Source organism: Telmatherina bonti, assembly GCF_933228915.1.
Source record: "Telmatherina bonti genome assembly, chromosome: 13".
In the NCBI taxonomy this organism is placed as follows: Eukaryota; Metazoa; Chordata; class Actinopteri; order Atheriniformes; family Telmatherinidae; genus Telmatherina; species Telmatherina bonti.
The window spans coordinates 4,254,559-4,326,647 of NC_136611.1; the positions used below are offsets into that span (position 1 = coordinate 4,254,559).

General features: G+C 43.7%; 1 protein-coding gene across 2 annotated transcripts in view; it reads right to left on the reverse strand.

The window, feature by feature from the left end:
- Positions 1–70,025: 70,025 nt before the first annotated feature.
- Positions 70,026–72,089, reverse strand: part of isl1a (ISL LIM homeobox 1a) — a gene marked incomplete at both ends in the record, with an annotated part of 4,773 nt that continues 2,709 nt past the window's right edge. The window contains 3 exons of one of the 2 annotated variants that reach the window (XM_079250670.1): positions 70,026–70,142; positions 70,563–70,730; positions 70,821–71,104. In XM_079250670.1, the coding sequence (XP_079106796.1) occupies positions 70,026–70,142; positions 70,563–70,730; positions 70,821–71,104 (569 nt within the window). Of the gene's footprint in view, positions 70,143–70,562; positions 70,731–70,820; positions 71,108–72,089 lie in introns of both variants that reach the window. The other variant, XM_079250669.1, reaches the window with a different exon arrangement.

Sequence of the window (72,089 nt, forward strand, 5' to 3'; positions counted from 1 at the left end):
CCATCCACCATCCATCATCCATCCATCATCCATCCATCCATCATCCATCCATCATCCATCCATCCATCATCCATCCATCTATCATCCATCATCCATCACCCATCCATCCATCCATCATCCATCCATCCATCATCCATCCATCTATCATCCATCCATCCATCTATCATCCATCCATCCATCTATCATCCATCCATCCATCATCCATCCATCTATCATCCATCCATCAATCTATTATCCATCCATCCATCCATCTATCCATCCATCCATCCATCTATCCATCCATCCATCATCCATCCATCCATTCATCTATTATCCATCCATCCATCCATCATCCATTCATCTATTATCCATCATCCATCATCCATCCATCCATCCATCCATCATCCATCCATCCATCATCCATCATCCATCCATCCTTCCATCCATCCATCATCCATCATTCATCTATCATCCATCTATCCATCTATCATCCATCTATCATCCATCCATCCATCCATCATCCATCCATCATCCATCCATCTATCTATCATCCATCCATCTATCATCCATCCATCCATCCATCTATCTATCATCCGTCCATCCATCCATCCATTATGCATCCATCTATTGTCCACCCATCCATCCATCCTTATATTATTCATCATCTATTATCCATCCATCATCCATCCATCCTTCCATCCATCTATCATCCATCCATCTATCATCCATCCATCCATCCATCTATCTATCATCTATCCATCTATCATCCATCCATCCATCCATCATCCATCCATCTATCACCCATCCATCTATCTATCTATCTATCATCCATCCATCCATCCATCTATCATCCATCCATCTTTCATCCATCCATCATCCATCCATCTATCGTCCATCCATCCATCCATCATCCATCTATCTATCATCCATCCATCCATCCATCTATCACCCATCCATCTATCACCCATCCCTCTATCATCCATCCATCCATCATCCATCCATCTATCATCCATCCATCTATCCATCTATCATCCATCCATCCATCTTTCTATCATCCATCCATCCATCCATCCATCCATCTATCACCCATCCATCTATCATCCATCCATCCATCATCCATCCATCTATCATCCATCCATCCATCTTTCTATCATCCATCCATCCATCCATCATCCATCCGTCTATCATCCATCCATCATCCATCCATCTATCATCCATCCATCCATCATCCATCCATCTATCAACCATCTATCTATCATCCATCCATCCATTCATCCATATATTATCCATCCATCCATCTATCATCCATCCATCCATCCATCCATCCATCCATCCATCCATCCATCTATCATCCATCCATCATCCATCTATCATCCATCCATCATCCATCCATCTATCGTCCATCCATACATCCATCATCCATCCATCATCCATCCATCTATCGTCCATCCATCCATCTATCACCCATCCATCTATCATCCATCCATCCATCATCCATCCATCTATCATCCATCCATCCATCCATCTATCATCCATCCATCCATCTATCTATCATCCATCCATCCATCTATTATCCATCCATCCATCATCCATCCATCTTTCCGTCCATCCATCGATCATCCTTCCATCTATCATCAATCCATCCATCCATCCATCCATCTATCATGCATCCATCTATCATCCATCCATCCATCATCCATCCATCTATCACCCATCCATCCATCCATCTATCTATCATCCATCCATCCATCCATCTATCATCCATCATCCATCCATCATGCATCCATCCATCCATCCATCATCCATCCATCGTCCATCCATCCATCCATCATCCATCTATCTATCATCCATCCATCCATCCATCTATCACCCATCCATCTATCACCCATCCATCCATCATCCATCCCTCTATCATCCATCCATCTATCCATCTATCATCCATCCATCCATCTTTCTATCATCATCTATCCATCTATAATCCATTCATCCATCCATCCATCTATCATCCATCCATCTATCATCCATTTATCATCCATCCATCCATTCATCCATCCATCCATTCATCCATCTATCTTCCATCCATCTATCTATTATGTATCCATTATCAATCCATCCATCCATCTATCATCCATCCATCATCCATCCATCTATCATCCATCCATCCATCTATCATCCATCTATCCATTTATCATCCATCTATCATCATCCATCTATCATCCATCCATCCATTCATCCATCTATCATCAATCTATCCATCCATCCATTCATCCATCTATCATCAATCTATCCATCCATCCATTCATCCATCCATTCATCTATCTATCATCCATCCATCCATCTATCATCCATCCATCCATCTATCATCCATCCATCTTTCATCCATCCATCATCCATCCATCTATCGTCCATCCATCCATCCATCATCCATCCATCTATCATCCATCCATCCATCATCCATCCATCTATCATCCATCCATCATCCATCCATCTATCATCCATCCATCCATCTATTATCCATCCATCTATCATCCATCCATCCGTTCATCTATCATCCATCCATCCATCATCCATCCATCTATCATCCATCCATCATCCATCCATCTATCAACCATCTATCTATCATCCATCCATCCATCATCCATCCATCTATCAGCAATCCATCCATCCATCCATCATCCATCCATCTATCATACAGCCATCCATCATCCATCCATCTATCTCTCATCCATCCATATATCATCCATCCATCCATCCATCATCCATCCATCTATCAACCATCTATCTATCATCCATCCATCCATCATCCATCCATATATCTATCATCAGTCCATCCATCCATCCATCCATCCATCTATCATGCATCCATCTATCTATCATCCATCTATCATCCATCCATCCATTATCCATCCATCTATCATCCATCCATCCATCATTCATCCATCTATCATCCATCCATCCATCCATCTATCATCCATCCATCCATCTATCCATCATCCATCCATCATCCATCCATCATCCATCCATCATCCATCCATCCATCCATCATCCATCCATCTATAATCCATCCATCCATCCATCCATCATCCATCCATCCATCATCCATCCATCCATCCATCTATCATCCATCCATCCATCCATCATCCATCCGTCTATCATCCATCCATCATCCATCCATCTATCATCCATCCATCCATCATCCATCCATCTATCAACCATCTATCTATCATCCATCCATCCATTCATCCATATATTATCCATCCATCCATCTATCATCCATCCATCCATCCATCCATCCATCCATCCATCCATCTATCATCCATCCATCATCCATCTATCATCCATCCATCATCCATCCATCTATCGTCCATCCATACATCCATCATCCATCCATCATCCATCCATCTATCGTCCATCCATCCATCTATCACCCATCCATCTATCATCCATCCATCCATCATCCATCCATCTATCATCCATCCATCCATCCATCTATCATCCATCCATCCATCTATCTATCATCCATCCATCCATCTATTATCCATCCATCCATCATCCATCCATCTTTCCGTCCATCCATCGATCATCCTTCCATCTATCATCAATCCATCCATCCATCCATCCATCTATCATGCATCCATCTATCATCCATCCATCCATCATCCATCCATCTATCACCCATCCATCCATCCATCTATCTATCATCCATCCATCCATCCATCTATCATCCATCATCCATCCATCATGCATCCATCCATCCATCCATCATCCATCCATCGTCCATCCATCCATCCATCATCCATCTATCTATCATCCATCCATCCATCCATCTATCACCCATCCATCTATCACCCATCCATCCATCATCCATCCCTCTATCATCCATCCATCTATCCATCTATCATCCATCCATCCATCTTTCTATCATCATCTATCCATCTATAATCCATTCATCCATCCATCCATCTATCATCCATCCATCTATCATCCATTTATCATCCATCCATCCATTCATCCATCCATCCATTCATCCATCTATCTTCCATCCATCTATCTATTATGTATCCATTATCAATCCATCCATCCATCTATCATCCATCCATCATCCATCCATCTATCATCCATCCATCCATCTATCATCCATCTATCCATTTATCATCCATCTATCATCATCCATCTATCATCCATCCATCCATTCATCCATCTATCATCAATCTATCCATCCATCCATTCATCCATCTATCATCAATCTATCCATCCATCCATTCATCCATCCATTCATCTATCTATCATCCATCCATCCATCTATCATCCATCCATCTTTCATCCATCCATCATCCATCCATCTATCGTCCATCCATCCATCCATCATCCATCCATCTATCATCCATCCATCCATCATCCATCCATCTATCATCCATCCATCATCCATCCATCTATCATCCATCCATCCATCTATTATCCATCCATCTATCATCCATCCATCCGTTCATCTATCATCCATCCATCCATCATCCATCCATCTATCATCCATCCATCATCCATCCATCTATCAACCATCTATCTATCATCCATCCATCCATCATCCATCCATCTATCAGCAATCCATCCATCCATCCATCATCCATCCATCTATCATACAGCCATCCATCATCCATCCATCTATCTCTCATCCATCCATATATCATCCATCCATCCATCCATCATCCATCCATCTATCAACCATCTATCTATCATCCATCCATCCATCATCCATCCATCTATCTATCATCAGTCCATCCATCCATCCATCCATCCATCTATCATGCATCCATCTATCTATCATCCATCTATCATCCAGCCATCCATTATCCATCCATCTATCATCCATCCATCCATCATTCATCCATCTATCATCCATCCATCCATCCATCTATCATCCATCCATCCATCTATCCATCATCCATCCATCATCCATCCATCATCCATCCATCATCCATCCATCCATCCATCATCCATCCATCTATAATCCATCCATCCATCCATCCATCATCCATCCATCCATCATCCATCCATCCATCCATCTATCATCCATCCATCCATCATCCATCCATCCATCATCCATCCATCCATCCATCCATCATCCATCCATCATCCATCCATCCATCCATCCATCCATCATCCATCCATCCATCATCCATCCATCATCCATCCATCCATCATCCATCCATCTATCATCCATCCATCCATCCATCATCCATCATCCATCCATCCATCCATCCATCATCCATCCATCCATCCATCCATCATCCATCCATCATCCATCCATCCATCTATCATCCATCCATCCATCCATCATCCATCCATCCATCATCCATCCATCTATCATCCATCCATCAATCTATCATCCATCCATCCATCCATCATCCATCCATCATCCATCCATCTATCATCCATCATCCATCATCCATCCATCCATCATCCATCCATCTATCATCCATCCATCCATCCATCATCCATCCATCCATCCATCATCCATCCATCATCCATCCATCCATCTATCATCCATCCATCCATCATCCATCCATCTATCATCCATCCCTCAATCTATCATCCATCCATCCATCTATCATCCATCCATCCATCCATCTATCTATCATCCGTCCATCCATCCATCCATTATGCATCCATCTATTATCCATCCATCCATCCACCCATCCATCCATCCTTATATTATTCATCATCTATTATCCATCCATCATCCATCCATCCTTCCATCCATCTATCATCCATCCATCTATCATCCATCCATCCATCCATCTATCTATCATCTATCCATCTATCATCCATCCATCCATCCATCATCCATCCATCTATCACCCATCCATCTATCTATCTATCTATCATCCATCCATCCATCCATCTATCATCCATCCATCTTTCATCCATCCATCATCCATCCATCTATCGTCCATCCATCCATCCATCCATCATCCATCTATCTGTCATCCATCCATCCATCCATCTATCACCCATCCATCTATCACCCATCCCTCTATCATCCATCCATCCATCATCCATCCATCTATCATCCATCCATCTATCCATCTATCATCCATCCATCCATCTTTCTATCATCCATCCATCCATCCATCCATCCATCTATCACCCATCCATCTATCATCCATCCATCCATCATCCATCCATCTATCATCCATCCATCCATCATCCATCCATCTATCATCCATCCATCCATCTTTCTATCATCCATCCGTCCATCCATCATCCATCCGTCTATCATCCATCCATCATCCATCCATCTATCATCCATCCATCCATCATCCATCCATCTATCAACCATCTATCTATCATCCATCCATCCATTCATCCATATATTATCCATCCATCCATCTATCATCCATCCATCCATCCATCCATCCATCCATCCATCCATCCATCCATCTATCATCCATCCATCATCCATCTATCATCCATCCATCATCCATCCATCTATCGTCCATCCATCTATCGTCCATCCATACATCCATCATCCATCCATCATCCATCCATCTATCGTCCATCCATCCATCTATCACCCATCCATCTATCATCCATCCATCCATCATCCATCCATCTATCATCCATCCATCCATCCATCTATCATCCATCCATCCATCTATCTATCATCCATCCATCCATCTATTATCCATCCATCCATCATCCATCCATCTTTCCGTCCATCCATCGATCATCCTTCCATCTATCATCAATCCATCCATCCATCCATCCATCTATCATGCATCCATCTATCATCCATCCATCCATCCTCCATCCATCTATCACCCATCCATCCATCCATCTATCTATCATCCATCCATCCATCCATCTATCATCCATCATCCATCCATCATGCATCCATCCATCCATCCATCATCCATCCATCGTCCATCCATCCATCCATCATCCATCTATCTATCATCCATCCATCCATCCATCTATCACCCATCCATCTATCACCCATCCATCCATCATCCATCCCTCTATCATCCATCCATCTATCCATCTATCATCCATCCATCCATCTTTCTATCATCATCTATCCATCTATAATCCATTCATCCATCCATCCATCTATCATCCATCCATCTATCATCCATTTATCATCCATCCATCCATTCATCCATCCATCCATTCATCCATCTATCTTCCATCCATCTATCTATTATGTATCCATTATCAATCCATCCATCCATCTATCATCCATCCATCATCCATCCATCTATCATCCATCCATCCATCTATCATCCATCTATCCATTTATCATCCATCTATCATCATCCATCTATCATCCATCCATCCATTCATCCATCTATCATCAATCTATCCATCCATCCATTCATCCATCTATCATCAATCTATCCATCCATCCATTCATCCATCCATTCATCTATCTATCATCCATCCATCCATCTATCATCCATCCATCCATCTATCATCCATCCATCTTTCATCCATCCATCATCCATCCATCTATCGTCCATCCATCCATCCATCATCCATCCATCTATCATCCATCCATCCATCATCCATCCATCTATCATCCATCCATCATCCATCCATCTATCATCCATCCATCCATCTATTATCCATCCATCTATCATCCATCCATCCGTTCATCTATCATCCATCCATCCATCCATCCATCATCCATCCATCTATCATCCATCCATCATCCATCCATCTATCAACCATCTATCTATCATCCATCCATCCATCATCCATCCATCTATCAGCAATTCATCCATCCATCCATCCATCTATCATGCATCCATCTATCTATCATCCATCCATCCATCATCCATCCATCCATCATCCATCCATCTATCATCCATCCATCCATCCATCCATCCATCATCCATCCATCTATCATCCATCCATCCATCCATCCATCCATCTATCTATCATCCATCCATCATCCATCCATCTATCATACAGCCATCCATCATCCATCCATCTATCTCTCATCCATCCATATATCATCCATCCATCCATCCATCATCCATCCATCTATCAACCATCTATCTATCATCCATCCATCCATCATCCATCCATCTATCTATCATCAGTCCATCCATCCATCCATCCATCCATCTATCATGCATCCATCTATCTATCATCCATCTATCATCCATCCATCCATTATCCATCCATCTATCATCCATCCATCCATCATTCATCCATCTATCATCCATCCATCCATCCATCTATCATCCATCCATCCATCTATCCATCATCCATCCATCATCCATCCATCATCCATCCATCATCCATCCATCCATCCATCATCCATCCATCTATAATCCATCCATCCATCCATCCATCCATCATCCATCCATCCATCATCCATCCATCCATCCATCTATCATCCATCCATCCATCATCCATCCATCCATCATCCATCCATCCATCCATCCATCATCCATCCATCCATCCATCATCCATCCATCCATCATCCATCCATCATCCATCCATCCATCATCCATCCATCTATCATCCATCCATCCATCCATCATCCATCATCCATCCATCCATCATCCATCCATCATCCATCCATCCATCTATCATCCATCCATCCATCCATCATCCATCCATCCATCATCCATCCATCAATCTATCATCCATCCATCCATCCATCATCCATCCATCATCCATCCATCTATCATCCATCATCCATCATCCATCCATCCATCATCCATCCATCTATCATCCATCCATCCATCCATCATCCATCCATCCATCCATCATCCATCCATCATCCATCCATCCATCTATCATCCATCCATCCATCATCCATCCATCTATCATCCATCCATCAATCTATCATCCATCCATCCATCCATCATCCATCTATCCATCCATCCATCATCCATCCATCATCCATCCATCCATCCATCTATCATTCATCCATCATCCATCCATCCATCATCCATTCATCTATTATCCATCCATCCATCCATCATCCATTCATCCATCATCCATCCATCATCCATCCTTCCATCCATCATCCATCCATCCTTCCATCCATCCATTCATCTATCATCCATCTATCCATCTATCATCCATCCATCTATCATCCATCCATCCATCCATCATCCATCCATCTATCTATCTGTCATCCATCCATCCATCCATCCATTATGCATCCATCTATTATCCATCCATCCATCCATCCATCCTTATATTAGTCATCATCTATTATCCATCCATCATCCATCCATCCTTCCATCCATCTATCATCCATCCATCCATCTATCATCCATCCATCCATCCATCATCCATCCATCCATCATCCATCCATCTATCATCCATCCATCAATCTATCATCCATCCATCCATCCATCATCCATCCATCATCCATCCATCTATCATCCATCATCCATCATCCATCCATCCATCATCCATCCATCTATCATCCATCCATCCATCCATCATCCATCCATCCATCCATCATCCATCCATCATCCATCCATCCATCTATCATCCATCCATCCATCATCCATCCATCTATCATCCATCCCTCAATCTATCATCCATCCATCCATCTATCATCCATCCATCCATCCATCTATCTATCATCCGTCCATCCATCCATCCATTATGCATCCATCTATTATCCATCCATCCATCCACCCATCCATCCATCCTTATATTATTCATCATCTATTATCCATCCATCATCCATCCATCCTTCCATCCATCTATCATCCATCCATCTATCATCCATCCATCCATCCATCTATCTATCATCTATCCATCTATCATCCATCCATCCATCCATCATCCATCCATCTATCACCCATCCATCTATCTATCTATCTATCATCCATCCATCCATCCATCTATCATCCATCCATCTTTCATCCATCCATCATCCATCCATCTATCGTCCATCCATCCATCCATCCATCATCCATCTATCTGTCATCCATCCATCCATCCATCTATCACCCATCCATCTATCACCCATCCCTCTATCATCCATCCATCCATCATCCATCCATCTATCATCCATCCATCTATCCATCTATCATCCATCCATCCATCTTTCTATCATCCATCCATCCATCCATCCATCCATCTATCACCCATCCATCTATCATCCATCCATCCATCATCCATCCATCTATCATCCATCCATCCATCATCCATCCATCTATCATCCATCCATCCATCTTTCTATCATCCATCCGTCCATCCATCATCCATCCGTCTATCATCCATCCATCATCCATCCATCTATCATCCATCCATCCATCATCCATCCATCTATCAACCATCTATCTATCATCCATCCATCCATTCATCCATATATTATCCATCCATCCATCTATCATCCATCCATCCATCCATCCATCCATCCATCCATCCATCTATCATCCATCCATCATCCATCTATCATCCATCCATCATCCATCCATCTATCGTCCATCCATCTATCGTCCATCCATACATCCATCATCCATCCATCATCCATCCATCTATCGTCCATCCATCCATCTATCACCCATCCATCTATCATCCATCCATCCATCATCCATCCATCTATCATCCATCCATCCATCCATCTATCATCCATCCATCCATCTATCTATCATCCATCCATCCATCTATTATCCATCCATCCATCATCCATCCATCTTTCCGTCCATCCATCGATCATCCTTCCATCTATCATCAATCCATCCATCCATCCATCCATCTATCATGCATCCATCTATCATCCATCCATCCATCCTCCATCCATCTATCACCCATCCATCCATCCATCTATCTATCATCCATCCATCCATCCATCTATCATCCATCATCCATCCATCATGCATCCATCCATCCATCCATCATCCATCCATCGTCCATCCATCCATCCATCATCCATCTATCTATCATCCATCCATCCATCCATCTATCACCCATCCATCTATCACCCATCCATCCATCATCCATCCCTCTATCATCCATCCATCTATCCATCTATCATCCATCCATCCATCTTTCTATCATCATCTATCCATCTATAATCCATTCATCCATCCATCCATCTATCATCCATCCATCTATCATCCATTTATCATCCATCCATCCATTCATCCATCCATCCATTCATCCATCTATCTTCCATCCATCTATCTATTATGTATCCATTATCAATCCATCCATCCATCTATCATCCATCCATCATCCATCCATCTATCATCCATCCATCCATCTATCATCCATCTATCCATTTATCATCCATCTATCATCATCCATCTATCATCCATCCATCCATTAATCCATCTATCATCAATCTATCCATCCATCCATTCATCCATCTATCATCAATCTATCCATCCATCCATTCATCCATCCATTCATCTATCTATCATCCATCCATCCATCTATCATCCATCCATCCATCTATCATCCATCCATCTTTCATCCATCCATCATCCATCCATCTATCGTCCATCCATCCATCCATCATCCATCCATCTATCATCCATCCATCCATCATCCATCCATCTATCATCCATCCATCATCCATCCATCTATCATCCATCCATCCATCTATTATCCATCCATCTATCATCCATCCATCCGTTCATCTATCATCCATCCATCCATCCATCCATCATCCATCCATCTATCATCCATCCATCATCCATCCATCTATCAACCATCTATCTATCATCCATCCATCCATCATCCATCCATCTATCAGCAATTCATCCGTCCATCCATCCATCTATCATGCATCCATCTATCTATCATCCATCCATCCATCATCCATCCATCCATCATCCATCCATCCATCTATCATCCATCCATCCATCCATCCATCCATCATCCATCCATCTATCATCCATCCATCCATCCATCCATCCATCTATCTATCATCCATCCATCATCCATCCATCTATCATACAGCCATCCATCATCCATCCATCTATCTCTCATCCATCCATATATCATCCATCCATCCATCCATCATCCATCCATCTATCAACCATCTATCTATCATCCATCCATCCATCATCCATCCATCTATCTATCATCAGTCCATCCATCCATCCATCCATCCATCTATCATGCATCCATCTATCTATCATCCATCTATCATCCATCCATCCATTATCCATCCATCTATCATCCATCCATCCATCATTCATCCATCTATCATCCATCCATCCATCCATCTATCATCCATCCATCCATCTATCCATCATCCATCCATCATCCATCCATCATCCATCCATCATCCATCCATCCATCCATCATCCATCCATCTATAATCCATCCATCCATCCATCCATCCATCATCCATCCATCCATCATCCATCCATCCATCCATCTATCATCCATCCATCCATCATCCATCCATCCATCATCCATCCATCCATCCATCCATCATCCATCCATCCATCCATCATCCATCCATCCATCATCCATCCATCATCCATCCATCCATCATCCATCCATCTATCATCCATCCATCCATCCATCATCCATCATCCATCCATCCATCATCCATCCATCATCCATCCATCCATCTATCATCCATCCATCCATCCATCATCCATCCATCCATCATCCATCCATCTATCATCCATCCATCAATCTATCATCCATCCATCCATCCATCATCCATCCATCATCCATCCATCTATCATCCATCATCCATCATCCATCCATCCATCATCCATCCATCTATCATCCATCCATCCATCCATCATCCATCCATCCATCCATCATCCATCCATCATCCATCCATCCATCTATCATCCATCCATCCATCATCCATCCATCTATCATCCATCCATCAATCTATCATCCATCCATCCATCCATCATCCATCTATCCATCCATCCATCATCCATCCATCATCCATCCATCCATCCATCTATCATTCATCCATCATCCATCCATCCATCATCCATTCATCTATTATCCATCCATCCATCCATCATCCATTCATCCATCATCCATCCATCATCCATCCTTCCATCCATCATCCATCCATCCTTCCATCCATCCATTCATCTATCATCCATCTATCCATCTATCATCCATCCATCTATCATCCATCCATCCATCCATCATCCATCCATCTATCTATCTGTCATCCATCCATCCATCCATCCATTATGCATCCATCTATTATCCATCCATCCATCCATCCATCCTTATATTAGTCATCATCTATTATCCATCCATCATCCATCCATCCTTCCATCCATCTATCATCCATCCATCCATCCATCTATCTATCATCCATCAATCATCCATCCATCTATCATCCATCCATCATCTATCCATCCATCCATCATCCATCCATCTATCATCCATCCATCCATCCATCTATCATCCATCCATCCATCTATCATCCATCCATCTATCACCCATCCATCTATCACCCATCCATCTATCATCCATCCATCCATCATCCATCCATTCATCTATCACCCATCCATCTATCACCCATCCATCTATCATCCATCCATCCATCTATCATCCATCCATCTTTCATCCATCCATCATCCATCCATCTATCGTCCATCCATCCATCCATCATCAATCTATCTATCATCCATCCATCCATCCGTCTATCACCCATCCATCTATCACCCATCCATCTATCATCCATCCATCCATCATCCATCCATCTATCATCCATCCATCCATCCATCCATCTATCTATCATCCATCCATCTATTATCCATCCATCCATCTATCATCCATCCATCCATCATCCATCCATCTATCTCTCATCCATCCATCTATCCATCCATCCATCCATCCATCCATCCATCATCCATCCGTCTATCATCCATCCATCATCCATCCATCTATCATCCATCCATCCATCTATTATCCATCCATCTATCATCCATCCATCTATCATCCATCCATTCATGCATCCATCTATCATACATCCATCCATCTATCATCCATCCATCAGCAATCCATCCATCCATCTATCATTCCTCCATCTATCATCCATCCATCCATCCATCCATCATCATCCATCCATTCATTCATCTAATATCCATCCATCATCCATCCATTCATCTATCATCCATCTATCCATCTATCATCCATTCATCCATCCATCCATCTATCATCCATCTATCATCCATCTATCATGCATCCATCTATCTATCATCCATCTATCATCCATCCATCCATCATCCATCCATCTATCATCCATCCATCCATCCATCCATCTATCTATCATCCATCCATCCATCTATCATCCATCCATCCATCATCCATCCATCTATCTCTCATCCATCCATCTATCATCCATCCATCCATCCATCATCCATCCACCTATCACCCATCAATCTATCATCCATCCTTCCATCATCCATCCATCTATCATCAGTCCATCCATCCATCCATCCATCCATCTATCATGCATCCATCTATCTATCATCCATCTATCACCCATCCATCTATCATCCATCCATCCATCATCCATCCATCCATCCATCTATCATCCATCCATCCATCTATCTATCATCCATCCATCCATCCATCCATCTATTATCCATCCATCTATTATCCATCCATCCATCATCCATCCATCTATCCGTCCATCCATCTATCATCCATCCATCCATCCATCCATCCATCCATCCATCCATCCATCTATCACCCATCCATTTATCATCCATCCATCCATCATCCATCCATCTATCATCCATCCATCCATCCATCTATCAACCATCCATCCATCTATCTATCATCCATCCATCCATCCATCCATCCATCCTTCCATCTATCATCCATCCGTCTATCATCCATCCATCATCCATCCATCCATCCTTCAACCATCTATCTATCATCCATCCATCCATCATCCATCCATCTATCAGCAATCCCTCCATCCATCCATCCATCTATCATCCATCCATCCATCTATCATCCATCCATCCATCATCCATCCATCTATCATACAGCCATCCATCATCCATCCATCTATCTCTCATCCATCCATATATCATCCATCCATCTATCATCCATCCATCCATCCATCATCCATCCATGTATCAACCATCTATCTATCATCCATCCATCCATCATCCATCCATCTATCATCAGTCCATTCATCCATCCATCTATCATGCATCCATCTATCTATCATCCATCTATCATCCATCCATCCGTTATCCATCCATCTATCATCCATCCATCCATCATTCATCCATCTATCATCCATCCATCCATCTATCTATCATCCATCCATCCATCCATCCATCCATCCATCCATCTATTATCCATCCATCCATCATCCATCCATCTATCCGTCAATCCATCCATCCATCTATCATCCATCTATCCATCATCCATCCATCTATAATCAATCCATCCATCCATCCATCCATCCATCTATCATGCATCCATCTATCATGCATCCATCTATCTATCATCCATCTATCATCCATCCATCCATCATCCATCCATCTATCATCCATCCATCCATCCATCCATCTATCTATCATCCATCCATCCATCTATCATCCATCCATGCATCATCCATCCATCTATCATACATCCATCCATCTATCTCTCATCCATCCATTTATCATCCATCCATCCATCATCCATCCTTCTATCTATCATCCATCCATCTATCATCCATCCATCCATCTATCTATCATCGATCCATCAATCCATCTATCATCCATCCATCCATCCATCTATTTATCATCCTTCCATCCATCATCCATCCATCTATCATCCATCCATCCATCTATTATCCATCCATCCATCCATCTATCATCCATCCATTTATCATCCATCCATCCACCCATCTATCATCCATCAATCTTTCATCCATCCATCCATCCATCCATCTATTATCCATCCATCTATTATCCATCCATCTATCATCCATCCATCCATCCATCCATGTATCATCCATCCATCTATCGTCCATCCATCTATCATCCATCCATCCACCCATCTATCATCCATCCATCTATCATCCATCCATCTATCATCCATCCATCCATCCATCATCCATCCATCCATCCATCCATCATCCATCCATCATCCATCCATCATCCATCCATCCATCATCCATCCATCATCCATCCATCCATCTATCATCCATCCATCATCCATCCATCCATCATCCATCCATCCGTCCATCCGTCCATCCATCCATCATCCATCCATCCATCCATCCATCCATCCATCTATCCATCATCCATCCATCATCCATCCATCCATCCATCTATTATCCATCCATCTATCATCCATCCATCTATCATCCATCCATCCTTCATCTATCATCCATCCATCCATCATCCATCCATCTATCATCCATCCATCCATCATCCATCCATCTATCAACCATCTATCTATCATCCATCCATCCATCATCCATCCATCTATCAGGAATCCATCCATCCATCCATCATCCATCCATCTATCATCCATCCATCCATCTATTATCCATCCATCTATCATCCATCCATCTATCATCCATCCATCCATTCATCTATCATCCATCCATCCATCCATCATCCATCCATCTATCATCCATCCATCCATCTATTATCCATCCATCTATCATGCATCCATCTATCTATCATCCATCTATTATCCATCCATCCATCATCCATCCATCTATCATCCATCCATCCATCCATCCATCTATCTATCATCCATCCATCTATTATCCATCCATCCATCTATCATCCATCCATCCATCATCCATCCATCTATCTCTCATCCATCCATCTATCCATCCATCCATCCATCCATCATCCATCCACCTATCACCCATCTATCTATCATCCATCCATCCATCATCCATCCATCTATCATCAGTCCATCCATCCATCCATCCATCCATCCATCCATCTATCATGCATCCATCTATCTATCATCCATCCATCCATCATCCATCCATCTATCAGCAATCCATCCATCCATCCATCCATCCATCATCCATCCATCTATCATCCATCCATCCATCTATTATCCATCCTCTATCATCCATCCATCTATCATCCATCCATCCATTCATCTATCATCCATCCATCCCTCCATCCATCATCCATCCATCTATCATCCATCCATCCATCTATCATCCATCTATCATGCATCCATCTATCTATCATCCATCTATCATCCATCCATCCATCATCCATCCATCTATCATCCATCCATCCATCCATCCATCCATCCATCTATCTATCATCCATCCATCTATCTCTCATCCATTCATCTATCATCCATCCATCCATCCATCATCCATCCACCTATCACCCATCTATCTATCATCCATCCATCCATCATCCATCCATCTATCATCAGTCCATCCATCCATCCATCCATCCATCTATCATGCATCCATCTATCTATCATCCATCTATCACCCATCCATCTATCACCCATCCATCTATCATACATCCATCCATCATCCATCCATCCATCCATCTATCATCCATCCATCCATCTATCTATCATCCATCCATCCATCCATCCATCTATTATCCATCCATCCATCATCCATCCATCTATCCGTCCATCCATCCATCATCCATCCATCTATCATCCATCCATCTATCACCCATCCATCTATCACCCAATAATTTATCATCCATCCATCCATCATCCATCCATCCATCCATCTATCAACCATCCATCCATCCATCTATCATCCATCCATCCACCCATCTATCATCCATCCATCTATCATCCATCCGTCTATCATCCATCCATCCATCATCCATCCATCTATCATCCATCCATCATCCATCCATCCATCATCCATCCATCATCCATCCATCATCCATCCATCCATCCATCCATCCATCATCCATCCATCTATCTATCATCCATCCATCATCCATCCATCCATCATCCATCCATCCGTCCATCCATCCTTCATCCATCCATCCATCCATCCATCTATCCATCATCCATCATCCATCCATCTATCATCCATCCATCCATCCATCATCCATCCATCCATCCATCATCCATCCATCATCCATCCATCCATCCATCTATTATCCATTCATCTATCATCCATCCATCTATCATCCATCCATCCATTCATCTATCATCCATCCATCCATCATCCATCCATCTATCATCCATCCATCCATCTATCATCCATCCATCCATCATCCATCCATCTATCAGGAATCCATCCATCCATCCATCTATCATCCATCCATCCATCTATTATCCATCCATCTATCATCCATCCATCTATCATCCATCCATCCATTCATCTATCATCCATCCATCCATCCATCCATCATCCATCCATCTATCATCCATCCATCATCCATCTATTATCCATCCATCTATCATGCATCCATCTATCTATCATCCATCTATCATCCATCCATCCATCATCCATCCATCTATCATCCATCCATCCATCCATCCATCTATCTATCATCCATCCATCTATTATCCATCCATCCATCTATCATCAATCCATCCATCATCCGTCCATCTATCTCTCATCCATCCATCCATCCATCATCCATCCACCTATCACCCATCTATCTATCATCCATCCATCCATCATCCATCCATCTATCATCAGTCCATCCATCCATCCATCCATCCATCTATCATGCATCCATCTATCTATCATCCATCCATCCATCATCCATCCATCTATCAGCAATCCATCCATCCATCCATCCATCCATCATCCATCCATCCATCTATTATCCATCCATCTATCATCCATCCATGTATCATCCATCCATCCATTCATCTATCATCCATCCATCCATCCATCCATCTATGCATCCATCATCCATCCATCCATCCATCCATCATCCATCCATCTATCATCCATCCATCCATCTATCATCCATCTATCATGCATCCATCTATCTATCATCCATCTATCATCCATCCATCTATCATCCATCCATCCATCCATCTATCTATCATCCATCCATCTATCATCCATCCATCCATCTATCATCCATCCATCCATCATCCATCCATCTATCTCTCATCCATCCATCTATCATCCATCCATCCATCCATCATCCATCCACCTATCACCCATCTATCATCCATCCATCCATCATCCATCCATCTATCATCAGTCCATCCATCCATCCATCCATCCATCTATCATGCATCCATCTATCTATCATCCATCTATCATCCATCCATATATCACCCATCCATCTATCATCCATCCATCCATCATCCATCCATCTATCATCCATCCATCCATCTATCTATCATCCATCCATCCATCCATCCATCTATTATCCATCCATCCATCATCCATCCATCTATCCGTCCATCCATCCATCATCCATCCATCTATCATCCATCCATCCATCCATCCATCCATCTATCACCCATCCATCTATCACCCATCCATTTATCATCCATCCATCCATCATCCATCCATCTATCATCCATCCATCCATCCATCTATCAACCATCCATCCATCTATCATCCATCCATCCATCCATCCATCCATCCTTCCATCTATCATCCATCCGTCTATCATCCATCCATCATCCATCCATCTATCATCCATCCATCCATCTATTATCCATCCATCTCTCATCCATCCATCTATCATCCATCCATCCATTCATCTATCATCCATCCATCCATCCATCCATCATCCATCCATCTATCATCCATCCATCCATCATCCATCCATCTATCAACCATCTATCTATCTATCATCCATCCATCCATCATCCATCCATCTATCATCAATCCATCCATCCATCCATCCATCGATCATGCATCCATCTATCTATCATCCATCCATCCATCCATCCATCCATCCATCTATCACCCATCCATCTATCACCCATCCATTTATCATCCATCCATCCACCATCCATCCATCTATCATCCATCCATCCATCCATCTATCATCCATCCATCCATCATCCATTCATCTATCAACCATCTATCTATCTATCATCCATCCATCCATCATCCATCCATCTATCAACCATCTATCTATCTATCATCCATCCATCCATCATCCATCCATCTATCATCAATCCATCCATCCATCCATCCATCGATCATGCATCCATCTATCTATCATCCATCCATCCATCATCCATCCATCTATCATCCATCCATCCATCCATCCATCTATCATTCATCCATCCATCTATCATCCATCCATCCATCATCCATCCATCTATCATACATCCATCCATCATCCATCCATCTATCTCTCATCCATCCATATATCATCCATCCATCCATCCATCATCCATCCATCTATCTATCATCCATCCATCTATCATCCATCCATCCATCTATCTATCATCGATCCATCCATCCATTTATCATCCATCCATCCATCCATCTATTTATCATCCTTCCATCCATCATCCATCCATCTATCATCCATCCATCCATCCATCTATTATCCATCCATCCATCCATCTATCATCCATCCATTTATCATCCATCCATCCACCCATCTATCATCCATCCATCTATCATCCATCCATCCATCCATCCATCCATCCATCCATCCATCTATTATCTATCCATCTATTATCCATCCATCTATCATCCATCCATCCAACCATCATCCATCCATCCATCCATGTATCATCCATCCATCTATCGTCCATCCATCTATCATCCATCCATCCACCCATCTATCATCCATCCATCCATCCATCCATCCATCCATCCATCTATCATCCATCCATCTATCATCCATCCATCCATCTATCATCCATCCATCCATCATCCATCCATCCATCCATTCCTCCATCCATCTATCATCCATCCATCCATCATCCATCCATCTATTATCCACCCATCCATTCCATACATCTATCCATCCATCCATCCAGCATCCATCCATCCATCATCCATCTATCATCTATCATCCATCCATCCATCCATCCATCCATCCATCATCCATCCATCTATCATCCATCCATCTATCATCCATCCATCCATCCATCCATCATCCATCCATCATCCATCTATCATCCATCCATCCATCCATCCATCCATCCATCCATCCATCCATCTATCATCCATCCATCTATCATCCATCCATCCATCCTTCCATCTATCATCCATCCATCCATCCATCATCCATCCATCTATCATCAATCCATCCATCCATCCATCCATCGATCATGCATCCATCTATCTATCATCCATCCATCCATCATCCATCCATCTATCATCCATCCATCCATCCATCCATCTATCATTCATCCATCCATCTATCATCCATCCATCCATCATCCATCCATCTATCATACATCCATCCATCATCCATCCATCTATCTCTCATCCATCCATATATCATCCATCCATCCATCCATCATCCATCCATCTATCTATCATCCATCCATCTATCATCCATCCATCCATCTATCTATCATCGATCCATCAATCCATTTATCATCCATCCATCCATCCATCTATTTATCATCCTTCCATCCATCATCCATCCATCTATCATCCATCCATCCATCCATCTATTATCCATCCATCCATCCATCTATCATCCATCCATTTATCATCCATCCATCCACCCATCTATCATCCATCCATCTATCATCCATCCATCCATCCATCCATCCATCCATCCATCTATTATCTATCCATCTATTATCCATCCATCTATCATCCATCCATCCAACCATCATCCATCCATCCATCCATGTATCATCCATCCATCTATCGTCCATCCATCTATCATCCATCCATCCACCCATCTATCATCCATCCATCCATCCATCCATCCATCCATCTATCATCCATCCATCTATCATCCATCCATCCATCTATCATCCATCCATCCATCATCCATCCATCCATCCATTCCTCCATCCATCTATCATCCATCCATCCATCATCCATCCATCTATTATCCACCCATCCATTCCATACATCTATCCATCCATCCATCCAGCATCCATCCATCCATCATCCATCTATCATCTATCATCCATCCATCCATCCATCCATCCATCCATCATCCATCCATCTATCATCCATCCATCTATCATCCATCCATCTATCCATCCATCATCCATCCATCATCCATCTATCATCCATCCATCCATCCATCCATCCATCCATCCATCTATCATCCATCCATCTATCATCCATCCATCCATCCTTCCATCTATCATCCATCCATCCATCCATCATCCATCCGTCTATCATCCATCCATCTATCATCCATCCATCCATCTATTATCCATCCATCTATCATCCATCCATCTATCATCCATCCATCCATTCATCTAGCATCAATCCATCCATCCATCTATCAACCATCATCATCAATCCATCCATCCATCAACCATCCATCATCAATCCATCGATCCATCCATCTATCATCCATCCATCCATCCATCCATCATCCATCCGTCTATCATCCATCCATCATCCATCCATCTATCATCCATCCATCCATCTATTATCCATCCATCTATCATCCATCCATCAATCATCCATCCATTCATGCATCCATCTATCATACATCCATCATCATCCATCCATTCATTCATCTAATATCCATCCATCATCCATCCATTCATCTATCATCCATCTATCCATCTATCATCCATTCATCCATCCATCCATCTATCATCCATCCATCTATCATCCATCTATCATCCATCCATCCATCCATCTATCATTCATCCATCCATCTATCATCCATCCATCCATCATCCATCCATCTATCATACATCCATCCATCATCCATCCATCTATCTCTCATCCATCCATATATCATCCATCCATCCATCCATCCATCATCCATCCATCTATCTATCATCCATCCATCTATCATCCATCCATCCATCCATCTATCTATCATCGATCCATCAATCCATTTATCATCCATCCATCCATCCATCTATTTATCATCCTTCCATCCATCATCCATCCATCTATCATCCATCCATCCATCCATCTATTATCCATCCATCCATCCATCTATCATCCATCCATTTATCATCCATCCATCCACCCATCTATCATCCATCCATCCATCCATCCATCTATTATCTGTCCATCTATTATCCATCCATCTATCATCCATCCATCCAACCATCATCCATCCATCCATCCATGTATCATCCATCCATCTATCGTCCATCCATCTATCATCCATCCATCCACCCATCTATCATCCATCCATCCATCCATCCATCCATCTATCATCCATCCATCTATCATCCATCCATCCATCTATCATCCATCCATCCATCCATCATCCATCCATCCGTCCATCCATTCCTCCATCCATCCATCATCCATCCATCTATCATCCATCCATCCATCATCCGTCCATCTATTATCCACCCATCCATCATCCATCCATCTATCCATCCATCCATCCATCCATCATTCATCCATCCATCATCCATCCATCCATCCATCCATCCATCCATCCATCATCCATCCATCTATCATCCATCCATCTATCATCCATCCATCATCCATCTATCATCCATCCATCCATCCATCCATCCATCATCCATCCATCCACCTATTATCCATCCATCTATCATCCATCCATCTATCATCCATCCATCCATTCATCTAGCATCAATCCATCCATCCATCTATCATCCATCCGTCTATCATCCATCCGTCTATCATCCATCCATCTATCATCCATCCATCCATCTATCATCCATCCATCTATCATCCATCCATCCATTCATCTAGCATCAATCCATCCATCCATCTATCAACCATCATCATCAATCCATCCATCCATCAACCATCCATCATCAATCCATCGATCCATCTATCATCCATCCATCCATCCATCCATCATCCATCCGTCTATCATCCATCCATCATCCATCCATCTATCATCCATCCATCCATCTATTATCCATCCATCTATCATCCATCCATCTATCATCCATCCATTCATGCATCCATCTATCATACATCCATCCATCTATCATCCATCCATCAGCAATCCATCCATCCATCTATCATTCCTCCATCTATCATCCATCCATCCATCCATCCATCATCATCCATCCATTCATTCATCTAATATCCATCCATCATCCATCCATTCATCTATCATCCATCTATCCATCTATCATCCATTCATCCATCCATCCATCTATCATCCATCTATCATCCATCCATCCATTCATCCATCCATCCATTCATCCATCTATCCTCCATCCATCTATCTATTATGTATCCATTATCAATCCATCCATCCATCTATCATCCATCCATCATCAATCCATCATCAATCCATCCATCTATCCATCCATACATCCATCATCCAACCATCTATGCATCCATCTATCATCCATCCATCCATCCATCCATCTATGCATCCATCATCAATCCATCCATCCATCCATCTATCCATCCATCATCAATCCATCCATCCATCTATCCATCCATCATCAATCCATCCATCCATCTATCATCCATCCATCATCAATCCATCCATCCATCTATCATCCATCCATCATCAATCCATCCATCCATCCATCATCCATCCATCTATCATCCATCAATCTATCCATCCATCACCAATCCATCCATCTATCATTCATCCATCCATCCATTCATCTATCATCCATCTATCCATCTAACATACATCCATCATCATCCATCCATTCATTCATCTAATATCCATCCATCATCCATCCATTCATCTATCATCCATCTATCCATCTATCATCCATTCATCCATCCATCCATCTATCATCCATCCATCTATCATCCATCCATCTATCATCCATCTATCATCCATCCATCCATCCATCTATCATTCATCCATCCATCTATCATCCATCCATCCATCATCCATCCATCTATCATACATCCATCCAACATCCATCCATCTATCTCTCATCCATCCATATATCATCCATCCATCCATCCATCCATCATCCATCCATCTATCTATCATCCATCCATCTATCATCCATCCATCCATGTATCTATCATCGATCCATCAATCCATTTATCATCCATCCATCCATCCATCTATTTATCATCCTTCCATCCATCATCCATCCATCTATCATCCATCCATCCATCCATCTATTATCCATCCATCCATCCATCTATCATCCATCCATTTATCATCCATCCATCCACCCATCTATCATCCATCCATCTATCATCCATCCATCCATCCATCCATCCATCCATCCATCCATCCATCTATTATCTGTCCATCTATTATCCATCCATCTATCATCCATCCATCCAACCATCATCCATCCATCCATCCATGTATCATCCATCCATCTATCGTCCATCCATCTATCATCCATCCATCCACCCATCTATCATCCATCCATCCATCCATCCATCCATCTATCATCCATCCATCTATCATCCATCCATCCATCTATCATCCATCCATCCATCCATCATCCATCCATCCGTCCATCCATTCCTCCATCCATCCATCATCCATCCATCTATCATCCATCCATCCATCATCCATCCATCTATTATCCACCCATCCATCATCCATCCATCTATCCATCCATCCATCCATCATTCATCCATCCATCATCCATCCATCCATCCATCCATCCATCCATCCATCCATCCATCCATAATCCATCCATCTATCATCCATCCATCTATCATCCATCCATCATCCATCCATCATCCATCTATCATCCATCCATCCATCCATCCATCCATCATCCATCCATCCATCCTTCCATCTATCATCCATCCATCCATCCATCATCCATCCGTCTATCATCCATCCATCTATCATCCATCCATCCATCTATTATCCATCCATCTATCATCCATCCATCCATTCATCTAGCATCAATCCATCCATCCATCTATCAACCATCATCATCAATCCATCCATCCATCAACCATCCATCATCAATCCATCGATCCATCTATCATCCATCCATCATCCATCCGTCTATCATCCATCCATCATCCATCCATCTATCATCCATCCATCCATCTATTATCCATCCATCTATCATCCATCCATCTATCATCCATCCATTCATGCATCCATCTATCATACATCCATCCATCTATCATCCATCCATCAGCAATCCATCCATCCATCTATCATTCCTCCATCTATCATCCATCCATCCATCCATCCATCATCATCCATCCATTCATTCATGTAATATCCATCCATCATCCATCCATTCATCTATCATCCATCTATCCATCTATCATCCATTCATCCATCCATCCATCTATCATCCATCTATCATCCATCCATCCATTCATCCATCCATCCATTCATCCATCTATCCTCCATCCATCTATCTATTATGTATCCATTATCAATCCATCCATCCATCTATCATCCATCCATCATCAATCCATCATCAATCCATCCATCTATCCATCCATCCATCCATCATCCAACCATCTATGCATCCATCTATCTATCATCCATCCATCCATCCATCCATCTATGCATCCATCATCAATCCATCCATCCATCCATCTATCCATCCATCATCAATCCATCCATCCATCTATCATCCATCCATCATCAATCCATCCATCCATCTATCATCCATCCATCATCAATCCATCCATCCATCCATCATCCATGCATCTATCATCCATCCATCTATCCATCCATCACCAATCCATCCATCTATCATTCATCCATCCATCCATTCATCTATCATCCATCTATCCATCTAACATCCATCTATCATCATCCATCTATCATCCATCCATCCATTCATCCATCTATCATCAATCTATCCATCCATCCATTCATCCATCCATTCATCTATCTATCATCCATCCATCCATCAATCAATTTATCATCCATCCATCCATCCATCATCCATCAATCCATTCATCATCCATCCGTCCATCAATCCATCCTTCATCCATCCATCATCCATCCATCCATCCATCATCCATCCATCATCCATCCATCCATCCATCCATCATCCATCCATCCATCTATCATCATCCATCATCCATCCATCCGTCCATCTATCCATCATCCATCCATCCATCCATCCATCCATCTATCCATCATCCATCCATCATCCATCCATCCATCCATCCATCCATCTATTATCCATCCATCTATCATCCATCCATCCATCATCCATCCATCTATCATCCATCCATCCATCATCCATCCATCTATCAACCATCTATCTATCATCCATCCATCCATCATCCATCCATCTATCAGCAATCCATCCATCCATCCATCCATCATCCATCCATCCATCTATTATCCATCCATCTATCATCCATCCATCCATTCATCTATCATCCATCCATCCATCCATCCATCATCCATCCATCTATTATCCATCAATCCATCTATCATCCATCCATCCATCATCCATCCATCTATCTCTCATCCATCCATCTATCATCCATCCATCCATCCATCATCCATCCACCTATCACCCATCTATCTATCATCCATCCATCCATCATCCATCCATCTATCATCAGTCCATCCATCCATCCATCCATCATCCATCCATCTATCATCAGTCCATCCATCTATTATCCATCCATCTATCATCCATCCATCTATCATCCATCCATCCATTCATCTATCATCCATCCATCCATCCATCCATCATCCATCCATCTATCATCCATCCATCCATCTATCATCCATCTATCATGCATCCATCTATCTATCATCCATCTATCATCCATCCATCCATCATCCATCCATCTATCATCCATCCATCCATCCATCCATCTATCTATCATCCATCCATCCATCTATCATCCATCCATCCATCATCCATCCATCTATCTCTCATCCATCCATCTATCATCCATCCATCCATCCATCATCCATCCACCTATCACCCATCTATCTATCATCCATCCTTCCATCATCCATCCATCTATCATCAGTCCATCCATCCATCCATCCATCCATCTATCATGCATCCATCTATCTATCATCCATCTATCACCCATCCATCTATCATCCATCCATCCATCATCCATCCATCCATCCATCTATCATCCATCCATCCATCTATCTATCATCCATCCATCCATCCATCCATCTATTATCCATCCATCTATTATCCATCCATCCATCATCCATCCATCTATCCGTCCATCCATCTATCATCCATCCATCCATCCATCCATCCATCCATCCATCCATCCATCTATCACCCATCCATTTATCATCCATCCATCCATCATCCATCCATCTATCATCCATCCATCCATCCATCTATCAACCATCCATCCATCTATCTATCATCCATCCATCCATCCATCCATCCATCCATCTATCATCCATCCATCCATCATCCATCCATCCATCTATCATCCATCCATCCATCCATTCCTCCATCCATCCATCATCCATCCATCTATCATCCATCCATCCATCATCCATCCATCTATTATCCACCCATCCATCATCCATCCATCTATCCATCCATCCATCCATCATCCATCCATCCATCATCCATCTATCATCTATCATCCATCCATCCATCCATCCATCCATCATCCATCCATCTATCATCCATCCATCTATCATCCATCCATCCATCCATCCATCATCCATCTATCATCCATCCATCCATCCATCCATCCATCCATCCATCTATCATCCATCCATCCATCCTTCCATCTATCATCCATCCATCCATCCATCATCCATCCGTCTATCATCCATCCATCTATCATCCATCCATCCATCTATTATCCATCCATCTATCATCCATCCATCTATCATCCATCCATCCATTCATCTAGCATCAATCCATCCATCCATCTATCAACCATCATCATCAATCCATCCATCCATCAACCATCCATCATCAATCCATCGATCCATCTATCATCCATCCATCCATCCATCCATCCATCATCCATCCGTCTATCATCCATCCATCATCCATCCATCTATCATCCATCCATCCATCTATTATCCATCCATCTATCATCCATCCATCTATCATCCATCCATTCATGCATCCATCTATCATACATCCATCCATCTATCATCCATCCATCAGCAATCCATCCATCCATCTATCATTCCTCCATCTATCATCCATCCATCCATCCATCCATCATCATCCATCCATTCATTCATCTAATATCCATCCATCATCCATCCATTCATCTATCATCCATCTATCCATCTATCATCCATTCATCCATCCATCCATCTATCATCCATCTATCATCCATCTATCATGCATCCATCTATCATCCATCTATCATCCATCCATCCATCATCCATCCATCTATCATCCATCCATCCATCCTTCCATCCATCTATCATCCATCCATCCATCTATCATCCATCCATCCATCATCCATCCATCTATCTCTCATCCATCCATCTATCATCCATCCATCCATCCATCATCCATCCACCTATCACCCATCAATCTATCATCCATCCTTCCATCATCCATCCATCTATCATCAGTCCATCCATCCATCCATCCATCCATCTATCATGCATCCATCTATCTATCATCCATCTATCACCCATCCATCTATCACCCATCCATCTATCATCCATCCATCCATCATCCATCCATCCATCCATCTATCATCCATCCATCCATCTATCTATCATCCATCCATCCATCCATCCATCTATTATCCATCCATCTATTATCCATCCATCCATCATCCATCCATCTATCCGTCCATCCATCTATCATCCATCCATCCATCCATCCATCCATCCATCTATCACCCATCCATTTATCATCCATCCATCCATCATCCATCCATCTATCATCCATCCATCCATCCATCTATCAACCATCCATCCATCTATCTATCATCCATCCATCCATCCATCCATCCATCCTTCCATCTATCATCCATCCGTCTATCATCCATCCATCATCCATCCATCTATCATCCATCCATCCATCTATTATCCATCCATCTCTCATCCATCCATCTATCATCCATCCATCCATTCATCTATCATCCATCCATCCATCCATCATCCATCCATCTATCAACCATCTATCTATCTATCATCCATCCATCCATCATCCATCCATCTATCATCAATCCATCCATCCATCCATCCATCGATCATGCATCCATCTATCTATCATCCATCTATCATCCATCCATCCATCATCCATCCATCTATCATCCATCCATCCATCTATCTATCATTCATCCATCCATCTATCATCCATCCATCCATCATCCATCCATCTATCATACATCCATCCATCATCCATCCATCTATCTCTCATCCATCCATATATCATCCATCCATCCATCCATCATCCATCCATCTATCTATCATCCATCCATCCATCTATCTATCATCCATCCATCAATCCATTTATCATCCATCCATCCATCCATCTATTTATCATCCTTCCATCCATCATCCATCCATCTATCATCCATCCATCCATCCATCTATTATCCATCCATCCATCCATCTATCATCCATCCATTTATCATCCATCCATCCACCCATCTATCATCCATCCATCTATCATCCATCCATCCATCCATCCATCTATTATCTATCCATCTATTATCCATCCATCTATCATCCATCCATCCAACCATCATCCATCCATCCATCCATGTATCATCCATCCATCTATCGTCCATCCATCTATCATCCATCCATCCACCCATCTATCATCCATCCATCCATCTATCATCCATCCATCCATCCATCATCCATCCATCCATCATCCATCCATCCATCTATCATCCATCCATCCATCCATTCCTCCATCCATCCATCATCCATCCATCTATCATCCATCCATCCATCATCCATCCATCTATTATCCACCCATCCATCATCCATCCATCTATCCATCCATCCATCCATCATCCATCCATCCATCATCCATCTATCATCTATCATCTATCATCCATCCATCCATCCATCATCCATCCATCTATCATCCATCCATCTATCATCCATCCATCCATCCATCCATCCATCATCCATCCATCATCCATCTATCATCCATCCATCCATCCATCCATCCATCCATCTATCATCCATCCATCCATCCTTCCATCTATCATCCATCCATCCATCCATCATCCATCCGTCTATCATCCATCCATCTATCATCCATCCATCCATCATCCATCCATCCATCTATTATCCATCCATCTATCATCCATCCATCTATCATCCATCCATCCATTCATCTAGCATCAATCCATCCATCCATCTATCAACCATCATCATCAATCCATCCATCCATCAACCATCCATCATCAATCCATCGATCCATCTATCATCCATCCATCCATCCATCCATCATCCATCCGTCTATCATCCATCCATCATCCATCCATCTATCATCCATCCATCCATCTATTATCCATCCATCTATCATCCATCCATCTATCATCCATCCATTCATGCATCCATCTATCATACATCCATCCATCTATCATCCATCCATCAGCAATCCATCCATCCATCTATCATTCCTCCATCTATCATCCATCCATCCATCCATCCATCATCATCCATCCATTCATTCATCTAATATCCATCCATCATCCACCCTTTCATCTATCATCCATCTATCCATCTATCATCCATTCATCCATCCATCCATCTATCATCCATCCATCTATCATCCATCTATCATCCATCCATCCATTCATCCATCCATCCATTCATCCATCTATCCTCCATCCATCTATCTATTATGTATCCATTATCAATCCATCCATCCATCCATCTATCCATCCATCATCCACCCTTTCATCTATCATCCATCTATCATCCATCCATCATCCATCCATCTATAATCCATCCATCGATCTATCATCAATCCATCATCAATCCATCCATCTATGCATCCATCTATCTATCATCCATCCATCCATCCATCCATCTATGCATCCATCATCAATCCATCCATCCATCCATCTATCCATCCATCATCAATCCATCCATCCATCCATCATCCATCCATCTATCATCCATCCATCTATCCATCCATCACCAATCCATCCATCTATCATTCATCCATCCATTCATTCATCTATCATCCATCCATTCATCTATCATCCATCTATCCATCTATCATCCATCTATCATCATCCATCTATCATCCATCCATCCATTCATCCATCTATCATCAATCTATCCATCCATCCATTCATCCATCCATTCATCTATCTATCATCCATCCATCCATCAATCAATTTATCATCCATCCATCCATCCATCATCCATCAATCCATTCATCATCCATCCGTCCATCAATCCATCCTTCATCCATCCATCCATCCCTCATTCATCCATTTACCATCCATCATCCATCCATCCATAATCCAGGATGGATGGTGTTCCTTGGATGATACAGGGTTTCCTTTTAAAATCCTGATTTAGTAGAGATGTATCAACTAAAGGGAAAATGTCCTTGAAGAGGCTCGTTGGGAGATTTTCTAAGATACAGTTGGATGGTTTGGATGAAGGACAGAACCATCCATTGGATGAATGGATGAAGCTATTATTTTAGCTAATTTAGAGAGCTGGACAAGACAGAAATTGGTGTTTCTGGGTGTTCCTGGTTCTGGGCGTGCAGGTGGATCCGGGTGTTCCTAATTCGGGGTGTGCAGATGGATCTGGGTTTTCCTGGTTCTGGGCGTGCAGGTGGCTCCTGGGTGTTCCTGGTCCTGGGCGTACAGGTGGTTCCGGGTGTTCCTGGTCCTGGGCGTGCAGGTGGATCCAGGTGTTCCTGGTCCTGGGCGTGCAGGTGGATCCAGGTGTTCCTGGTCCTGGGCGTGCAGGTGGATCCAGGTGTTCCTAGTTCTGGGCGGGCAGGTGGCTCCGGGTGTTCCTGGTCCTGGGCGTGCAGGTGGATCCAGGTGTTCCTGGTCCTGGGCGTGCAGGTGGATCCAGGTGTTCCTAGTTCTGGGCGGGCAGGTGGCTCCGGGTGTTTCTGGTTCTGGGTGGGCAGGTGGCTCTGGGTGTTTCTGGTTCTGGGCGTGCAGGTGGATCCAGGTGATCCTGGTCCTGGGCGTGCAGGTGGATCCAGGTGTTCCTAGTTCTGGGCGTGCAGGTGGATCCGGGTGTTCCTGGTCCTGGGCGTGCAGGTGGATCCAGGTGTTCCTGGTCCTGGGCGTGCAGGTGGATCCAGGTGTTCCTAGTTCTGGGCGGGCAGGTGGCTCCGTGTGTTTCTGGTTCTGGGCGGGCAGGTGGCTCCGTGTGTTTCTGGTTCTGGACGGGCAGGTGGCTCTGGGTGTTTCTGGTCCTGGGCGTGCAGGTGGATCCAGGTGATCCTGGTCCTGGGCGTGCAGGTGGATCCAGGTGTTCCTAGTTCTGGGCGGGCAGGTGGCTCCGGGTGTTTCTGGTTCTGGGCGGGCAGGTGGCTCCGGGTGTTTCTGGTTCTGGGCAGGCAGGTGGCTCCAGGTGTTCCTGGTTCTGGGCGTGCAGGTGGATCCGGGTGTTCCTGGTCCTGGGCGTGCAGGTGGCTCCGGGTGTTCCTGGTCCTGGGCGTGCAGGTGGATCCGGGTGTTCCTGGTCCTGGGCGTGCAGGTGGATTCGGGTGTTCCTGGTCCTGGGCGTGCAGGTGGATCCGGGTGTTCCTGGTCCTGGGCGTGCAGGTGGATCTGGGTGTTCCTGGTCCTGGGCGTGCAGGTGGATCCGGGTGTTCCTGGTCCTGGGTGTGCAGGTGGATCCGGGTTTTCCTGGTCCTGGGCGTGCAGGTGGATCCGGGTGTTCCTGGTCCTGGGCGTGCATGTGGATTCGGGTGTTCCTGGTCCTGGGCGTGCATGTGGATTCGGGTGTTCCTGGTCCTGGGCGTGCAGGTGGATCCAGGTGATCCTGGTCCTGGGCGTGCAGGTGGATCCAGGTGTTCCTAGTTCTGGGCGTGCAGGTGGATCCGGGTGTTCCTGGTCCTGGACGTACAGGTGGCTCCAGGTGTTCCTCATCCTGGACGTACAGGTGGCTCCAGGTGTTCCTCATCCTGGGCGTACAGGTGGTTCCGGGTGTTCCTGGTCCTGGGCGTGCAGGTGGATCCGGGTGTTCCTGGTCCTGGACGTACAGGTGGCTCCAGGTGTTCCTCATCCTGGGCGTACAGGTGGTTCCGGGTGTTCCTGGTCCTGGGCGTGCAGGTGGATCCGGGTGTTCCTGGTCGTGCAGGTGTAACGGGAGGCTCCTGGCGGACATGCCGGCCTCTCGCCAACGTGACACAGACACTCTTCATGGTCAGGTGACTCGGCTGGAAACAGGATCTGAGCCACATAAACCACAAGAGGATGAGGAGCAGTGAGCGGCAGGACCGGAGTGAGACTGCATCCTGTATTCTGATACACTGTAAAAAGAGAAGAATAAAACGGGACCCCTCCCCTTCGCTGGCGATCCTCTTCTTCCTTTTTAGAGGCAGCGAAGCGTTGCTCCTCTGTCACGACGGCGTGCTGAGTCTGGATAATGTCTGCTGCAGCTGATCCTCTGTCACTCGGCTCTATCAGTCTGATAGGTTCCTGCTGCTGAGCAGAGACAGACGCACGTTTTTATTCCACTGCTCATGTGAATCATCTTCATTTAGACATAAAATCCCAGACGAAGGAGCAAGACGAAACTTTTATCAGTTTTATCAGTGTTTCTTTTATTAAAGTTATGAGATATTTTATCAGTTGTAAAAGAAATTTTTCTTTTATTCAAGTTAAAACTCACAGCAGTTTTCTGTATATTTAACCCTTAAAACTCTTATGCAGCTTCCATGTTTCCACACATCTTCCTGCTACTATCTACCTGCTATCCTCACTGCAGCATCTCCACCTCAGCTGCATCCCAAACGTCTTCTTGGCTTTATTCCAGCCATAGAGGATCATTATTTTCCTGCTTTTCTCATCACTTGTTGATCTTTGGCTGCTCCTGATTGGACGTTACCGTCAGTTTAAGCTCTCTGATTGGTGGAAAGTCTGACAGGAAGTGTCTTCATCGTCTTGTCCAGGTGAAAATAGAGGTCTCTTAGCAACATGGTAGTGATTGTGATGAAGATGTGATAAATAATGGTGGATTTACCATCTAGAGTCTCTGAATAAACACTACATCTGGATTGTAAACCTCCTGGACGGATAGAAACACTGGAAAATCTCCGTAGACCAGCTAAAAGATAAGATATCCATCATTATTTACGCCACACAGCTGTTCCTGCCGTAAATAATGATGGATATCATTATTTAAGCTGTGTTTCCGTAATATTCTTTTGACAAAATAAAGATGATATTTCTAAGTTTCGACAAACAACAGCGATTTGCAGGTGTTTCCATTGAACAGTGCTGAACGCATAAGTTTTTGTACGAAACGAGATTTGTGCCATCATATGCTAGGTAGCTAGATAGCATTATTTTGGGGTTTTTTACTTGCTGCGGAGAATTTGCTGCAACTTTTTAAAGCTTTTCGCCCTCATTTTCGTTTCTAAAACTCTGAAATTAGTTGTTTGTTCCACACCGCGTCATCTTTACTGGAAATATTTGTTTATTTTACTACTTTTTATCAAAACATTTCATTTATCTTGTTTTTTCTTTGTAATTATGTACATTTACTGAACTGAAGGGTTGATTGATGCTGTTCATTACCAGTTCACTGAAATGTAAATAAAGCGGGGAAAAAAAGTGTTTCCGTTACATTTTTGCAATTAATTTCTATATCAAAATATCTGGAAAACCACCTGATTACAGAGTAAATAGTTTTTATTGATATTTGTGACTTTATTGGATGCAGACGTTCCCATTAGCATTGTTTTTATTGTGATATTCAGTTTTTGTGCAGTTCTAGGTGTAATGGAAGACAGAAGACATCTGGAGGGGTTTTCAGGGTAGAGAAATGACCATGGTCCCATCATGGAACCCCGTTCAATTCAATTCAACTTTATTTGTATAGCTCCACTTCAAAACAATGTCATCTCAGGACACTTTACATCCACATCATTTCAAGCCAGTTCATACATATCCTATAATAGAGACCAACTGATTGCATTGAGTCATGACTTGGATCCAATCCTCCATCCTGAGCTGCATGCGGCGCGAGTGGGAAGGAAAAAACTCCACTTTAACAGGAAGAAAACCTCCAGCAGAACCGGATCAGGGAGGGCAGCCATCTGCCTCGACTGGTTGGGGCGGAGAGGACAGGAAAGACAGATCAACATGTACAACTGCACTTATTCAGGAAGACCTGCAGAAAAAAGGACAAATAAGTTAGAGACGGCCATATTGTCATATATTTATACATTAATATATTAGAGAAATAGAGCGAGGTGCTTCTCAGTGCATCAGGTAACATCCCCATTGCTACATAAGTAATGGGGATGAACCGTGGGACTGAACCGTCATGAAACCATGTAGGAGTCACATCCCTTCGTATAAACTATCTTCTACTGAAATATAATTTAACCACTTGTCATAAACATGATGAAAAACATATTCTTAGTTTTTTCAGTAAAAAGTTATGGAGAAACTTGGGAAAGAAAAAAAGAAAGTAAAGTTTCCTTCTGTCTTTCTCTGAACTCTGCTTGAACAAACATGAAGGCTTTAGCAGTTGTTAGCTTTAGCTTTAGCATGATTGTGAAATATACAATGTTCGGCAGACGCAGCAGAGACTACTTCACCTCCTCCCTCCTCTCGACTCTCTCCATGTCCTCCACCAGCTCTCTAGAATCTGAATTAGTGACAAAAACGCCGGGTTTGACCTCAACTTTTCATTTATTGTCAGAAACCACAAGAGAACAGCAGCTGAGAAGGCGAAGAAGATGTGGAGCTAAGAAGAAAAAGACATGATTGTGGCAATGTTTGTGTTGATTCTGCGCGTAATGATACACCTCTCCCTCTCTCTGAAAGCCGTGTGCTCTGCTGAGAAGAAAAGAAGCAGGTCGTCATTTTCCAGGTAAAATCTGACATTTTGTGTGAAGAAGAAACTAAATGGAGCATTTCAGATGCAACTGAGGTCAGGTCTAAATGGAAAGGTGAAGCATTTTCCTCTGTGTGTCATAATGATGGGCTGAGGGGGGGCTGGATCTTCCCTCTCACATCTGCTCGGACCTCCTTCAGCTCTGATTCCTGCATCATTCCCCATGTCATCATCTGCCGAAGCCTCTGCAGCGTCAGCAGGTTTATTTCCATCCAGAGCTGCATTAATGTTTCTCCAACATCTGGAATTGATGATGGGAGAGTCCAACCAGCTCACAAAGCCTCTTCCAGCTCATCCCAATGGTCCTCCAGGGGGTTCAGGTCTGAACCGATCCATGTGTAAAACGATGTCTCCTGTTCCCTGAACCACTCTTTCACAATCCAACCCATAGACTGTATAAAAAGATGGGCAGAGCCTCCGTGACGTCACCCGTAGGTTTCTGAAGAGCTGAATTGAAGCTCGGTGGGCGGTTCCTACCATCACCATCTTGGCAGGGTCGTGCGCGTCGTCTCACCCAGAAAATACAAATATGGGCAAAGAGGTGGAGCTGAGAGGGGGGCTGTGAGTGTTATGGTGGATGATTGACATCGAGCGAACTCCGAGCTTTCTGTAGCTAAGAGCTAACCGAGCTAACCCAGAGATAACAGGAGCTAACCAGCTAATGGAGGTAAGCGGGCTAAAGCTAAGTCACGTTGTTAACCGGCTAAAAACCGCGGTTGTTCTACGTTCTTCTGACTTGAAGCAGGAGATCGGGTACCTGTCAATCAAAAGGACACGCCCCTAAATATGCAGAACTTTGAGATTAAATTACTTTTAAACGGGTGAGTTAGAAAAAAATTCACTCCCCCCACATTTGTCATGAAGGTAAACCTGACCTATTAAACCTAAAATGGATTTATGTACCAGGCTGTAAACATGTTTATTTCCACTGTAAACATGTTTATTTCTGCTGTAAACATGTTTATTTCTGCTGTAAACATGTTTATTTCAGCTGTAAACATGTTTATTCCTGCTGTAAACATGTTTATTCCTGCTGTGAACATGTTTATTTCTGCTGTAAACATGTTTATTTCAGCTGTAAACATGTTTATTCCTGCTGTAAACATGTTTATTCCTGCTGTAAACATGTTTTTTCTACTGTAAACATGTTTATTTCTGCTGTAAACATGTTTATTCCTGCTGTAAACATGTTTATTTCTGCTGTAAACATGTTTATTTCTGCTGTGAAGGTCTTTTTAACATGGGAGTCTATGGGGATTTGCTGTGTTTTGCAGCCCCTAGTGGATGAAGGGGGAACTGCAGTTTTATGCACTTCAGCATAGGCTTCACTTTTAACCGCCGGAGGCTCCGTCCATCTTTTATATACAGTCTGTGATCCGACCCCATGAATCCTGGTGTTGCTTGTAGAAACAAGACGCTTGTTGCGACAGTTGGGGTTAAACTTGCAGTCCGGTTCGGTGGTTTCAGGATGCGGTTCTGCTTTTTTCAGAACCTCCAGCTTTCACTTGAGCGATTCACAGTCGAGTGTGAAGCGGTTGGGATGAGAATCAGTAACATGTCTGATATCATGGTCCTCAGCCAGAAACAGCTGGAAAAGGGTGGAGTGACTTTTCCAGGGCAGGAGTGAGATCCTGCCCCAGGTGAAGGAGTCCCTGTATGTTGGGGTCTGGTTAGGAAGTGAAGGGAGGATCATGAACTACAGTTCAAAGAACCAAAATCGGATTCTCTCACCGAAATTATGCCTCTTTCAGATTTTACCATGATTCATGATGGTATTTATGTAATAACGAATGGCACAATGACAATATTTGCCCCAAGAAGCAACTTTTCTTCTCTTTTTTTTATTATTTAGATGGATTTTGGTGGATGGCTGAATCAAATAAGACACAAATATTAATACTGTAAACTCAGGCTCCATTAATGCCTTAATTAAGATACATTTAATTTGATTTATTTTCCAAAGCAGTGGAGAGATAGAAAATATTCCTGATCAAAACAGAACAGAACTAAAAGGAAAATGTAATTACTCCAATATGTCTCCAATAAAACCAGAAAAAGTCTCCAGTAAAACCAGAAAAAGTAAACAAGCTTGTTGCTTTTTCTTCAGACTCTCTAGAAGAGGCTGAAAAATGGCTGAATTTAACAGCAAATTGCTCAATATTTAGCAGACGTCAACTGCAGGCATCGGTGTAATTGGTGTACCAGAAAATTGTGCAGACAAATATTCATGATTAATATTTTTATTCTGTCAAATTTTCTTTAATGCATTAATTAAGTTAATTAAAGTCCCACCCAAAGTAGTAAGAAATACCAAAAATGTAAGTATTTCACAGATTAATCTAGTTGCAATCAGTAACGCATGAATTACAATCATATAAAAAGAAATAAATACAGAAAAAATATCTGGAATTTAGAATTAAAAACAAAATGAATGAATGACATTTATTAAATAAAATGAATAATTAATTGATTTAAAAATATGAAACATAAAAGTGAATAAAGCAAAATGATAAATAAATAAATCAGTTTGTTAAATAGAAAGGTAAATATCAACATTGACGATACCAGCTGGTATCACATTAATGCCTCCAGTATCGCTACAGTATCTTTCCCCTCTAACAGTTGCACCATTCTACACCAGTAACACTGGTCTTTACTGGTTTTAATAAACATGCCATCGCTATAGCAAAAAAATTAAGCTTGTGTTTGTGGAAATAAGTTGATTTTATTATGGGATGCATATTTCCAGAAACACTTGGAAGATTTAAAAGGATTAAAATATTAAAATCTTAGTATGTCCTGCTGTTAGATTTGCTTTGAGACGTCCCACCAGTAAGGATCAGACCGCAGCGATCTCCGTTATTCCGGCTTGTCTTTGAACGCACCGGCGGTGGTTAAGCGGGACCGGACTGGTTAACCGTTGCTGCAAAGCCAACAGCTGCACCAACTGTGTTCAAATTACAGCTATTGAGCTGCGGCGTGTGGATTAGCTCATCTACATAAATATAGTGTAAAATACTTGAATTCCCCTCAGATTTATTTCAAGTAGCTGAAAATAAATTGCATGTTGTATTCGCTGGACTTCCTCTGTTAACCTGAGGCATGAGCATCTCCATGGTGATGGAGGGACGTGTAAAACGTGGACAGTCTGACTCTTATTAACCCTGAAACGTGAAAAATTGAACGTGTTCTCCTGACAATCAAACCCATTTGAACACACTAGAAAATGTGGTTTTGATTATGCATGTAGTCCAACAGGAACGGCAGCAGGATTCCAGCTAAGTGGACAGAAGTTACCTGATACCTGGAGCTCCTGTCGGATGGCCTTGAGCAGCGATTGGCTGACAGGCTGTGAATGCAGCAGGTTCCACAACTATTACATCTTATTGTACCGTAACAACGGCGTTTTGTGAGCTGAGTATTGAATATCATAAGTTTTTATTGCTCTTCTTTCATGCAGGTTGAATGGGCTGATGTGGCTTTCAGGGCTTTACACAGAGTTTCCTGCTTCAGGCTTTTGTGTTCCTCGCAGAGCAGAGAAAAGAAACTGGGGAGGATGTCGTGTTAAAGAGTGTGTAGAACAAGATCCCGTTCATGGAGAACACCAGCTTTCATCGCCGTCCGATTCCTCAACACTTCCAGGACTTTAAACCAAGAACAAAATATTAAAATTCTCACAAATAAAGAAGCTCCAGATTTTCCCATCAGAGCAGAACAGGAAGCAGAACCTCCAGTTATCAGACCCTTCTCTGTGGAAGTGGCTCCCAGTTTGGATCCAAGAACCAGAACCTCCAGTTGTTGTACCGTTGTGGTCAGACCTTCTGGTGACCCCGATCCATCCCTTTAGTCCTGCTGCCTGAGACTGAGGCTGCTGGGAGACGTCCCATCATGCACTGGTTCTACATTAACCTGAACCAGCAGAGTCCATTCACATCCTGATCCAGGTTTCACATGCAGAACCATCTGGTCTCCAGAGTCATCCATCCATCATCCATCTACACATACATCCATCCATCAGTCCATTCATCCAGTCATCCATTCATCCATCAGTCCATTCATCCAGTCATCCATTCATCCATCAGTCCATTCATCCAGTCATCCATTCATCCATCATCCATCCATCCATCCATCCATCCATTCATCCATCATCCATCCATCCATCCATCCATCCATTCATCCATCCATCCATCATCCATCTACACATACATCCATCCATCAGTCCATTCATCCAGTCATCCATTCATCCATCATCCATCCATCCATCCATCCATTCATCCATCCATCCATCATCCATCTACACATACATCCATCCATCAGTCCATTCATCCAGTCATCCATTCATCCATCATCCATCTATCCATCCATCCATCCATTCATCCATCCATCCATCATCCATCTACACATACATCCATCCATCAGTCCATTCATCCAGTCATCCATTCATCCATCATCCATCTATACATCCATCCATCCATCCACCCATCCAGTCATCCATCCATCCATCCATTCATCCATTCATCCATTCATCCATCATCCATCTATACATCCATCCATCCACCCATCCAGTCATCCATCCATCCATCATCCATCCATCCATCCATTCATTCATTCATTCATTCATTCATATATCCATCCATCCATCCATTCATTAATTCATTCATCCATCCAGTCATCCATCCATCCATCCATCCAGTCATCCATCCATCCATCCATCCATCCATTCATTCATTCATTCATCCATCCAGTCATCCATCCATCCATTCATTCATCCATCCAGTTATCCATGCATCTCGTCATCCATCTATCCATCCATCCAGTCATCCATCCATCCATTATCCATCCATCCATCCATCTATCCATCCATCCATCCATCCACTCATCCATCCATCCATCCAGTCATCCATCCATCCATCCATCCATCCATCCATCCATCCATCCATCATCCATCCATTATCCATCCATCCATCCATCCATCCATCCATCCATCCAGTCATCCATCCATCCATCCATCCATCCAGTCATCCATCCATCCATTCATCCATCCATCCATCCATCCAGTCATCCATCCATCCATCCATCCATCCAGTCATCCATCCATCCATCCATCCATTCATCCATCCATCCATCCATCCATCCAGTCATCCATCCATCCATCCACCCATCTATCCATTCATCCATCCATTCATTCATCCATCCATCCATCCATCCATCCATCCATCCATCCATCCATCCATCCATAGAAGAGTGTGACCCTCCCGTCCCAGTTGCCAGTCCAGAGGATCTGTCCCTGATGTCCATGTGATGCCACAGAGATGTCATCAGGACAGCCCCACATCATCCAGAGCCGACGGATCATCATGGATTTTACATGGATCTGTAAAATATTTATCCCAAGAAAAATGCAGCATTCCACATGTACATACATGCCCATTTCCACATGCGCGTAGTAGCCTGGCCACCTGTAAGGACTCGCTTCATGTATGGACACATATGATCAGAACTGCGTTGGGGATGCTGTAAAATGTCCCATCACTGTGGAATATTAACTAGTTTCCAATAATAACTAGTAGTCCAGTCTGACTCATCACACTGGTTGATGAAGGTCTGACGGATGCCTGGTCCTGATTGGGGGGGTATGAGCAGCTGATGTGTGGGCATGTGCAGGAGGAAACTGTGAGAGTCTGGAGGATCCGTGTAACAGACACGATGATGGGAAGATTGTCCCTGGCACAGATTGAGCAGGAGGAGACAAAAGAGGGTATCGGCTTCCACGGCGGTACGAAACAAGCGTCCCTTCAGGAGCAGCAGGGTGGGGCTGATGTCTGGATGGCATGCAAGGGGAGAGCAGAGCTCTCTGGAGGAGCTGAGGATGAATACAGCGAGTAGGTTAGCAGGACTCCAGCTCCCAGGTGACCTCCCTGCAGGATGAAGAATGGTGTCCAGGTGATGGGAAGGCCCTGTGTAAACAGGTGGTGAAGGCTGGTAGGCGGCATATGTCTGGAACCAGACTGGTGATAGAGGTCTGGTTCCAGCCTGGTCAGCTGGTCTGGTTTCAGCCTGTTCAGCCAGTCTGGAAAAACTGGGAGTGTTTACATACAATTCATCCATTATCCTAACCGCTTAGTCCAGTTGAGGGTTGCGGGAAGCTGGAGCCTATCCCAGCAGTCTTTGAGCGAAATACATACAATTTCTTCCTAGTAAATAATAAGAGAATCGGTACGTCCTGCGTGCGGAGGATTGACTGGACCGGTTTAGAGGACGGACTACGTCCCACCTGGATTCTGTACAGCTTCCTCTTCTCCTTCGCTCTTCTACTGATTCCATCTTTTTCTTTACTGGATGTCGTTTTGTTGATCTGAAAGGGGACTCAGATGAAAATTTCTTCACTTGCTGACTTCAAATTAAAACTAGGATTAATGTGCATTTTGCTTTTAAATAAACTGTATTAACTTAATTTTTCAAGATAAACTTCCATTTGCTGCGGTCACTTGTCCAGGTTTACGTTGTACATGGATCTACGTTCTCAGCCGACAGTTCATAGGGTTGGACACAAACTGGTCCGTGGCCCATAAAAACATTAACACTGAACTGGTTTAACTCATTCATGTTTGTTTGTTTTAAGTAACTAAACCAAATCCAGTCGCAGTTTGACAAGTTTAAGGCTTGTCAGATATAACATGATAATAAGACTTGTATGTGAAACTGCACATGCAATAAGACGCCCAATAGACTGATCATTTATGTAACAAAATCAAGCTACAAGAACTTATTTAAATGCTCAAGTTGGGTCTAAAAACATAAACACAAAATCTACTAAATATAAAATAAAAAAAATAACAATGGAGGGATTGAAATTAAATTAATAAAAATGCTGCTTATAAATATTTCAAAGTAATAAAAACATTTGAATGAAAAAATTAGGGGGAAAAAGCTGTTTATTGAATGTTTAAATACAAAATATTATATTGAATATTTGCCAGACATGGCAGATGTTTTCTGCATCTGTATGTTTGGTTTCTAAAAGCTGCATTAGTGTTGATCCATCAGAGCTTTGGAAATGGATACCATTAGATAGCGTTAACTAGCATTCGCAAGCTAGTTAATATTCCATACATATCTCTCGGCCCTGCCATAAGACAAAAGCACACTTAATGAATTTACCTCGTTTCATGCAATATTCTTTAATGTGTTTGAGTGTTTGGGACCATTTTTGTGTCTATTCTTTTGTTTTAAATACTTTTTTACAACTTAAGGTTCAGGCTAACGGCTGGCGGCTAGTAGCTCTTCTTCTGTTCATTGGAGTATGTTGAACAACTACAAGTCCTGAAAACTGAATGTTTTTAGCCGCCCTATGGGTGGCATTTGAGGCTCAAACAGGCCCCATGGTTAAAAATCTCTGCTCTAGATAAAACCAGGTGTTTTTTGGGTTTATTATCTCAACATTTCATGTCTGATGAAACTCCTGGAGACGAAGACCACCACCTCTCCTCAGGACCAACTCCGGTGACCAGATGGTGTAGAAAGACTTGGGAATGGCTTCCTATTGTCAGGTGATGTTTGCATCCCATAGTAAGGTGAGTATGTTGAGGCAGAAACTGAGACATTGGTATCATTTTAGATGTCATCACTGTTTACTGTTAAAACGCATAAAAAGGTCTGCAGTCTGTTAGCTTTTATTCTAGACAATTAATGCAACATTCCTGATCTGCAAACAGAGGAGAGCTGTCATCTCCTGCATAGATGTCTGAGCACTGTTGAGCTTCTGAATGGGAGATAGGTCCTCAGTGATTGCTGTGAAAGCTGAGCTTAGCCTCCCTCTTGAAAAGACAAATGCAGAGTAAAAGAGAGGATTTACCCCCACGGAACAAAGGAAACCACAAAATCACTTCTGTTTTTCAGAGGCTTCTTTTGATGAGAACGCCCAAGCCAGATCCTCAAAATAGAAAGTTAACAGCTCATGTCATTCAGCTGCTGACAAGCAGATGATAACAGGCTCTGTGTTGTATCTGAATCCCTAAACAGGCTCCTGAACAGGGACAGCATTTATGGAAGAAGGGGGTCCTAGAAGCTACTAAGTGGCTGCTATCTGCTTTGGAGAGCAGGCTCTCAGTGCACTCTGACACATGCTGATACATGCACTTCAGTGACAAAGCCCAGACATGTGGCTTCGCTCGCTGGACTCAATGTGGTGTAGCCTGCGAGCATAATTACCTGCTCAGTGTGTCGCTACCAGTTTAACTTTGTGCTAAGCTGAACTGTGTTTAATTTCCCCTCAAAAGCATGAAAACCTGAAACAAAATGTTGATTGGTAACTGGGACATTTCTAAATCAACACATCTTTTCCTCTGAGAAAACTAGCACAGGTCTGAATCACGGATGAAGGGATGTGCACAAGAACAGCACACATGCTCCATGAATTTTCTTTAAGACTCGACTAAAGAGAAGGAAGTTATGAGATGCAGAACGAATATTTATCAGCACAGAATGAAGCCAAATGACCAGAGAAAAGGTTAGTAACGAATATAAAACAAAGGAGCTCGGCAGTAGTTCACCCAGGCTCTGAAGCTAGCTTACCACACATGCATGTTATAAAACTATCTAACCACACATACATGTTTTTGTTTTTTGTTTTTTTTTACAGAAGGTAGAGATATTATGATACAGATCATTGTCAAACATTAAAAACGACGTGCTTTTATGCTAAAATAGTTTTTATAATGCTATTTAACAAAGACATAAGGTTGCTACAATATAAATAAATGTATAAATGAATTGGATACTAACATGTTTGATTGTTTACTGATGCATTGGGATTTATCTATTTTTATTTGGTCAAATAAATAATTATTCAACCACATGATCTGTTTTCAATATTTCGTCAGTTATTGAAACCGTTTGCTGAACAAAATACGGGAATAGTTGCTGGATTTCCCTTGACTATGGTTGACTCTTTCTTTTATTTACATTTATCAATTTATCAATATAGAGATACAGTTGTACAAAGTCTGAAAATAAAGTATCAAAATTATACAATTCAAAAGTTAACTAGAAAACCACTCGGAGAGCGCAAACCTCCACCAAGGCATTTAAAAAGTTCCCCTTGATCCAAACGGTGATCCGGATCACCACCAAAATGAAATCAGTTCTTCCTTTTTACATTTCCAAGTCCTGAAAATTTAATGAAAATCCGTCCATAACTTTTTATCTTGAACACAAACAGATAAAGCGGTAAAAACATAACCTCCTTGGTGGAGGTAATTATGTTACCATGTAAAACTCTCTTTGTGAAACATCAATATCATATTTTCCCATAAACACCTCATAGGAGTAAAATTTATCATTTGCATTCAGTAGATTATTCACTGTGTTAACATTATTTATAAACCAGTTATGTAGAAAAGTGTTTTGTTTGAGTGTAATGTACGCATGCACGTTATGAAGCTAGCTTACCGTGCATGCACGTTATAATGTAGGCTATGAGAAGGTGGACGACACAGTACTAAAATATGGTCCTGATGAAAAGGACACAGGTGTAAATGTGTCCTGGAATAAGTGACATGTCTACACAGACGTTTACATTGTTTTTAAGGTGGTATTATTATGGTGGTATTTTTATGATGGTATTATGGTGGTATTATTAAGGTGGTGTTTTACGGTGGTATTATGATGCTGGTATTTTTAAGGTGGTATTACAATGGTATTATTATGGTGGTATTATTATGGTGGTATTATTAAGGTGGTATTATTATGGTGGTGTTTTACGGTGGTATTATGATGCTGGTATTTTTAAGGTGGTATTACAATGGTATTATTATGGTGGTATTATTATGGTGGTATTATTATGGTGGTATGTTAATGAGGTATAATAACAGTGGAATTATTACAGTGGTATTATTCCCTCACACCTCAGCTGGTGTGGTGAGAGACAGTGTGAATATTTTAGCGTGATAAATGTGAGCAGGGTAAAAACCAACATCAGCTTAGTAGCGACTGTCTGCGCTTTTGGTATCAGAAAACGACAGCAGTGTGTCGGTCTCAGCCAATCATCTGATGGGAACTAACTACTCCATTACATAACCAAATCCAGCAGATAACAGGCAGAAATCATTGACCCTGTTGTTTACAGGGCAGTGATGTGGTTCACATCTGCTGTTATGATCAACAACACTCGAGTATATGAGCAGGCTGATGTGACTGAGCTGAATGGTGCTACTGATGCTCTGAAAATAATCATACTTGAACTCCGATAAGGACAAAAACTCAAGGGGGGTCTTTTGTATAAACTACTTGAAACTGGTGATTTAAATAAACCAAGCAGCAATCTTCATTTAAAAGCTGTCAGGTTGCCATTAGCAGAACATCTGACATCTTTGCTTCAACAGGAATTCTGAGACCTGTCGTTATGCATGGTGGGCTTCGGTCAGCCATAGATGTTCACTTCCACTTCCTGATATCTTCTGACAACAATATCTGAAGTGTTAATCAGTGTATCTTGAAAACAAGCTATTTTTTTCATGAAGGAAAACTACTTTATCAGTCAAAACCCTTTTGTGCTTCTTGTTCTTCCCCCTAATTTCATCAATCTAATAAAGTGTTAGCGAAATAGACTATAAATAGAAAGATGGGCGGAGCCTCCATTACGTCACACGTAGGTTTCTGAAGAGCTGAATTGAAGCTCGGTGGGCGGTTCCTACCACCACCATCTTGGCAGGGTCATGCGCGTCGTCTCACCCAGAAAATACAAATATGGGCAAAGAGGTGGAGCTGAGAGGGGGGCTGTGAGCGTCATGGTGGATGATTGACATCAAGCGAACTTCGAGCTTTCTGTAGCTAAGAGCTAACCGAGCTAACCCGGAGATAACAGGAGCTAACCAGCTAACGGAGGTAAGCGGGTTAAAGCTAAGTCACGTTGTTAACCGGCTAAAAACCGCGGTTGTTCTACGTTCTTCTGACTTGAAGTGGGAGATCGGGTACCTGTCAATCAAACGGACACGCCCCTAAATATGCCAAACTTCCAGATTAAATTACTTTAAAACAGGTGAATTAGAAAAAAATTAACTCCCCCCACAGTTGTCATGAAGGTAAACCTGACCTGTTAAACCTAAAAGGGATTTTTGTACCAGGCTGTAAACATGTTTATTTCAGCTGTAAACATGTTTATTTCTGCCATAAACATGTTTATTTCTGCTATGAAGTTGGGTTTTTTTTAACATGGGAGTCTATGAGGATTTGCTCTGTTTTGCAGCCCCTAGTGGATGAAGGGGGAACTACAGTTTTATGCACTTCTGCATCAGCTTCACTTTTAACCACCGAAGGCTCCGTCCATCTTTCATATACGGTTTATGGTTTATACTGATTGAGTGTTAGCTAACATTATCCTTATTATGTTAGTTAACGCTATACTGATGGAGGGTTGGCTAATGTTAACTTGATAGAAGTTTAACTAAAGTTGTTAGTTAATGTTCACGTGATGGAGTGTCAGCTAACATTATCCTGACTGAGTGTTTCTCACAAAGAAAATGAGCTATAGATTCAGAAAATATGTCTGTCAACTCTTAAAAATACCCCATAAAAGTTCATAAAATAAATTACTACATTATTTAAAGATATTATATTTACAGCTTATTTAATTTCAACCTTTTATTTTAACAACACATAATTTTATCGATAAAAAACCTTTTTTTTTCTTTTATTGCAGTAAAATCTAAGAGTAAGTAGTTCTATATTAATTCTGACTTAAATATGATTTTATGCCATGAGTCGAAAGCATGTTGCTCATCTTGTGTGCAGGTTCCCATGCATGATCAGTTGCTGCATTGTGTCATGTATCTAATAAGGTTTCCTGGTTGATTACAACAGAAAGTGTTCAGTCAGAAACTTCTTCAGGCCATTTCCCCTTCCTTTCAAACAAGTCATTTTGAAATATTTCTCATTTAAAACCAACATTTTCAGGGATAAATAAAGTTTATTTCAAGTCATTTCATACAGTTTAAGAGATGTGTTTCTTCTTGCCAGCCAATAATTACCTCAGACAGTGGATTGATCAACATTTCTAATGAAGATCTTATTGAAGATCTGCTGAAGACGCCACCGGATCTGTAAGATTATCATAAAATGGGATTTTATGTATGTCATCACACGACTAGTTTATGTATATATTTGGAAATAAAAATGATCGTTCACAGGAAAGATTTTGTTTTCAGCAGGATGGAAGTTTATTGCAGCATCTTCACATTGTCGGGCGGACGTTTCCCTCCAGTCCGGCTTCAGCACTGTGACCTGAACCTGCAGGTAAGTTTACCTCCTGCCCACCTGGATCACATCCCCTCTCATCACGTCTGTCTGCTGCTTATGTCCACATGGAACGGATGATCCGTTACAGATGTCTAATGTTGATTTGTGTGATCTATAACCATCATGTCTGCCTTCTGATGGAGGTTAAAAAGCTTAAGCATTATCTGGAGTTTTCATGGTTTTAAAGGATTGCACATAAAAAGATTTTCTTTCTGGTCTCTTCATATATTGATCATGTGATCATTTGGACAGTGAATCTTTAGCGGTCATGTGTGACATCAGTAAATGTCTGGTGTAATAATTCTGTGTGATTGTTCAGCTGCAGGATGTCATTTTTACATCCGTCGCCAAGCAACCAACTGTTATTTTAGACTGCAGCTGCAGCCAGACAGCTCCCCGTAGGTGCACCTCAACATGCACAGACTTCTTAACATGCACAACCACCTCAACATGCACGGACTTCTTAACATGCACAACCACCTCAACATGCACGGACTTCTTAACATGCACAACCACCTCAACATGCACAGACTTCTTAACATGCACAACCACCTCAACATGCACGGACTTCTTAACATGCACAACCACCTCAACATGCACAGACTTCTTAACATGCACAACCACCTCAACATGCACGGACTTCTTAACATGCACAACCACCTCAACATGCACGGACTTCTTAACATGCACAACCACCTCAATATGCACGGACTTCTTAACATGCACAACCACCTCAAACATGCACAGCTACCTCACCATGCACAGACACTTTAACATGCAAGCCCATCTCAACGTGCACACCCGCCATAGTATTTCTGGCTTCTTGGTACATGAGTGTTTTCCTTCAGGTAGAGTGGTGTAAGTCTCTGGTCTTTGTTATGCAAGTTGTCTCTGTGGTCTACGCAATTTGAGTGGGTTGGTGGTCTACGTTATGTAAGTGGTCTCGGCGGCCTATGCGATGTGATTGGGTTGGTGGACTACGTTATGTGAATAGTCTTGGAGGACAATGTAATGCGATTGGATTGGTGATTTACGTGATGTGGGTGATCTATACAATGTCATTGGGTTGGTGGTCTACGTTATGCAAGTGGTTTCGCCGGTCGACATGATGTGATTGGGTTGGTGGTCTACATTGTGCAAGTGGTTTCGCCGGTCGACATGATGTGATTGGGTTGGTGGTCTACATTGTGCAAATGGTTTCGCCGGTCGACATGATGTGATTGGGTTGGTGGACTACGTTATGCAAGTGGTTTCGCCGGTCGACATGATGTGATTGGGTTGGTGGACTACGTTATGCAAGTGGTTTCGCCGGTCAACATGATGTGATTGGGTTGGTGGACTACGTTATGCAAGTGGTTTCGCCGGTCAACATGATGTGATTGGGTTGGTGGACTACGTTATGCAAGTGGTTTCGCCGGTCGACATGATGTGATTGGGTTGGTGGTCTACATTGTGCAAGTGGTTTCGCCGGTCGACATGATGTGATTGGGTTGGTGGTCTACGTTATGCAAGTGGTTTCGCCAGTCAACATGATGTGTTTGGGTTGGTGGACTACGTTATGCAAGTGGTTTCGCCAGTCGACATGATGTGATTGGGTTGGTGGACTACGTTATGCAAGTGGTTTCGCCGGTCGACATGATGTGATTGGGTTGGTGGTCTACGTTATGCAAGTGGTTTCGCCGGTCGACATGATGTGATTGGGTTGGTGGTCTACATTGTGCAAGTGGTTTCGCCGGTTGACATGATGTGATTGGGTTGGTGGACTACGTTATGCAAGTGGTTTCGCCGGTCAACATGATGTGATTGGGTTGGTGGTCTACGTTACGCAAGTGGTTTCGCCGGTCAACATGATGTGATTGGGTTGGTGGACTACGTTATGCAAGTGGTTTCGCCAGTCGACATGATGTGATTGGGTTGGTGGACTACGTTATGCAAGTGGTTTCGCCGGTCGACATGTGATTGGGTTGGTGGTCTACATTGTGCAAGTGGTTTCGCCGGTCGACATGATGTGATTGGGTTGGTGGACTACGTTATGCAAGTGGTTTCGCCGGTCGACATGATGTGATTGGGTTGGTGGACTACGTTATGCAAGTGGTTTCGCCGGTCAACATGATGTGATTGGGTTGGTGGTCTACGTTACGCAAGTGGTTTCGCCGGTCAACATGATGTGATTGGGTTGGTGGACTACGTTATGCAAGTGGTTTCGCCAGTCGACATGATGTGATTGGGTTGGTGGACTACGTTATGCAAGTGGTTTCGCCGGTCGACATGTGATTGGGTTGGTGGTCTACATTGTGCAAGTGGTTTCGCCGGTCGACATGATGTGATTGGGTTGGTGGACTACGTTATGCAAGTGGTTTCGCCGGTCGACATGATGTGATTGGGTTGGTGGACTACGTTATGCAAGTGGTTTCGCCGGTCGACATGATGTGATTGGGTTGGTGGTCTACATTGTGCAAGTGGTTTCGCCGGTCGACATGATGTGATTGGGTTGGTGGTCTACGTTATGCAAGTGGTTTCGCCGGTCGACATGATGTGTTTGGGTTGGTGGACTACGTTATGCAAGTGGTTTCGCCAGTCGACATGATGTGATTGGGTTGGTGGACTACGTTATGCAAGTGGTTTCGCCGGTCGACATGATGTGATTGGGTTGGTGGTCTACGTTATGCAAGTGGTTTCGCCGGTCGACATGATGTGATTGGGTTGGTGGTCTACATTGTGCAATTGGTTTCGCCGGTTGACATGATGTGATTGGGTTGGTGGTCTACGTTATGCAAGTGGTTTCGCCGGTCAACATGATGTGATTGGGTTGGTGGTCTACGTTATGCAAGTGGTTTCGCCGGTCAACATGATGTGATTGGGTTGGTGGACTACGTTATGCAAGTGGTTTCGCCAGTCGACATGATGTGATTGGGTTGGTGGACTACGTTATGCAAGTGGTTTCGCCGGTCGACATGTGATTGGGTTGGTGGTCTACATTGTGCAAGTGGTTTCGCCGGTCGACATGATGTGATTGGGTTGGTGGACTACGTTATGCAAGTGGTTTCGCCGGTCGACATGATGTGATTGGGTTGGTGGACTACATTATGCAAGTGGTTTCGCCGGTCGACATGATGTGATTGGGTTGGTGGACTACGTTATGCAAGTGGTTTCGCCGGTCGACATGATGTGATTGGGTTGGTGGTCTACATTGTGCAAGTGGTTTCGCCAGTCGACATGATGTGATTGGGTTGGTGGTCTACGTTATGCAAGTGGTTTCGCCGGTCGACATGATGTGATTGCGTTGGTGGTCTACATTGTGCAAGTGGTTTCGCCGGTCGACATGATGTGATTGGGTTGGTGGACTACGTTATGCAAGTGGTTTCGCCGGTCGACATGATGTGATTGGGTTGGTGGACTACGTTATGCAAGTGGTTTCACCGGTCGACATGATGTGATTGGGTTGGTGGTCTACATTGTGCAAGTGGTTTCGCCGGTCGACATGATGTGATTGGGTTGGTGGACTACGTTATGCAAGTGGTTTCGCCGGTCGACATGATGTGATTGGGTTGGTGGACTACGTTATGCAAGTGGTTTCACCGGTCGACATGATGTGATTGGGTTGGTGGACTACGTTATGCAAGTGGTTTCGCCGGTCGACATGATGTGATTGGGTTGGTGGTCTACATTGTGCAAGTGGTTTCGCCGGTCGACATGATGTGATTGGGTTGGTGGACTACGTTATGCAAGTGGTTTCGCCAGTCGACATGATGTGATTGGGTTGGTGGACTACGTTATGCAAGTGGTTTCGCCGGTCGACATGATGTGATTGGGTTGGTGGTCTACATTGTGCAAGTGGTTTCGCCGGTCGACATGATGTGATTGGGTTGGTGGTCTACATTGTGCAAATGGTTTCGCCGGTCGACATGATGTGATTGGGTTGGTGGACTACGTTATGCAAGTGGTTTCGCCAGTCGACATGATGTGATTGGGTTGGTGGACTACGTTATGCAAGTGGTTTTGCCGGTCGACATGATGTGATTGGGTTGGTGGTCTACGTTATGCAAGTGGTTTCGCCGGTCGACATGATGTGATTGGGTTGGTGGTCTACATTGTGCAAGTGGTTTCGCCGGTTGACATGATGTGATTGGGTTGGTGGTCTACGTTATGCAAGTGGTTTCGCCGGTCAACATGATGTGATTGGGTTGGTGGTCTACGTTATGCAAGTGGTTTCGCCGGTCAACATGATGTGATTGGGTTGGTGGACTACGTTATGCAAGTGGTTTCGCCAGTCGACATGATGTGATTGGGTTGGTGGACTACGTTATGCAAGTGGTTTCGCCGGTCGACATGTGATTGGGTTGGTGGTCTACATTGTGCAAGTGGTTTCGCCGGTCGACATGATGTGATTGGGTTGGTGGACTACGTTATGCAAGTGGTTTCGCCAGTCGACATGATGTGATTGGGTTGGTGGACTACATTATGCAAGTGGTTTCGCCGGTCGACATGATGTGATTGGGTTGGTGGACTACGTTATGCAAGTGGTTTCGCCGGTCGACATGATGTGATTGGGTTGGTGGTCTACATTGTGCAAGTGGTTTCGCCAGTCGACATGATGTGATTGGATTGGTGGTCTACGTTATGCAAGTGGTTTCGCCGGTCGACATGATGTGATTGCGTTGGTGGTCTACATTGTGCAAGTGGTTTCGCCGGTCGACATGATGTGATTGGGTTGGTGGACTACGTTATGCAAGTGGTTTCGCCGGTCGACATGATGTGATTGGGTTGGTGGACTACGTTATGCAAGTGGTTTCACCGGTCGACATGATGTGATTGGGTTGGTGGTCTACATTGTGCAAGTGGTTTCGCCGGTCGACATGATGTGATTGGGTTGGTGGACTACGTTATGCAAGTGGTTTCGCCGGTCGACATGATGTGATTGGGTTGGTGGACTACGTTATGCAAGTGGTTTCACCGGTCGACATGATGTGATTGGGTTGGTGGACTACGTTATGCAAGTGGTTTCGCCGGTCGACATGATGTGATTGGGTTGGTGGACTACGTTATGCAAGTGGTTTCGCCGGTCGACATGATGTGATTGGGTTGGTGGACTACGTTATGCAAGTGGTTTCACCGGTCGACATGATGTGATTGGGTTGGTGGACTACGTTATGCAAGTGGTTTCGCCGGTCGACATGATGTGATTGGGTTGGTGGTCTACATTGTGCAAGTGGTTTCGCCGGTCGACATGATGTGATTGGGTTGGTGGACTACGTTATGCAAGTGGTTTCGCCAGTCGACATGATGTGATTGGGTTGGTGGACTACGTTATGCAAGTGGTTTCGCCGGTCGACATGATGTGATTGGGTTGGTGGTCTACATTGTGCAAGTGGTTTCGCCGGTCGACATGATGTGATTGGGTTGGTGGTCTACATTGTGCAAATGGTTTCGCCGGTCGACATGATGTGATTGGGTTGGTGGACTACGTTATGCAAGTGGTTTCGCCGGTCGACATGATGTGATTGGGTTGGTGGACTACGTTATGTAAGTGGTCTTGGCAGCCCACACGATGTGACTGAGTCGGTGGTCTGCGTTATGTGAAAGGTCTTGGTGAACAACGTAATGCGATTGGATCGGTGGTTTATGTGATGTGGGTGATCTATGTGATGTGATTGGGTCGCTGGTCTTCGGGTTGGTGGCTGAACCTCAGTGGGGTCCCCTGGGTTTCGGGCTGCTTGCAGTTATCTGATTTGCTGCTGCAGCCGTCTAAGTGCTGTAGGGAGGCATATGGCTCGGCCTGTTAGGGCCTAATTACAGCCATTATCTCATTTACTATTGTAAGGGACTGTTGTGCCATCTTCCACTTATTTAATTAGTCTTCTCACATGTTGGACGGGGCTGGAGTGGGACAAGTGTGCAACACATGCTTTCAGAAAATGTAGTTTGGAGACGTTGTATGGAGCTGAAAACATACAGAGCTTTTTCATCTAATTTGTCAAACAATTAGCAGCACTGTTTACATTTTGTTGCATTAATCAAACAAAAATGCTAAAATATTCTTTACATTGTTAGTTTGCTGTCTTTTCCCATTTAACTTGATAGCTTAAAAGAGCCTGCTACTCCTGGCTTCCACTCCACTTGATCACCTCATTTGCATTTTATATTGGTAAATCAAATTAAGCGCCTGCAGCTTTTAACATGATTGACTGCAGCCAGGGCTGCTCAGATGGGACTTATTCTGCACAGAAAATTAGACCATTTAATGAGCAGAGCAGAGAGCCTGGCTCCCCTCACATTCAGCAAATCACATTCACTCAGCTAATTAAAATGATTTTTCCCCCCTTTTTGTCTGTGTTTGCCAAAGGCCTTTGATAGATCTGCCCACCTGCTATTTTACTGTACATCTCTTTTTGGTGCTTTTTCTCCCAGGACTAGAATTATTTTTTCTATTCTTTTCTCTTTTTTTTTTTTTTTTTTTGACTTTCTAACAGCACAAATGGTAATTACACATCATACCTGGATTATAACCTTCCACAAGCAGGAACAGGACTGGTATTATACCTCTTTTTACATTGGGGACCAACTTTTCCAGTAGCACATTTATTATCCGTTACAGTTCTACTTAAAAATATTTCTTGTATTTAATAACTAAACCAAATCCATTTGCAGTTTGACACTTTTTAAAATAAACTTAAAAGACATTTATAGATCACATGTATACAAACTGCACATACAATGAGATGTTCAACGTACAAAAAAAAAGAGAAATGATCAAACTTTGCTTATAAAATACATTGAAATTTAAAAAGTCCATATTAAATCAACTAAACAATAAATACATGAACATTTAATTTACCAATTTATTAATAATTTAGCAGCTTTTAAAAGAGTTTTCTGAAAATATATATGTTTTCGTCATGTTTCATTTGTAGATGCTGCTTCAGTGGTAAAGATTTGAGAGCTGAATGGCATTAGCTAGCGTAAGCTCACATCTGGGGGGGGGGGGTGTAATTGACATCTAGCAAACTCTGACCTGCTAACCGAGCTAACCCGGAGCTAACAGGAGCTAACCAGCTAACGGAGGTAAGCGGGCTAAAGCTAAGTCACGTTGTTAACCGGCTAAAAACCACAGTTGTTCTACGTTCTTCTTACTTGAAGCAGGATATCAGGTACATGTTAATCGAAAGGACACATCCCTAAATATGCCAAATTTCAATATTAAATTACTTTTAAACTGAAGAGTTAGAAAATTTCACTCCCCCCACAGTTGTCATGAAGGTAAACCTGACCTATTAAACCTAAAATGTTTCTGTACCAGGCTGTAAACGTGTTTATTTCTGCTGTAAACATGTTTATTTCTGCTGTAAACATGTTTATTTCCACTGTAAACATGTTTATTCCTGCTGTAAACATGTTTTTTTCTGCTGTAAACATGTTTATTTCTGCTGTGAACATGTTTATTTCTGCTGTGAACATGTTTATTTCTGCTGTAAACATGTTTATTTCCACTGTAAATATGTTTATTCCTGCTGTAAACATGTTTATTTCTGCTGTGAACATGTTTATTTCTGCTGCAAACATGTTTATTTCTGCTGTGAACATGTTTATTTCTGCTGTAAACATGTTTATTCCTTTGTAAACATGTTTATTTCTGCTGTAAACATGTTTATTCCTTTGTAAACATGTTTATTTCTGCTGTAAACATGTTTGTTCCTGCTGTAAACATGTTTATTTTTGCTGTAAACATGTTTATTGCTGCTGTAAACATGTATATTTCCCCTGTGAAGTTGGTCTTTTTAACATGGGAGTCTATGAGGATTTGCTCTGTTTTGGAGCCCCAAGTGGATGAAGGGGGAACAACAGGTTTTGGGACTTCCCCACTGACTTCACTTTTCACCGCCAGAGGCTGCCTTTTGAACTGGATGGTGTTAGCTATTAGCTAGCTATCGTTAGCTAACACTTCTGTCTTTACTCTGTTGTTACTAAACCGGACTTAATAAAGTGGATTGTTCTTGTGTGATATTTTAGCCTCTAAGGAGTGTTTGGGAGCATGTTTGATTTTTCTTTCTTTTTTTTTTTTATTTATAAATACTTCATAACTAAAAGCTAACAGGTAGCATTTGCCTGAGCCTCTTCTTCTGTTCATTGGAAAATATCGAACACATATGGACACTTTACCGCTACCAAGTCGTGGGAAGCTAACCTGATATTTATTGCACCTAGTTGATCAGTTATTATGGCCTTAAGATCCGCAGGTGCACAACTGAAAGTTTTTCACAGCCCTCTAGCTCGCGTTTGAGCCCCAAGCATGGCTAAAAATCTGTTATTGACAGTATAAACTGCTTCTTTCCTGGGTGAACATATAACTAAAGAATGAGTAGAAATGATTTCAGAACCATTTTACCATCAACAAAGGAGAAACTCTCCATTTTAATTGTTTAAAACTGATCAGATGTGATGGCTAGATGTATTATTTTCCTGCTGCAGCATCTCCACTGCAGTCATAAGCAGCATAACGACTATAATCAGCTTCTACTGAAATTACACGTCTGATTCAATACTGTAAATGAAAAATCTCTCATTGTAAAGGTGGTAAATAAATCCCTGTGCAACAGTGTGAATAGTCTGGAAGAGAGGAAGAAGTTGTGAGTTGTGTGGAGAAGAAGGAGGAAGAGAGAAAATGTGGTGCTATTGGGAGTATTCCCTTTGGAAATAATAGGTGCTGCAGAGTGCCAGCATCAGGCACTTCCCTGGAACGCAACAGTCAGCTTAATTGCAGCTTTTAGGATCATTACTGCTCCCATGTGACTGTCAAAATGGACAAGGCTGGTGGGCCTTTGACAAACAGGCAACCACCACCCACCGCTCTGCAGTCACAAGGGGCAGACCCATAACTGAGAGGAAAATACAGGCCTTGTTTGTTGTCCGCTCTCTCCTGGAAAGCAGACGGAAAAAATGCTTCAGATTCACAAAAATACATCCTTCATGCTTCATGCTCATTTTTCCTGCCTTTTAAAGTCAGTAAGAACATTTTTATATTATATTATATTATATTATATTATATTATATTATATTATATTATATTATATTATATTATATTATGCTATGTGTTATATTATATATTATATTATGTTATGTTATGTTGTATTATATTGTATTATATTATATTATATTAGTTTATGCATGTACACCTAGATATGTATGCACATGCATATACACGTGCACGCGCTCCTCACACTTTCATTTTCTTTTAGTTTTTCTTTTCATCTTTATACTTGTGAAGTTTCCTGATGTGACGTCTTATATTTTACTGTAAACACTGATCTTATTGTCTTTGTTTGATTTTTATGTTGGTTTGTTTTTTTTTGTTTGTTTTGTTTTTTAGTTTTGTTGTATATTTTTCAATTTTTTTATGTTTGTTTTTTTTTATTTATTATTTTTTTCTGTGTTTTTGTTGTGCTTTATATATGTGTGTGTGTGTTTTTTAAGTAAACAATATTTTAATTATCTGTCCAGTCAGGATGAAAAAGATGCAAATTAACAGAAACCTGTAGGAAGCAAGACTTCTGCATGTATGAGTGGGTTGCCAGGTCACATTCAGGGTTTCTGAACGTCCAGCGTATTAACTACGTCCGTCCCTCCACGTGCCTCCTGTGTGTGTGGAAACCCTGCGTGTGCGTGCATGAAGGAGTTTCCTCGCCGGCTGCATTCCTGACCTTTGCAGATTGTAGTTGTCATGGCTGCGAATGGCTCGTTGCTAATCGAGGAGGCCATTCATCATGAAGAGCTGGCCGTGGCCTGGGCTCTGCAATCATCCAATGAGCTCCGTCTCTCAGCCGGTTGCTCCAGCCTGGAGGAGGAAGTGAAGTAGTACTTGTGGGAAAAGTCTTGACTTGTCATGATTCTGTCACTGATTCCTGCTGAGGATGTAAAACCTGCAGGTTTACGTCTGTCTGAGGGATGAAGAGCGGACCGGACTGTTGGCTTTCAGGTTGTAAATAAAGTTTCCCTCTTGGTGCTTGTTTGTTTACAGATATGTAAATATCATTTTGGGAAATGAGCTCCTGCTTCTTCCTACTGTGTTCCAGACGGGATTTACTGTTCATGTAAATATCCTGACATTTTAAAAATAAACCTTCAAAAGAAATCCGTATTAAATTATTTTATTTCTGAGAAGTTTCTTCTGTTAATAAAAAAGGAAGCTGTATGACTGGCCTGCTCCCAGTTAAACCAGTAAAGGCTTGTTTCTCTTTTACTTTTGCAGCTTTTTGTTGGAACTTTCTCCAGACGTCTTGCTGCATCAGATTCCCAATCAGCTCATGTTCCCCATGAAACGTCTCCGTTTCATCCTCTGACAAGTTGTTTATCTTCTGCTGGGATAAAATATGACTTGATGAGATTCTGCTTTTATTTACATTTTACTCCGACGTGTTTCTCTTTTTAAACTGAGATGAAACTTGGATTGTTTAAATGTTCGGGGTGTATTTTCCTCTGCTGTCTTTGTCCAGGAAAACGTGTGTGTTGGTGAAGAATCTCTTTCCTGGAGCGATACGCCGAGCAGGTCCAACCTTTCCAATGATTTTCCTGTCAAGCCTGTTTTGGTTTCATGTGTTTTTGTGGCAGTTTTAGCGGCGACCCTGAGTCGGCAAATACAACCTGCGAAACAGCGAAGGTCAAAACTCTTCGCTGCTGAGCTGCTCTGAGTGCTTTAAAGCCAAGTGTGTTATCGTTTTCACTCAGAGGAAGACCATGGAGGCAGCGGAGGATGAAGGTTAGCAGGCTGCACATCACTTGGAGTGCTTTAAAGCCATACTTGATTTGTTTTGTAACAGCAACAGTCCTTCATAAGGACAAAGAGCTCCTTAAACGGAATCAGATGAAAGTCAGATTTAGTTTCCAGACTGAAACTCAGACACAATTTTCTGCCATTAAACAGCTGCAGCCACGTTCTGCTGAATAAATCTCCTCTGATTAGCAGGAAAAGCCTGAGCTGCTTCACAATGCACACAAAACAGGATTTCTGAAGCAAAAAGCTGAAGGAATCCCTGTACGTCCTGCAGTGTATGAGGCCAAAACAAACCAAAATACACGTTACAACCATTCAACCTCTCATTGAAATAAAGTTGTTTATGAGGCTCTATAACATGTTAATTATGTCTAAAATATGTGATTTATTACTGTTAGATGCTGCAAAATTACACAAAAGTATTATTCTGCAGAGATTAATGCAGCAGGTTCGCTCTTAGATGCAGAAACATGATCCTGCAGAATAAAATAAAATTATACGGTATGAAAGAAAACGTTTTAAATAAAATAGAAAAATTATTTTGTATGAAAGAAAATGTTTTAAATAAAATAGAAAAATTATTTTGTATGAAAGAAAATGTTTTAAATAAAATAGAAAAAATAAATAGTGAAAATAACAATGAAGAGGAACTGGATTTATTTTGCTCCTTTCGTCTTGTTTTCAGCTTGTTTTTGTTTGGTTTTTAACTCATGTCAGGTAAAAACAACACAAACTCTTTGATTTGAAAGTTTTAGGATAATAATGTGAAGTCTGGATGAAAACGTGCAGCTTCCTCCGTCCTGAGCCGCCTCCTCTCAGGTTTCTACTCCGCTTGAACCTGAACAAGCTGAAGTCCTAAAAGCATCAGCACTCCCAGGTGTCTTCCCTCAGGTGAGCTCCATGCCTTATATGGTCATGTTTCCTGTCACAGAACCAGACTCACCTGTCCAGGTCTGGATGTTTGGAGTCAGACTGCTGGTCTACGTCAGGTTGCTGGTTCTGACTCATTCTGGATCATCTGGTTCTGTTCGGCCTTCTGGACCCGGCTGGGTTTCTGGATCTGGTCTTGGACTTTAACCTGTTCTGACTCTTTGGACTCTGATGATTCTTCCCCTCACCTGCCTCCAGGAAGACCAGGTTGCATGTTTTTTTTTTATTTTTTAACTTTTATTTAAATTTACTTAAAATTAAAATGAGCAGATTTGTCATCGTTCCAGTTATTTTAACCCTTTTGATGCCAGTTTGATTTTCTTTTCATATATCCTAAAAACTTAAAGGGTTAAAATAACTGGAATTATTGCATTTTTAGGATTTTTGATCAGGACTGAAATTGATTTCGGGAAAAAAAAAAAAAAGCAGTTAACTAATCCATGTAAATTTATTTATAGCAGGTCATCCAGTGATGACGTGAAACATGCTTGATTATAAATCTGACACCGAATGTTTATATATATATATATATATATATATATATATATATATATATATATATATATATATATATATATATATATATATATATATAAAATATAATAATTTATATAATATATAATTATATTGAATATTAGCAAATTTCTGATGATGAAGCATCCTGGGTCAGATTAAAAGTGTAAATGTGGATGTGAAACATTAGTTTGATGCTGGCAGATGAAATCTGATCATCTTTCCGTTAAACTGTTATTTTTCACCATAAAACTTCAGATTTCATGATTTTCCATGATGTTTCCAGCAGATTCTGATCCTACCATGTGAATGTGGAGCTGAACTGGAGACTCAGACCAGCAACGTTTCTCCATCTTCTGGTGAGTCTGTGTTTCAGGAGGACAAGCTAACACCCTGATCCTCTGGACCTCCGGACCATAACGCTCCTCTGCAGACCCTTCCTCCTGTCCTGTGACGTCCAGCGTCAGGATTAATGGCTTCCCTGCTGCGTTCTGACTTATTGTTCCATAAATCTGTAGGATCCAGATCACCGTTCCTCCAGCGTGATCTGAAACCAGATCCGGTCCTGCTTTATCCAGTTATTCTGGAAAACCAGGAATTCCTCATCATCCTCTCTGCAGACACATTTATTTAGAGTTCTTTCCAGAACGCAGTGAACCCAACAGTCACACCTGCTGATGGCGACTTGCAGGTGTAGACATCCTGCAGACGGCAGGCAGGAAACATGGCTGCCAATGCATGCCGACACGCCTCCGAACTCCAACATGCCGATACGGACGTGAGGAGGGTCTTACATTGACTGGGACACAGAGAGAAGTAAACCACCAACCTGGTCGTCGATGGAGGGAGCTTCAACCCGAGGCGAAGCGTCCGTATCCACGTTGGTCGTCGATGGAGGGAGCTTCAACCCGAGGCGAAGCGTCCGTATCCACGTTGGTCATCGATGGAGGGAGCTTCAACTCGAGGCGAAGCGTCCGTATCCACGTTGGTCGTCGATGGAGGGAGCTTCAACCCGAGGCGAAGCGTCCGTATCCACGTAGGTCGTCGATGGAGGGAGCTTCAACCCAAGGCGAAGCGTCCGTATCCACGTTGGTCGTCGATGGAGGGAGCTTCAACCCGAGGCGAAGCGTCCGTATCCACGTTGGTCGTCGATGGAGGGAGCTTCAACTCGAGGCGAAGCGTCCGTATCCACGTTGGTCGTCGATGGAGGGAGCTTCAACTCGAGGCGAAGCGTCCGTATCCACGTTGGTCGTCGATGGAGGGAGCTTCAACTCAAGGCGAAGCGTCCGTATCCACGTTGGTCGTCGATGGAGGGAGCTTCAACCCGAGGCGAAGCGTCCGTATCCACGTTGGTCGTCGATGGAGGGAGCTTCAACCCGAGGCGAAGCGTCTGTATCCACGTTGGTCGTCGATGGAGGGAGCTTCAACTCAAGGCGAAGCCACTGTATCCACGTTGGTCGTCGATGGAGGGAGCTTCAACCCGAGGCGAAGCGTCCGTATCCACGTTGGTCGTCGATGGAGGGAGCTTCAACCCGAGGCGAAGCGTCCGTATCCACGTTGGTCGTCGATGGAGGGAGCTTCAACTCAAGGCGAAGCCACTGTATCCACATTGGTCGTCGATGGAGGGAGCTTCAACCCGAGGCGAAGCGTCCGTATCCACGTTGGTCGTCGATGGAGGGAGCTTCAACCCGAGGCGAAGCGTCCGTATCCACGTTGGTCGTCGATGGAGGGAGCTTCAACCCGAGGCGAAGCGTCCGTATCCACGTTGGTCGTCGATGGAGGGAGCTTCAACCCGAGGCGAAGCGTCCGTATCCACGTTGGTCGTCGATGGAGGGAGCTTCAACCCGAGGCGAAGCGTCCGTATCCACGTTGGTCGTCGATGGAGGGAGCTTCAACCCGAGGCGAAGCGTCCGTATCCACGTTGGTCGTCGATGGAGGGAGCTTCAACCCAAGGCGAAGCGTCCGTATCCACGTTGGTCGTCGATGGAGGGAGCTTCAACCCGAGGCGAAGCGTCCGTATCCACGTTGGTCGTCGATGGAGGGAGCTTCAACCCGAGGCGAAGCGTCCGTATCCACGTTGGTCGTCGATGGAGGGAGCTTCAACCCGAGGCGAAGCGTCCGTATCCACGTTGGTCGTCGATGGAGGGAGCTTCAACCCGAGGCGAAGCGTCCGTATCCACGTTGGTCGTCGATGGAGGGAGCTTCAACCCGAGGCGAAGCGTCCGTATCCACGTAGGTCGTCGATGGAGGGAGCTTCAACCCAAGGCGAAGCGTCCGTATCCACGTTGGTCGTCGATGGAGGGAGCTTCAACCCGAGGCGAAGCGTCCGTATCCACGTTGGTCGTCGATGGAGGGAGCTTCAACTCGAGGCGAAGCGTCCGTATCCACGTTGGTCGTCGATGGAGGGAGCTTCAACCCGAGGCGAAGCGTCTGTATCCACGTTGGTCGTCGATGGAGGGAGCTTCAACCCGAGGTGAAGCGTCCGTATCCACGTTGGTCGTCGATGGAGGGAGCTTCAACCCAAGGCGAAGCGTCCGTATCCACGTTGGTCGTCGATGGAGGGAGCTTCAACTCAAGGCGAAGCCACTGTATCCACGTTGGTCGTCGATGGAGGGAGCTTCAACCCGAGGCGAAGCGTCCGTATCCACGTTGGTCGTCGATGGAGGGAGCTTCAACCCGAGGCGAAGCGTCCGTATCCACGTTGGTCGTCGATGGAGGGAGCTTCAACCCGAGGCGAAGCGTCCGTATCCACGTTGGTCGTCGATGGAGGGAGCTTCAACCCGAGGCGAAGCGTCCGTATCCACGTTGGTCGTCGATGGAGGGAGCTTCAACCCGAGGCGAAGCGTCCGTATCCACGTAGGTCGTCGATGGAGGGAGCTTCAACCCGAGGCGAAGCGTCCGTATCCACGTTGGTCGTCGATGGAGGGAGCTTCAACTCAAGGCGAAGCCACTGTATCCACATTGGTCGTCGATGGAGGGAGCTTCAACCCGAGGCGAAGCGTCCGTATCCACGTTGGTCGTCGATGGAGGGAGCTTCAACCCGAGGCGAAGCGTCCGTATCCACGTTGGTCGTCGATGGAGGGAGCTTCAACCCGAGGCGAAGCGTCCGTATCCACGTTGGTCGTCGATGGAGGGAGCTTCAACCCGAGGCGAAGCGTCCGTATCCACGTTGGTCGTCGATGGAGGGAGCTTCAACCCGAGGCGAAGCGTCCGTATCCACGTTGGTCGTCGATGGAGGGAGCTTCAACCCGAGGCGAAGCGTCCGTATCCACGTTGGTCGTCGATGGAGGGAGCTTCAACTCAAGGCGAAGCGTCCGTATCCACGTTGGTCGTCGATGGAAGGAGCTTCAACCCGAGGCGAAGCGTCCGTATCCACGTTGGTCGTCGATGGAGGGAGCTTCAACCCGAGGCGAATCGTCCGTATCCACGTTGGTCGTCGATGGAGGGAGCTTCAACCCAAGGCGAAGCGTCCGTATCCACGTTGGTCGTCGATGGAGGGAGCTTCAACTCAAGGCGAAGCCACTGTATCCACATTGGTTGCCAATAGGCGGAGCTTCAATCAGAGGTGAACACGCCCTTTATCTGAGACGGGAGGAAGCAGTAGGTCTAGTAGGGGATGAAACTGTTCTACTTCCATCATGTTTTACATGATGTTCATCTTTCATGATGTTTTACAGAATTAGACGTTAAAACTGGTTTTAAAAAAGATGATTTTTAAAAAATGTATCTGATTGTTTTATTTACTCAGTTTTCATCGTTCTGTGCAGAACTTTGGTCCACTGTGGACGTGTGAAAGAAGGGTGGACAGGTCCGTTCCTCAGGCTGCTGGTGTTTACTCTCTTCTTTGTCTATTTGTATATATTGTGTCATCGTCTTACATGTTTTATGTATATATGTACATACACATGTTCGTGATCGCCTTCATCTGATTGGTTGGGCGACCAGACAGCGATTACTTGAGCAGGTGGATCACCCGTGTTTTCAGTCTGAGGAACGACCCTGAAAAGTCCCTCGTTTTGGTAACATGAACATATCGGGGGTGACGTCTCGTGTCCGGACGTGTTTTTCTCTTCTTGTCAGTACTTTGCTTCTGGATCCGACACCCAGTTTCATCTCAGTGAGGATGTGCGTGACCTAAACTTTATTTCCATGTCGTACATCATTCAGGTTGTAATAAAGAAAATTTCCGACTGGTGTGAAAGGCTTTGGAAAAGCTGAGTGTACTGGTTCACAGTTGGCTGATGTCCAGAGCAGATAACTGGGATTAAATTTTAAGCAGCGTGGAGGATAATTATTTTCTTAGTGAGCCAGTGGACTGCAGCCGCCATGCGATCGTGCTTCTGGCGCATCGCACTTATTTCATGTATCCCTGCACCTCCGGGCCGCAGCGCAGCTAATGGCCGTCATGTGTTTTTAATGTGTCACATTCTGTTTCACGTCCGACAGGTGTTTACTGATGCACAGGTAAGCAGGACTCACCTGGCTGCCGGCAGAACCTGCAGGTGAGACGTATAATAGTCCAGATGAAGAGGACGGCCCGGTACCGGAAGGTGGACCTGACAAAGAGGATGACCTGGTACCAGAAGGTGGTCTTGATGAAGAGGACAACCCGGTACCAGAAGGTGGTTCTGATGAAGAGGACATCCTGGTACCAGAAGGTGGTCCATATGAGGACGACCCGGTACTAGAAAGTGGACCTGACAAAAAGGACCAACCGGTGCCAGAAGGCGGGCCATATGAAAAGGACGACCCGGTACTAGAAGGTGGACCTGACGAAGAGGACGACCCAGTACAGAAGGCGGTTCTGATGAAGAGATGACGGCAGGTGAATACGTATCAATGGAAAATATTTTCATCTGTAAATTAATTTACAATTTTGAGATAACTCGTTGCATAACTAGACGGTTATGCAACGAGGTTACACTAGCTAGGCAGTTATGTGACGAGGCTTGCAAACTGGTAGGTTACGTGACGAGGTTACACTAGCTAGACGGTTATGTGACGAGGCTTGCAAACTGGTAGGTTACGTGACGAGGTTACACTAGCTATACGGTTATGCGACAAGGTTAGGCGAACTAGACGGTTATGCGATGAGGTTACGCTAACTAGATGGTTATGCGACATGGTTGCGCTAGCTAGACGGTTATGTGACGAGGTTACACTAGCTAGACGGTTATGCGACAAGGTTAGGCCAACTAGACGGTTATGCGACAAGGTTAGGCCAACTAGACGGTTATGTGTTGATTTTACGCTAGCTAGGCGGTTATGTGACGAGGTTACGCTAGCTAGACAATTTTGTGACGAGGTTACCCTAACTAGACGATTATGCGACAAGGTTAGGCCAACTAGACAGTTATGTGAAGAGGTTACGCTAGCTAGGCGGTTATGTGACGAGGTTATGCTAGCTAGATGGTTATGTGACGAGGTTATGCCAGCTGGAATGTTACGCGACGTGGTTATGCCAGCTGGAATGTTACGCCATCTGGAACGTTATGTCAACTGGAACGTTACGCCACCTGGAAGGTTACGTGACGAGGTTACGCTAGCTAGACGGTTAAACCACATCATAACCGATGAGTTAAACTGTCGGTGTCTTAGTTCACCTGTAGATTAAAGTTAAAACACAGACTGTGCTGTAGCCGTGAAGCTTTGCAGTAAACCAGATATTTGTTACAGGGCGTGACGGCTCCCTGACCCCCATCACTGCTAAGCTTCAGGCTTGTTGTGAGTCTGCCACCAGCTTTCTGTCCATGTGTGAAAACAACTTCATTCTGCGGCTCATCTCCCATCCTGCCAGCGTTCTGGTCGGTGTCTCTTGCAGCCTGACCCAGCTACAGAGCTCCTTTTGTTCCGGCGCTCAGACTGCAGTCCCAGAACCTCGCAGACCTGTGGGCTACGTTATCCGGACTCTTTGTCCTGGCTCTTGGCTTCCCCTTCCCAGATCCCCGACTACACAATAGAGGAGAGGCACCCTGTCGGCGGCTAGTCTGTATAAAACACAGTGTTCAGCTCCACACACTCAGCTAATAGACCTCATATTAGACATGTTGCTAACGGCAACATGCTTTATTTCATCCACTTTACCCTGGTTTGTGTTTTTTAGCTGGAAGTTTTACTTTATCTAATTTAAATATCTACATTTAACCCAGAATTCCTCTAAATACCTAAAGAAACAAATATCACAATAAAACATTAAGAGAAGTTGTTGTTTTTGTTATTATTATTATTATTATTATTATTATTATTATTATTATTATTGTGTTATTTATTTTTTCATTATAGAAAGACAAATGTGGGTTACTATTACTTATTGTGATTACAAAAAGTTGTTCGATGCACAAATATTTTAGATATATGCTTACTGAGGCTGTTTTTCACTACAACAAAGTCATCATCAGTCACGGTTCAATTCAGTCCGATTCACTATAGTCCAAAGCCATCAGGACCAGAACCAGGGAGGAAAACCTCCATCAGGACCAGAACCAGGGAGGAAAACCTCCATCAGGACCAGAACCAGGGAGGAAAACCTCCATCAGGACCAGAACCAGGAGGAAAAGCCTCCATCTGGACCAGAACCTGGATGGAAAGCCTCCATCAGGACCAGAACCAGGGAGGAAAACCTCCATCAGAACCAGAACCAGGGAGGAAAACCTCCATCAGAACCAGAACCGGGATGGAAAACCTCTATCAGGACCAGAACCAGGGAGGAAGACCTCCATCAGGACCAGAACCGGGATGGAAAACCTCCATCAGGACCAGAACCAGGGAGGAAAACCTCCATCAGAACCAGAACCGGGATGGAAAACCTCTATCTGGACCAGAACCAGGAAACATCAGGACCAGGTGAAAGATGAGGTGACATTAAAAAAAAAAACATTTTTTTTTAAATCTTCAAAGCTTTAAACTCCGCTACCATGGAAACGGGGGGGGGAATGAGCCCAGGCACCGCAAGCCGTCCCGCTCAGACGTCCGCGTGCTCGCGGTTCGGTCCAGAAACGTGAGGTGGTTTTGGATTCTCCTGGAATAAACCTGAACTGGGAGCAGAAACATCCAGGATGGAAGAAATTCCCGGTCTGTGGTTTTTACTCCAAACGTCCAGTTTTTAGTTTGATCCAGTTTTTCTCCCGCAGGATGAAACCAGCAGAGTTTCCCGCCTTGCTTCACAAAGAAGGAATAAAATGTAAAAAAAACTGGATTTATTTTAATAAACGAGTTATTCTGGAACCCTGCGGTGTCCTGGTGTTCCTGCCGTCCTCCCAGATCCTGCTGGGATGGACTCCAGGTCCCCGCGACCCTCCATCAGACTCAGCGGTCAGGAGGATGGACGGATAAATTAGTTATTCCGGGATTTTAAAAGTAGCTTCACTGGAAATAAAATCCTGTTTGTATTTTCAGAAAGAAACGAGTGAAACCCTGAAAGCGGCTCCAGACTTTCTGCTGATCAGAGATTTTCTGCAGAAAAGTCAGAATTAACGGAGTTTAATGTTTCATTTTCAGCAACATTTCCTGTTTTTAATCTTCATAATCTCAAATAAATGATCTTTCATTAAAAACAAACTTTCTACTTTCTGACTGAAAAGAGAAAAATCCTACAAATCATCCTAAAAAAAATCTCTTTAAGAAAATATGAGGAAAAAAAACTGCAATTTAAGTTTGATGAAATAAATTTCTGCATTTCTGTGTTTTAGCAGCTAAATCCTGTCAGACTCAGAGGAAGAAGGTCAGAAGATGTTTGTTGAACATCCCGGCAGGATTTCAAGGAGAATAAAAACCACGATGCTGCAAACATTTCGTTTTATAAAGAATAAGAACTGAATTAAATAAAAAATAGATTCAACCAACCAAAAGGAAATTTGTTGCTAAAAAAAATTATTAATTTCCTAATAATAATTAATCCACATAGATTAATAATTCTGCTAATTTGGCCTCTGATATTAAAATAAATAAATATGAATAAATGAGGTAATTAATGGAATAAATTCTTATTTTCAGCACAGACCACCAAACTCAAGCTTTTCTTTTTCCTTTTTACTTCAATTACGAAAGTTTCACAAAAGGTGGCAAATTTAACGGCAATAAATAATAAATAATCATGTCTGACGGGAACAAACAAACACGTGTCCTCCTCGCGCGCGGGACATGTCAGGGACAGAAAGACAGACGGCCTGTCGGACGGACACCGTGTCGGAATGTCCACGGAGCTTGTGGCAGAAATAGAGGTATACCTTGTTGCAAAGTCCTGCAGGTCACGTGGTTCCTCCTCTGATGACGCGTTTGGGGGAATTTTATAAAAGAAGAAAAAGTTTGTAAGTCGGTCTGGATCTGTCCGGCTCTCAGGTCCCGGGTTCTGGGTTCATGTCTCTCTTTTTGGCAACTTGAACCAGGATGTTTGGAGCTGGATGGGGGGGGGGGTCCTAGAGGGGGGGGGGGGGGGGGGGGGGGGGGGGGGGGGGAGTTGTCCGCCTGTCTGAGAGACATCAGAATGGGTGTCCGTGGTAAAATCCCATGATTGTCTTCACAGTGTCAACAAACAACCAGCGGGCTGTTTGCTCGGTGTGGTGGTGGTGGGGGGGGGGATGATGATGGCGGCGGTGGGGGGTCTGCGGGGCTCTGCGGGGCCATGCGGCGGCGGCTCAGGCCTCGATGGGGCTGGACACCATGCTGTTCGGCGTGTCGGGAAGCTGCGACGACATGGACGCGACCTCGCTGCCGGTGGAGTTGGATCCTGGTCCTCCTTCCGAGAAGCTGACCTGCAGGGAGACCAGATGGGTCAGAACCAGCAGAACCAAGCAGAACCAGCAGAACCAAGCAGAACAAACCAGAACCAAGCAGAACCAAGCAGAACCGCGCGCGCAGCCCCCTGTCCATTTATTCCTGATAAATCCTGAATTTATCAGGAATAAATTAATCAGGAATAAATCATGTATAAAATCTGATCCATAAAATCCAAACTTTTTCTTCTTTTAGATTTTTTTCTTAATTCTCCTAAAATCTCATTTTTCCTTCAGAAACTTTTTCCTCCTGCAGGAAACTCGCGTGGGAAGGTCGCACGCGTGAAAAACAACTTTTCCTTCATTCTCGGCGCCTGCGGGACGTTTTTTCCACGCACAGCGCGCGCGCCGTGACAGACACAACGGTGTGCAGGTGTGAGGTGTGGCACGCGCACGGACCAGCTGTTGGAAGGCGGGCTGCTCCATGTCGCTCTGCAGGGCGAAGTCGCTGAGGAGCTTCCAGGGCGGCTGGTAGCTCTGCACCTCCACCGGGTTGGCCTGCAGACCCCCGTCGTGCCGCTCCGGGCTGGCCGCCACCATCGGAGTGCCCGTCATGCCCTGGATGTTCTGCGCGTGCATGGGGAAGACATGTCAGTTTGCGGGCCTGCTGCAGCATGTGCGCGTGTCCCCGGCCCGGTTCGGGCTCGGTTCTCTCACCGTCTTGTCGTTGGGCTGCTGCTGCTGCAGCTGCTTCATCAGCAGGCTCCTCTTCTTGTCCTTGCAGCGCTTGTTCTGGAACCAGACCCGGATGACCCGCGGGCTGAGCCCGGTCATCTCCACCAGCTGCTCCTTCATCAGCGCGTCGGGCCGCGGGTTGGCGTTGTAGCAGGTCCGCAGGGTGTGCAGCTGCTTCTCGTTCAGAACCGTCCGGACCCGGGTCGTCTTCTCTGGCTGCTTGTGCACGTGAGGCCGGAGCGCGGGCTGCCGGGCCGAGATGGGTTCTGCTGTTGGGGGGAAACAAGAAACGGTTCGGTAAGGTCCTGGTCCTCAGACCGGGTCCTGGACTCGGACTAGGGTCCTTAAAACAGGTCCAGACCGGGTCCTGGACGCGGACTAGGGTCCTTAAAACAGGTCCAGACCGGGTCCTGGACGCGGACTAGGGTCCTTAAAACAGTTCCAGACCGGGTCCTGGACGCGGACTAGGGTCCTTAAAACAGGTCCAGACCGGGTCCTGGACGCGGACTAGGGTCCTTAAAACAGGTCCAGACCGGGTCCTGGACGCGGACTAGGGTCCTTAAAACAGTTCCAGACCGGGTCCTGGACGCGGACTAGGGTCCTTAAAACAGGTCCAGACCGGGTCCTGGACGCGGACTAGGGTCCTTAAAACAGTTCCAGACCGGGTCCTGGACGCGGACTAGGGTCCTTAAAACAGGTCCAGACCGGGTCCTGGACGCGGACTAGGGTCCTTAAAACAGGTCCAGACCGGGTCCTGGACGCGGACTAGGGTCCTTAAAACAGGTCCAGACCGGGTCCTGGACGCGGACTAGGGTCCTTAAAACAGTTCCAGACCGGGTCCTGGACGCGGACTAGGGTCCTTAAAACAGGTCCAGACCGGGTCCTGGACGCGGACTAGGGTCCTTAAAACAGTTCCAGACCGGGTCCTGGACGCGGACTAGGGTCCTTAAAACAGGTCCAGACCGGGTCCTGGACGCGGACTAGGGTCCTTAAAACAGTTCCAGACCGGGTCCTGGACGCGGACTAGGGTCCTTAAAACAGGTCCAGACCGGGTCCTGGACGCGGACTAGGGTCCTTAAAACAGGTCCAGACCGGGTCCTGGACGCGGACTAGGGTCCTTAAAACAGTTCCAGACCGGGTCCTGGACGCGGACTAGGGTCCTTAAAACAGTTCAAGACCGGGTCCTGGACGCGGACTAGGGTCCTTAAAACAGGTCCAGACCGGGTCCTGGACGCGGACTAGGGTCCTTAA